The sequence below is a fragment of the Schistosoma mansoni genome, assembly GCF_000237925.1.
Source record: "Schistosoma mansoni, WGS project CABG00000000 data, supercontig 0169, strain Puerto Rico, whole genome shotgun sequence".
Classification (NCBI taxonomy): Eukaryota; Metazoa; Platyhelminthes; class Trematoda; order Strigeidida; family Schistosomatidae; genus Schistosoma; species Schistosoma mansoni.
In genome coordinates this window covers 479979-552067 of record NW_017386056.1, presented here as the reverse complement: position 1 = coordinate 552067, position 72089 = coordinate 479979, and the positions used below count along the sequence as shown (strand labels likewise).

Genomic DNA, 72089 nt, shown 5'->3' with positions numbered 1-72089 from the left:
CAATTGGCAATTTTCTTAACAGTTACACTGTCAATGGACTTTACATTATCGACTGAATAATCTTCAACTGAATCATTCGTTGTCGACATATCGGTTGTCTGAGAGGGAGATTCAATCTGTGATCGCTGAATAAAACGATATTGACGTTGTATGTATGCCATATATTCGTGAAAATGCCGATCTTGCAACTGAGCAATAAGTTCAGCTCTCTGTATATTACAATAAAAATGAAAGTTGTATATATAATAGGCATTTGTTAACCCAAAACTATGACAATAAACCTCATAAATAAAATGAATTAATGATTTTTATAAATAGAATGTAAAACAAATGAATCGGCTAGCATGCTCAGTACAAGAATGATTCAAATATGCTGGCTGATCCCTTTCCAAATAATCAGAGTTGGAGGACAATTCCATGCTAGAAGTTTCCCACGTAATCATCACATAAACACGTGGGGTTTCTCTTTGGAATACTTTTTTCTGTCACTTAGCTTTGGAATATATCATGTGTCCAGATGATTTCTATCTTCAATTGGGTCGAGTAAAGTGCATTAATCGAAGAATATAAACAGGGTAGAGTGTGACAAAAGTGCTTGCTATAACGGAGTGGATAATGTGAGGGCAATAACTTTCGATACCAACTGAGGTAGAATCATTGTTTATATTTTTATTTTAAGCATATTAAAAACGTTGATTTGTAAGAATATTGTTAGACAGAAATTGGGCGCCGAGTACAGAGAAGACACTATTTAAGAAAATTATACTTGAAACAATTAATAGGAGTATTAATCTCACTGCAGAGAATGAAGACTAATACGTTAAATTGAATGGAATTTCAATTACACTTGGGGCTAACAATTACCCCAAAAGCTTTTGAAGATCATTAGAAATGAAAGAACTAAATTGTTGTATACCGAAAGACCACCGTTGTCATCCTATGCCTTGGAGAAACATCGGGAGAAATTAAGAGGATTTTTAACAAATAAAACATAAGTGTTATAAACAAAGATGGATAGTGGCTAGCAGTGGAATACAGGACGCGCGTTTCGTAGTAATTGGGACTCGTCAGCTGGATGTATCTGCATCTAGGAGTTGGTGTTTACTCTGAGACTCGAACCCAGTACCGTTGGCTAGGTGAATAACGCGATGGCATTTGAAGCGTAGGACGAAACGCGCGTCCTAGATTCCACTGCTAGCCGCTATCCATCATTGCTTATAATGCTTGTAGATTAAGGCAATATCGAGGCAATACGCACAGTATGCACATATGGCCAATAAGAGACTTATCAATTACAGTCCTAAACATCAATGGGAAGATTAAAACAAACAAGAACAACAAATTAAAGAACATCGGCTAGCCTCACCTGTGTTCTCGTTCACAACACTGGGGTATAGGAGAAGGAGGACTTCTGGTTCAATAAGCATCTAGATTATCTGGACCGCAGCTCCAGATTAATTACTATTAATCAAAGTGTGTAACTGATTAAAGCGTAGGACGTTGGTTCATAGACCGAATAGAAGGTTATAAGCTAGATTTTTATTGGTGAAACCTCACTCCAAACTACACATTGGAGCCTTCAACGTACGTACCCTATGTCAAATCGGCCAACAGGCCTTCTTGGCTAAGACCCTAGAATCTCGTACGACTGATGTATGCTGTGCCTCTGAAACACACATACAGGATCCTAGTGTGGTCATTCACTTGACCTCACCTCTCCAAAATGGACAGTCGACGAAATACGCCCTCCGTGTATCTGGCGATCTGATGGCTAGTTCTCCTGGACATGCAGGTGTAGGCATAGCACTTAGTACGAGGGCAGAACAAGCACTATTAGAATGGATCCCCGTTAACAGTCGCCTGTGTTCTAAAACCTGACGAATAGTGAATTAGTGGTCGATACAGCCACGACCAGGTCTGAAGCCAGCCTGATTTTCTCGTGTTTGCAGTTCGCGAGTCTTAGTTAGGCGCCCGATAATTATTGAGGCTAGTATTTTAGATACGATATTAGTCAAACTAATCCCTCTATGGTTATTACAGGATGATTTCGACCCCTTTTTATATATTGGGACAATCAGTGATTGTGACCAGTCGGATGGGATTACGTCCAACTCCCAGATTTTAGCTAAAATATTATTCAACCTAATCACTAAAATTGGACTACCATATTTAAAGACCTCTGGAACCAATCCATCTGGATCAGCTGCTCTTCCTCGTTTAAGATTAGTTATAGCCTTTTGAACTTCAGCTAGAGTCGGGAAACCTACTTCAATGTCCCATTCAGACTGTTTGGGAATGGTGGGTGACTGTAAAGTAGATGAAGGCCAGCTAAACTGTTCCTTAAAGTGTTCCGCCCATCGTTCTAAACGTCTGGACTGAGAGCAGATAAGGGTTTCGTCTTTTTCTGAGATTGTTTCACTTACACTTGACTTCTTAAGACCGGTTTATTTTATTAGTCTGAAGAGTTGTCTGGTGTTGCCTTTAGCCGCTGCCTTTTCCATCTCTTTTGATTTCGTTGCCCACCACTGCTCACGATCTTTCCTTAGACTTTTGGTTAACCTAAATCTGATTTGTTTACGCTCGTCGTCGTGTTCAGAGCCTGATGGGATGAGTTTACATGAATCCATCAGTGAAATAGACTTAGAAATCCATTGTTTTTTTGGAACGCCTTGGTTTAAATTACTAATAGATGTTACTGCTGTTTCCACAGCTGTCTGTATATCTTTCCAACCGATTACCACGACGCGCTATGCTGACTAGTATTGGCGATGGTTGGAAGGAAGTTAGGGCGGCCAAATCAAAACGTGGCATCAGTACTTGAAATCACTAACTTTTAGTCTGAGCCATGTTGGTAGGTGCAGACTACTTGGTTGGGGTCCGCGTGACTATCGTAATTAATGGTTGGAGACTCTAGGTGACATGGCTCAGAATCGATCACAATGGCTCAGGTGTATACACTCTTTACTTTTCCTTAAACTTTGAGATTAAAATTGCTTCATATCTGTCTTTCTTCCTGTATTATATCCTTATATACAATCTTTCTTTTATATATTATTACCACTAAATTAACTACTATGAATTCGGTGTTCATCTTGTTGTGCTAATGAGGTATGGCAACCTGGACCGGTGCATATATGTGCCTAGTCCTACGTTGTAGCTGACTAACTGACTATTGAAACTAACGAGTGATACTAATTAAGCCCCCGAATGCCGTGGTACAGCCAAAAGTGGGGAGTCCACTCTCCCTCTCGAAATGCTCCCACATAGCCACGCGTATACAGCGCCACTGCCACGGAAGTCCTACTCACTGCCTTCTCGTGGCGAGGGTCATGTTTACAAAATCGAGAGGACGAAAAGCGAACGTTCGACGCATTAACTGGGTCAGTGGACACGGAAAGTTCACCTACGGCAGTTGGAAAACCCTCACTCTAAACCAATGGTGCACATGGGATCCATGATCCTGAAGTAACAAATGGCGTATGCATCAATCGTTAGTCACCGACTACCATGGGACTTCATCTCCTTACGATGCTTCACTACCTTGTGGATCAGATCTTTAGGTCAAAGGCTCCGGGTATGGCCCTAAGAAAACCACCTGCTTCGGTTTGGGCACCTAGGCAGTATTACAGCCCTCACACAAATCAAATGAGATTTGTGTAGCGCATATGTATCTAGTGCCTCTTTGTACCAATATTTATGTGTTTAAATAAATAAATAATGGATAAGCAACAATCGTCTGTATCACAAACTACCATAGCTACGATAGTTGTGAAATTGTAAATTTTCGTAAACTTTCACAGTATTATAAGTACACGTAAATGTATATTTAGGCTTTAGTCAAGAGACTAGTCCTGGTGACTTGAAATACATGAAGGTAGATTTAAACGAAAACTGTTAAATAATACCTGGTGGAGAAACAATTAGATTAGACAAGAAAGTTCATAAGAGGTAAATTTAACACACTGTCATCTAAGAATAATTTTCAGAAAAGCATCAGTAGTACTAGTAACTAAATGTTTTTAGACAAATCAGAACAAACTCAAGCATTGGGCATTAGAAGACACGAAGGATTTATGATATATTACATTAATGTACCAAACACTAAAACTAGACTTCCCTCTTTAGGCGGAATTGAGTTTCCTAGACATGTGCTAGTTGTCAAGGTATCTCCAGTAACACAGCAACTATGTCTGCAATATTTTTTGAAGTATCAATCAAAGCACTCATAAGCGTATATAAAATTGTGGTGAATCGATTCGTAGATTTATTGTCTAAACGTATAGTGCTATACAACAGATTTAAAATATGCACGAAATAGTTCCATAGGATACAATCAAAAGGAGACGTAAGAGTTCCCCTTTTTATTAATAAGGATATATAAACATGACATCACAGGTAAAAAAAGTAAGCTATCAACTGTTCCTAGACTACAAGATCAACGGAAAATTATAATATAAGCAAAGAATCACAATAGGGATCATCAGAAATTCTTGCACTTGTAGAAATAGTTGGTATAATTTTATTTTTGAAGTAAAGTTAGCTAGTTTTTTCTGAGCTTTCAGTCACGTCAGTGACAACGGCTTCGGCTTTTCTTCGTACACTTATTTAATCCATAAACATGGTATTCTCATGGAAATCGGAAGAACTGTTGCAAGAATATATCTGTAGAGATATCGGAAGAGGGCTACTACGAGCTGTATTTATTTCGATGCACTATTTTATTCTATTCTAAAGGTTGTTCTTGTTCATAAACTGATAGACTTCATTGCAAAGTAATCTACAGACCACGAGGAATTGCCAGAAAGTTGTGCAGAATAAAGTTCTTCGAATTTTTAACCCAAAGGAATTGTATAACTTAATCTTCTTTATTAAAAAAATATTTTCTCAACTTGTAAAAAAAAAGAAAATAGAAAATACTAGGCTCATACGGTATAAATTATGATTAAGAAAATGACAAACCTTAACCGCATCCGTGGGATAATGAAGGGATGCATAAGATTGGAACTGACTTTCAGTTTGAGCATTTAAAGCTGCTCGAATTTCAGATCTGAAAAGGAAGATGAATAAGATAAATGATACTATAAAATATGCACCTTGTTACATGCAGCTAGTCACTTCTCTAATAAAAAAGCAACTACAAAAGTCCAAGAAATATATTTAAACAACAGATGTTTTGGATTACAAGAATATTTTTAACCCAACTCACTCCCTTAAATTCTGAAATAATTAATTAATTATTCGCTGGGGAAAATGTAACACTTCCAACTATCCAGCAAAATCATTTATGAGGTTTAAAACATTTAAAATATAGTATCTGATATCCCATCAAATGTTTGATTGGGAATGGTTCATAAACATTTTCAGTAGTTTGAAAATATTCGCTTAATATTTTTTACTTTAAATTTATCAGGAGGATGGGTACTTGTGTTAAGTAAATACACAACATGAAAAGTTCGACACTTAAACACCGCAGATTGGGGACAAAAGTTACTATATAGATTTTTTACAGGTTTCATTGAAGACTATTATACATTTCGTAAAACGGTTTAGAACTAAAAGCTTAAACTCAAAAAAAGCAAACCATCTAGGTTTTTTTAAGTATTTGAAAATATTTTAGTTCGAAATTAGTTTCAGAATCTAACTAATAACTCCGATTTCGAAACTTTGAGCACTTACTCATTTTTCAAAATAAAACAAGATTGTTCACCATTATCGATGGTGCCAGTAGGTTCATCCGAACTAGAAACGTTAGTTTCTCTAGAATAAAGTAGTAAAAACAGGTATAGGGAATTCTGTGTGAAAAATCACAAATATTTTATTGCCTGTGTCAGAGACAAGATTTTTTACAGAACGAATAGATACTTTAGGCACCAAATGAGTAAATTTACAACAGAAATGCTAATAAAGCACACATGTGTGTTTCTTACATTCTTGTAACTTAATGGCTTGTGAAAAATTTATATGCGTTATCAGAAAACACTGGCAGTAATAATCCTATCAAACTTTGATAAAGTGTGAAGGCTGAAAAAGGACTAGGATCGATTGCATGTTAAAATAAGAACGAGAAATTTTTGGATACCGACAAAGCGTCTTAGTAGTCAAAAACCACGTTTTAAAAAAATGGATTGAGCATTTACCATCCTTATGATGGTTAGTTTCCAGTCGCATTTAAACCAGTCATTGAAGCATTGCCTTACAATCTGAAGGGACAAAATGACTAGTGATTGTCTCAATATCCTCCTAAAGAAATTCGGAAGATCTTGTTCTGAACAAGGATGTAGTTAAGCCAACATTAGTTGACAGTTAACCGACTACTAGGTAGTGCTCAGATATTTGGAAGGGAGGGAAACGGATGATCACTGATTGTTGGATTACAATTTTGAGACAAATGGATTTTCAACTAATAAGATGAAAGTAAAGAATGTCGGTTGACCGATAATTTGGAGCGATAAGAAATGTTCGAGTGATGGCTGCTCACGAAACTGAATTATTTACGTAGACCCTGAATGACTTTATATCAAAGACAAGGTCGCTAGCCAGAAGAATAGATTTTCCTAACAAAATAACATTCTGATACACAAAATATCGATAGAGGAATAGAAATCATTAAATGTCAGTGGCGACGGGAGAAAATCATATTTGCGGATCACTCCTACTCCAATCAAGACCTTGCTGTTCATCACATAAGTTTTTTTACTCCAGTAACAAGAAAATCTACAAATTCGGATTGCAATGTGATGTTTTGAATCAAAGAATTGAACTTTCAACCAATAAATCACAGGTTTGAATTGCATTGCATCTATATTAGTTCGAGCAGTCGGGCACATAGACCTGTTCTTCGTAAACGACTCATACTGAACTTAGTCAAAATTAATAACTTAGATTGGAGTAATTGAAGTAATGTTCAAAATCTTGAACTTCTGATCAAAGTATTATTTTAACAGGCCTGTTTACTCTTATTATAAAACCCTTAACTAGAGCCTGAAGGCAGTAACTCTAGGGTTGTCTAAAAACTAGTGACCAAGGAACCCTAGAAATAGTTATATTCGAACAACCAACTAAGTTTTAGTCCTTGAGTGTAAACAAATATTAATGGATTGAGTTTTGAGACGTATTGTGATGGAACCACAGACCTAATAAAACTGGCTACTTCCCATTTCCACCCCTTAGCTATCAGAAAAAACGCTTTAATATCATAAAGAAGTAATGACACCATAACTACGTTACAATCCTTTAACCGACTGGTTACCTAAGAAATGAAAAATACGTGCATATGATTATACAGGATTAAATTTAAGTTTAATTAAATTTAATTTTCCTAATTGATCTTGATGAGACTAAGTGGTATCCCAAGTGACAGAAGTGTTACGATTTATAAGTGATCATGGGATCTTCAAATGAAGTAGATAAAATTACGATTGTTTAAAATCCTTACTTTGAAAAAAGATCAGCAACACTTCCTTTGCTGCGGGAATAGGCTTCCAAATATGATATGAATAATGGACATAGGTGACAAATCCTATTTATGAACTCCACTTGAGCTTCTTTTGGCTTCATATCACTTAAGGTTTCCCAACGAGCACTAAAAGACAAATGTAGGTCCAAATCTCATTTATAGAGTTTATATATTTTAACATCACTGTTTGTCGTGTTCTCCTGATCCTATAGAAAACTTACCTTTTATCAAACGTGAGAGTTGATTCGCATTATATGTAGTAATCATTACTGATTATTATACCGCATAATAACATACTGTAGATTTAGTCATCTGAACCTTCCGTGACATGACAGACTAGTCTACTTTTTCCACTTTAACGTCATAACCAATATTCGGTGGTGGTACTCTCAAGGTTCAAAATCTTTCGGATAGCAGGTAATTCGTGAAAATACTCATGAGTACATACGTTTTATTTATAACAACTAAGTAGCGTAATATGATAAAGCCCGAAAGCTCGATAGGCTAGTGTAGAGGGTTAATCCCTCTATATGACTCCAACAAATAAATAATATCCCGTCAACTGAATATTTAACCCAGGCTAAATCTTCTCGTAGAATTGTGGATTTACTCGAGATTATCCAAAAGCCCAAACACCAATTATAGAGATAGTTTACAGTTAAAGATTGGTAAAATCCGCAAGTGTATACCAGCCAGCCAAGGCTGGTATACACTTGCGGATCTGTATACAGATAGCAAGCTGACAGGTAAAACAAGTATGTATGAGTGCGTATTGGAAATCTATATATATTTATGCGTGTTAATGGATTGTGCCCCTAAATGCCCTGGTACGGCCGAGAGTGGGAGGAGTCCGCTCTCCCTCTCGAAATGCTCCCACATAGCCACGCGTATACAGCGAATATATAGCTTCTGCCAGGGAAGTATAACTCACAGCCTTCTCGTGGCGGGGGTGTTGTTTACGAAACTGAGAGGACGAAAAGCGAATGTCCGACGCTTTAACCGGGTTGGTGGACACGGAAAGTTCACCTACGGCAGTTGGAAAACCCTCACTCTAAACCAATGGTGCACATGGGATCCATGATCCTGAAGTAACAAATGGCGTATGCATCAATCGTTAGTCACCGACTACCATGGGACTTCATCTCCTTACGATGCTTCACTACCTTGTGGATCAGATCTTTAGGTCAAAGGCTCCGGGTATGGCCCTAAGAAAACCACCTGCTTCGGTTTGGGCACCTAGGCAGTATTACAGCCCTCACACAAATCAAATGAGATTTGTGTAGCGCATATGTATCTAGTGCCTCTTTGTACCAATATTTATGTGTTTAAATAAATAAATAATGGATTGTGGATAAATTATTGATTGTCCTTTGCTTACGAATGAAAGAATAGATAAACGATTGATGTGCAGACACGCTCAATCAAGCACTAAATTTGCACAGCGGATTAAATGTCTAAATTATAGCGAACACACAAATAATACAATAGTTGAGTGGGCTTGCTACACTAGTCAAGACAAATTACGATCATAATAAGCTAACTGACCCCTCAATAAACCGAAATATTAATTTACAACTATTATTTTCAAAGATCTCCGAATACTCGGGTTTCGCTAGTCTTACGTACAGTTAGTTAATTCATCTTTAACTTGATACAAGTCGGAGAAGCAACAGCTACTTCTAAAGCAAACTGTGGGTGGACACTAAACTGTGGCCAATGATGTCCGTAGATGAGTCATCGGTTCACTTTCATACTATGTAGGAATTGAGTTCAATCATATACACCTAGATGGTTCATGAGACTTGATGGCCGCCATAGTGAATACCCAAAATAACTGGTTTAAATTGCTATATGTTTTGAGAGCGATGTTAGAAGTCGTATTTCGTTCCTAGTGAAGTTCTTTTTACTTTAATATTAAGTTCACTGGATAGATGCAGCTGCAAAAATGACGAGACAACACCTGTGAATCTGCGTTAGACAATTAATAAGATTGGACAGTAAGTGTTAGAAAACCACTTTATACAATATGCTGAAGGCATATATCAATAATCCGATATAACCTTAGTAGGTATAAGCAATCTACTTTAATGGCTGAAAAGCAGGGACGAATCACAAGTCCTTATTTATGGATCGAAACTTATTGGCCTCATGATGAATCACATCCAAGTACACAGTATTAGGCTAATAATCGTACTTACTTTCTCTTCTGCCCTATAATATCAAGGAGTCCAGGTACTGGTGTTTTTGCCCGATCGTACTTCCCGTACTTCTTTATACATATGAGGGCAGAAAGATGAATTCGATCGTCAAAGCTTAAGTGGAACGCCTTCTCAGCTTTCTCTAGATGTCAGATTGTATAATATCCAATTTGAGTATATCTCACCATTGAAAAATGTCTGAGCAAGATCAAATATCTCATCAAAGTCAAGCTTGTACTTTTTTTGAAACTCCTTAATTGCCATGTTTTCTAGACAATCCTCAGGCAGAGATGACATTTTAGTACAGCTTGCCAGCTGGATATGTAACGTTAATATTTAAAGCTCCCACATCATTTTAATAAAGTCACCCATCCACAAATTATTCAAATGCTTGTCGATAGAATGTAGGAAGCTTTCCTTTGACAAGCTCCGTATCTAGCATTATTAAAACTCCGATTTCTTCAGGAAGGGACAGGGTATATAAAGTAAATCAAAATATAAGAATTACTAGTAAATAAAGTGCTTTTTCGAGCCCATAGAAATACAACATTTTTCTTCTGACGGGCTACAGGCAAGTTACTTGAACTACCTCAACCTTTACAGAATCCCAAGACTTGACCGTTTGTGATGAGGAGAAAGTACGCCCACAGTGTAGTTTAGTGCGTTGTACCTCTAATTTCCAGGTATTCCCCTGTAGCTGTAAATAATTCCCCAAAATCAATAGCTTTCTAAGTGTTCGACATTGGATACTGACCACGTTGTTTAAGTGGACTTGTTTAACTGAAGGCTTTCAGTCATGCATTCGTACCAGATCACGTTTCGACTCAGCGTGGGACACAGCTCCTACGTTCACTAGCCAGCTAAGAACAAACGCTTCTCGATATATTGATAACGTATCAAATATATCTTTCCTACCTCTTCTCGTTTGACTTCTGATTTCCACTGGTAGGGAAAAAGCTTCGAATATAGAAGGTGCTACTGGTAGCAGGTTGTATAATCAGAATACTAGTCGTATCTTCAGTGGTGGTCCTGACGTGATCTGGTACACTAAGCCAATAAACTGTGAGTCGGTTCCTTTTTGGAATATCATTATTCATTGTTTTTCTTTATTTGATTTATATATATTGTGATATACCTTTTTTTTCTCGAGTTTTTCTGGATATATTTTAATTAGACATTTTTCGTTCTTTATATTACTATGACGGAACAGTCACCTAAAGTATTTAAGTTAAGGACTACTCCCCCGTCAACGATTCAGTTAACTCCCTTCTGGCTTGACAATATCGAGTCCTGGTTCTGCTACGCAGAAGCCGACTTTAACGGCCACAGCATTACAGACTCACACTCACGATTCCTCGCGGTAGTTAAGGCGTTACCGCGCGAATTTAACAGGTACGTAACACCTAGTATGTTAACTAGTGATGTTTCGGAACCTTACGAAACGTTAAAACGATAGATTTTGAGACGTGGAGATCTAACCGACTGACAACGGTTAGACCACCTCCTCAATAATCTCGACCTGCAACATGGTTCCGCGACGGACATGTTGTTAAGGATGAGAGAAGTAATAGGTCAAAGAACTTTCGACGAAGGCCTATTCAAACAACTTTTCTTATCCAAACTCCCAAAACAGGTGCAGGCAGTTCTCGTCTCGTTCCAAAACAACGCCGTAGACGAACTAGCCACATCTGCCGATCGAATATTAGAAATAACAAAATCGACTAGCCCTGAGGTTTTTTCCGTCAAGGACAAACCTCAGTCGACCCCGACTGACATAGCCAAACTATGCACACACTTACACGATATCTTAGGTTTCGCAATGACCGTAGTCGGTCAAAAACCCCACGTAGAAGTGTTTCATATAGGCGATCTGTCTCTCGTGGTCGAGAGACAGTATATATAATAATAATAATCTCGATTCCATATTATTGAAGTTTATCATTATGAATCCGATGAGCTTTCTAGCTTTGGATACTTGAGATGCGATGTGCTCAGAGAATTTCAAACTGTCGCTATATCTTAAACCCAAGTCACGAACAGTGTTGAGAGGTTTCAGTGTATTTTTGTGTATAGCCAGATTAATGTTAAGGCAGCGGCCAATGTGAATAAATCTACTTTTGTCAACATTAAGTGGCTAATTCTACGAAATAGCGCATTCGTACAACTTGTTTATTTCTTCTTGGATTACCGCTGAAATATAGCTTTCTGTGGTGGGAAATGAGAATGAATAAACCACTTTTAGCTCATCTGCAAAAAGAAAAGGTTTGTCATATTGAAAGAGGGAACACACGTCATTGATAAAATGGAAAAATAGTAATGGACCAATGACACTTCCTTGTATAACCCCACTGGTTACATTCACAGGTTTGGATTAGCGAGATCCAAAGCGGTCAATTTGGCTACGTTCTTCTAAAAGAGATTTGAGCCAAGATAAAAGGGGATTCTGTATTCCAAATGAAGAGAGTTTTAGAAGAAGACGTTTGTGTGAGACGCTGTCGAAAGCCTTACTAAAGCCGAAGTACGGAATTATCACTGACTGACCAACATCTCTTCTCTGGGTAATTTGATCGAAAAATTCCAGGTGTGATGTGAAGCATGAGCGTTTAGTCATAACACGTGTTGGAATGGGCTAATCAGATTGGCCGAAGGCAAAAATGATAACGGCTGTTTGTAGATGATTTTTTCCATGGTTCTTGATAGCACGGATGTCAAATTAATTGGCCTATAGTTAACAATATCACTACGTGATCCGGTTTTGAGTCTAGGGATGATAAGAGATGTTTTCCATACAGATGGATAGGCCTTATATTCCATAGATAGGTTGAGAAAGTTTAGGTAGTCACATTATGACAAACCTGCAGTTTAGGGATTTAATCTATCACTTTATCAGCACAAATAAACGTACTTATATTGGACTACACCACGATTCTACAACATACATCCTATCGAACCATATTCAGAGTGAGTTTCATACCTTTCGTCCGCCTACATATTAACGTGGTTGCTGACATAAAGGAGTGAAGTTCACAAAAAGGCGTTTGAATCATTAACTCAGACAGTTTTACTACAATAATATCGTTTGATATGGTCGTACTGTGGGAAGAAATTTCCTACAGGTGCAACTCTAAGCTATTCTATAGACTGTTGAGCACAGAGTTTTGGTTTGGCCGAAGTCAGAACAGGCAGGCTATTTGACTTAATAAACTTTATCTGTTTCTAAAACGAAAATAACAACGTTATTATACAAATAGACAGTACAGTCTATTACATAGGGAAAGGAGAAACATAAATAACATACTTAACAGTAACTAGAGGATAGGAAAAATGGGTGAACAAGGCGAATATTGTTTTGCAATGAACATAAAATTGTGATTGGTGGATAAACAAGACATAGACATATAAGGCCAAAGAAAGTTAATGTGGTGGTGAGCGTTTCACTTTGTCGTTGATGGGTTCGTTTATCGATCACACTTTATACTCTTCACAGAAAAAATTGCTTAAACTGGTCTCAGCAACCCATATTTATACTGACTGGGGTGTTACCTAGAAAATCCAGTGTTCATCGCCGAAGTAAAAAATGCTTACAATGTGGACGGTCTTAGGATCAGCCATTATTTAAAACGTAACTTTAGATCCAGTTTTCTTTCTAATTTTTATTGTTATTCAGATTCTAGGCAAAATAAGCCCACCAAATCGGTCGCAAATAATATCAGGGTCATCAACAGTGCTTCCGTTAGCTATGGAGAATTTGGTCATGCCAAGAGAATTTGACTTCACAAGCGATTTAAAAAGCCGAAGTCTTGATAATTCCGGGCGTTTATTACCTAGGGCTTTATTTTCTATATTCATAAAATACTTGCGTTTAGATGAAGCACTCCTGTTGATTAAGTTAAGTATACTCTGAAGTGCATGCACGTCATTATGCTCTTGGTATCGGTGTTTTAATTTCCTCAGCTTTCTTTTAAAAAATTTAAAAGTATTCTAGCCCTATTAGCGTAATAAGCCACGTAGCAATGCAGTCGAGGCAGTATATCAGGTTGTGGTATAGATCAGAGAGCGCAATGTCAATATTATTTGTGGTAAAATAAGTTTGGTAATCAACGAATAAGAGTTTCAGTCCGTTTGATCAAAGTGTCTACTCTTGTTCGTCATTGCAGCTTTAGAATTCAAATGTACGGCGTCGAAAGAATGAATGATACTCAATACTACTCTGTGATCACTCCTGAAAAACTCATGACTGATATGCACTGGGATAGAAACTATGTTGGTTGTAAACAGTAAATCAAGCATATTATTCCTCCTAGTCGGTTGTCGGACCTGTCGGGCCCGACCGTAAATTTCTAATGTTTCAACTAACTTGTCATATCGACCTGGTACCTGAGTCGGACCCTTTGTAATATTTGGCAGATTAAAATCACCTTCGATGATTTTAAAAGTATGCGGTTGGTGTGAAGCAATGGAAAAGATGTTTGTTAGTAATCTGTCAAACCTAGAGTCTGCATGAGGTGGTCCGCATATGCATCCCACGAGCAGATAATTTTGAGATCCACAGTTTACAGTAACCTAGGTGGAGTCGTCTATAGCATCAAGAGATTTATCCTCTAATTTGCAGGCCTGAATGTTCGAACAGACATAGATAATTGTACTGCCCCTTAATCCATATCATATATCGGTTCTAAAGAAAACGTAGTTATCTATATGCAAATAGTGATCGGATATAGATGAATTGCACCATGTTTCCGTAATAAGTACAATAGTTGGATTTACAAGGAATAAAAGGGTTTTAAGATGAGTAATTTTATTGGGCAGAGAGCGGGCATTGAACGAAAGAATACGAAATTGAGAATTATCATGGTAAAGCAGGTTAGAGTATAAATCACAATCGGTATTTTCATGGATACTCGTAGGATTGGCTAAGGTAAGAGTTGTGTTGCGAGCGGAGATAGATTCAACGACTTTGTCATCATTTGAAATGCGTTTACCGTTGCCGGCAGAAAAACCGGCGGAATTACAAAAAATGTCTTCTCATTGTTGTTGGATATAACATTTGATAAAGGAATAGTGTGCACATTGGGAGCCGAACCAAGAAGGTTGTCAGGTCTATTTGTTGTTAAAAGGATGGACACAACCCACATCGGGATTACTTTCTTCTGGGTTTTGAACTTTAGGAGGTTCAGGGTAGTTTTTCGGTGGCTGCATATTCGTAAAGTTAGATTTCGTCTTAGAATAGTGCTTAATCTAATAACCTTTAGGAATATGAAATGCTTAGGAGTTCGATGCTGGTAGTCTGTAGTTATCTCTGCCTGATTTTTGCTGGTATGGCGATCTATCTGGTAGTCTTAATATCCTTTGTCTCAATGAATTGGAGGAAGTTAAAAGCTCACTAGCGTCTACAGAATAGTTGAATTTGAACAAGATCAGTGAGTGCATACCAGGGTGACTTCTTTTTAATCTTGTGCATACACATGGTACGTGTGTCATATTACTGGCTCTAAGCAGACTAGATTTGATATTTTTAAGGGCATATGTGTCCGGTATATTAAACACAATTGCATTGCTGGTTCGTCTTATTCTTTCAAATACCTCTGATGCAACACGATCTAGGAAGTTATTTATGTCATTCATTTGATCCGGAGTCTCTGTGAGGTTAGGGTTGATGAGATACTTGAGCGGATTGAGAATGTTCATGTCAACTTGCAACCTCTTTATATCATTCATATGATTGCAGTTGTGATTATCATCATTGTTTACCAACAGAGTCTTCAACACGTCTGGAATGGAGACAACTGGTAAACGTTGATCTGCTTCTGGATGAATGGAGTAGCTCGTCTTGTTGAAATTGTCAGTAACAATTTCAGATTGTGTCGTTCTCCTACGTTTGGCTGGACGTCTAGAAGCAGGTGCCCTCATTTTCTTTTGTGATATGATAAGAAAAAGACGTATAGCAGATGGACTGAACAAAAGTTTGAAAATAGAAGTGAGTGAAAAAATCAATGCCGAGGGCTGAAGTCTAGAAATCAAAACCTATGCTTAACACAAGGGTGAATGTATCTTGAGGATCGGTGAAAGTGTTAAAAACAATAGATGAGAATAGCAAGAGGATATTAGTTGTGATATAGTATGTATGTCAGTGCATGTGTGAAGGAAAAATTATATTATATATATATATTTATTATAAAAATAATAAAACTTCCCGAGTCACACTTCAGGCTGCCAATGAGACCGAAATTGCGACGTTTATGTTAAAGAACCAGATATCAGATTTGCGATCTAGTGGACGATCCTCTTTGATGTTCGCCGTAGAAGATATTCTTAAGGCACCTACCACTATGTCTTTCGAACCACCTAATTTTTTCGACATGCTCTTCCGCCTAATAAATGTTGCACAAACCTTTCAAAGGTTTACAGACAATCTGACTCAAGATATGTCTTTCACCTGAGAATATGTCAAAGGTTTGTTGATTTGCGGTCTTGATTTAAAATCACATGTAAAACATGTGAGAGTCGTGTTGAAGTGACTACTTGAGGCTGGAACAAAGATACATCAATGTTACCGTCTTCTAGGTTGACTTCTTAGGCTATTGGAGCTTTTGAAGATTCAAAGTATAAACTGGCCCAGACATCTATGCCGGATTATTCGGACCCCGATTACCAACTCGCCTTAATTGTGGACACTTCAGATGAAGTAGGGAGTATCTTTAATCAGCTGGTTAAAACCACCCGTAAATCGTTCGCTTTCTCCTGAAAAGAGAGTTACTCTCACAGAAACAACATTCTCAGTCGAAGGCTCCTGTAGACCTAATTGGCCATTGAGCATTTCCAACACATAATAATTAATAATAATAATAATTTATTCTCAAATAACAGTTTGTTACATGAGGCATGCCGGTTTGCAGGCAAGATCAAATCGTTACAGAAGTTACAGTTTTCATTGTTGAAAATTATTCAGTTGGGTTGATATTTCATAAGATATGAATGTAAATGGATTTCGTAAGGAACATGTTAATATCACACTTGGCGCACGTTATGGAGGTAGCGTTGCAACATACGACTGATGGTCGAGAATAGATACATGCGAAGTTGGGGGCTTTTAGAAGTTTCGAACTTATATCCCTCCAGAATATCGTAAGCTTTAATAACGGTGTAGGACGAAGTCACCCGTGCCATATCTGTTTTCGGTGGAGTATCTGCAGGAAGCTGAAAAAGGTGTAAGAAACAGGAGGGACGAAAAGCAGAGCACACAATATTCATGGAGGTATAGTTAAGGTATAACCATTTAGTCTATTTGTCTGTTACTGAAGTACTCATTAGGTAAGAACATACTAATGTGTTAAAGAAAAATAAGTGTGGGCAAGGTATGATGTAACGAGTGTGGCCTATTTTAAAACCGATCGTTAGACTATAACTAATAGTCTTACTACTGGCTACTCTTATTATATATTAAGTCAGAGCATTTAGTACTTTAAGTTTAACATCCTGGTTTATTTGTGGTCTGCTTAAATCAGCTGTTATTTGTTTGGCAGTGATATTTTCCTGGTTGGTAATAAACTGAGGATGATTCTTATAGTATATTTTCTGTCAGCCTTAAAATGATATCTTTTCAAAGTTTGGGGTTCTACTAAAAAAAATAACATGTCGGAAAATACTTTACGAGTAATTCACTGATAGTTTGTACATCCTCAATCTCAACATCATATATATATATATATATATATGAATCACCAGAAGTTTACATCATGTCTTATGAGTCATCACCGGACGATACATGTCCTCCTAATAGTGACAGTTTTACCTGGAAGGTTCCGAAATATTGGGGGGATTATAAATCTGCACTCAAAACATTTCGCAATATATCTAACGATGAAGATCGCTTAGACGCTGTGACAAAATTTGCTGAAAATGAATTTTCTGAATTAATCAGCGTGACACTTGACCGTTTTATGGCGTCATCTAGAACAATGCTCGTAAATTCTGACGGGATAATAGTTTACTATTTCTTCAAAGCACTACTCAATTCACATAAAGATATCAAGGGTGAATCTGAAAAGGTTATAATAACTGATGAACGAAACAGTCTGGCACAAAATGCTCTTAAGATGTTTTTTTCTCAGTTCTTTTTTAAGATTGGTTGCATTCTGGATACAGCTTTAGAAGATTCTGAAACCGCCGAGGCATTTTCAGTCTGCATTTGCATTGAATTTATTTTGGATGTACTAAGGGACAACTCATCAACTGTGGTAATACTTTGTCATCTTGGCGAATTATGGAACAAATTAGGAAACATAATCAAGAAACTTGTTGAGCATATCATAATCGATCAAAATGGTAAAGCTAATGGTGATCAAGAAGTTTTTCTTTTCGAAATTTTTCGTCTTTGGAGATCCGCTCTAAAAGCATACACGACGGTTGATGATAAAAGGATGGATAATACGCGTGATTGTGCATTTACTGTTTTAGTTGATGTTCTACATGTCTGCTTAACTGAATACTTCACAAAATATTCAAAATTTCTCGTCGATGTTTCTTTATCCATTTGGCCAGTCTATTTTGTACGCAGTTTGCGCACTCTGTATAAACTTGTGTATAAATCCGATCATTTATGGGCCAATAATCTACATCCTATCGTTAGCAAACTTATATACGAATTACTGTGCTCACACTCCCGTTCACAAAGGTCTACGATAGAAATATCTAATTCCAACGCTTTTTGTGGTTGTTTAACTACTCATATAGTGCGTACTATAAAAACTCAAAAGATTAAATGCGACGAAGTATCTTTGCTTGAACCAGATATTTGTTTATCTCTGCGCATTATTGTTTTATGTGGTCTCGAAAATGCTTTAAAATTAGATCCTAATGATCTACAACTTTGGTCAATAATAAGCTCTATTCATGAATTATTATTGGATATTGAGTCGGATGAATCAAATACGGTACATAGTTATGAAAATTCAATAATTATCTTATTTTCTGAGGATGATGCACAACTTTTCCGAGTATTGGACCTATGGATACAGATTGAGGACCATATCAAATCCACAGAGTAAGATCAATGTGTTTTTTTAATTCCCCAGATTTTCCTTTATCAAATTATATTTGGTGCGTACACGAATTGACCACAGAATGGACTGTCGTAGTAGTGTAGTTGTAACTAAAACCTAATTCGTGATGTTATCGACACATCTTTTTCAGAAACTACATTTAATCGCCCTGCACCGTAGCTCAGTGGTTTGTACACTCAACTGACTAACACTGGATAACGGATTACAACCCATGTTCGTGCACTCGTGTTGTATCGTTTCCTCATATATGTCTCTCAGCTTATTGTATGAAACTTCACTAGACTCGTCCTTAGCTACCCTTTACTCAACCATGCAACGTAGCAACATATAGTTGACGGAATTGCTTAAGTCTGCTGTCTATGTAAATGGCTTAACATGGACAGTTAAACGAATAAATCCAATCAGATATAACGAAGTGTGTCTTTGTTCCAGGACCATTGTGAAATACAATATTTTATTTGGCTGTAGTTAATGATTTATTCAATGTGTCTTAACTGTTGTGCTAATATGCCACAAACAACATCTTTTTTCGAACTGTGGTCCCAAAAGTAATCACTTCTTTGGGACAGCTGTTTTAGTCGGTCTTACTTGTATTATCTGATATTATTGCCAGAATCATTTGTGAAGTCGCAATATTATACTGCAACACCACTACTTGATTAGTAATATAATATTTTTGTTAAATATATGTATGATTGTTGAACTAATGATGGATGACTAATTCAAACGAAATATTCACTCTCCTTTTTTCTCACTTTATTCTCGCTGCTATATTCTATTCACAATATTGAGCCCTTAAAACTTTCTCTTAACAACTACGATCATCATCATGAAGTATGAGTGGATAAGAAACTGTATAAATGAAGGTAGTTCAGAAGGAAGTATGGAATTGTGTAATTATAAAATAAAGTGCTGAAAACAGTATTCCGATACAAATGACTGTCTCCCTTTACTTTAGAAGCTGCTTGAACTCTTTTTTTGTTTTTAGATTTTATAGGGTATAGAGTGGGCTTCGTTTTTAGCCAATTGTCTAGTTTGCTTGTAATAGGATTACTCGGTAGGAAGTGGAACCAATTTAGCCATTTTAAAATGATTTAAAGTGGTATTTTGCATGAAAAATTTCGTATCAATACCGTTGGTTCGTGACATCCCACTAGACATAAGGAGCCGTAATTAATATGTTCTGCCCCACAGACACGGGTGGATTGAGGTTATCTCCCCACCATCATATTTGCTGGTCAGTAACGCCATCCTCCCTCCTTTTATGATGTTAGGCTCTCTTACGTTTGTGGTCGGTATGAATATTGCTTTAATCAAGGACCATATTTGGAATACACTGTCTCTACAAGTTCCATGTTACAAGCAAATCAGATGGTAATAGCATTTGTATTATGGGTTAGATATCCATTTAATATATCGTACTACTATGAAGATAACTAATGGCAAAGGTCATAAGAGACAAGTCAGATTATATGTGGTTAAGAGATGGTAAGGGCTAATAGCAAACCAGAGGATATGAAAGAGAATATTGTAAAATTTTCAGGGTAAGAAAAATAAAACATTGAACAACTCACAAGAATTTAGGACATGTTGGAAGGTAAGTTATTAATAATTTACACAGATTACAAACCACTTACTAGCTCACTGCAGAATAAAATTGATAAATTTTCACTTCAAAAAATACGACACCCAAACTTTGTGTCAAAGTTAACCCATGATAATCAGATAATCGAGGCATTATTTCAATTAGAAGTGAGTAAAACTAAACAACCGACCATAAACGTGTAGGATTCTTGAGAAAACCAGAGGGCCTTCACCGTATTATACTAGTTTTAATTATTTATTTAAGTCTATAGGTAGACTCAAGAAGTTTCCATTAGCCTTACCAATAACTAACATCACAAAAGAAACAGAGGTCAAACCTTTTATACAGCACTGGTCAACAATTTTCGGCACATTTACCGAGTTAGAAACAAACAGAAGAGATAGATTAAAATCTGAGCTATTCAACAACATACCAAAAGTCCTGAATGGACACTTTTATTACAGTTGTCTTCTGAGCATACTTTAAAAAGAGTTAGGATGATAGGCAGTAACAGGGTTACAGCATTAGGGTGTTACCATATTACTATAATGTTCCATGTCCTATTCAGGAAGATTTGAGAAGAGGAACAAGTACCGACAGACTGGAAGGACATCTCACCAAGATACCGAACACAAGAGATCTCAGCAAATGTGAGAACTACAGAGGCATCACACTACTATCAGCACCAGGAAACGTTTTCAGCAGGGTGCTGTTGAACTGGATGAAAGACGCAGTAGACGTCCAACTTCAAGATCAACAAGTCTGATTCCGTGAGGATGGGTCGTGAACAGACCAAATCGCTACACTACAGATCATCTTTCAACAATCAATTGAATGGAACTCGTTACCATACATCAACTCCCCTGATTACGAGAAAACATTTAACAGTATGGATAGAAGAACATTGTGAAAACTTCCTCAACGCTATGCAGTGAGTACTTGCGAAAATTGTCAACATCATCCAGAATTCATACAATGGACTACACTGTAAGTTCTTGAATGGAGGACAGCTGATAGATACATCCCAAGTGAGGACCGGAGTTAGACAAGGCTGCTTACTCACTCTCCTGGCTTTCTCTTTCTCCTGATGGTTGACTGGATTATGAGGACCTCGACATCGGAGAGGAAACATGCAATACAATGAACAGCTTGCATGCAACTGGACGATTTGGACTTTGCAGATGATACAGCTCTTCTATACCGCTTTTCTACACACCAACAAATGCAGGTGAAGACAACTAGTGTAGCAACGCCCTCTGAATCAGTAGGCCTCAACATACATAAGGGAAAAAGCAACGTCCTCAAATACAACACGGTAAACATCAACCCACAAGTGACAGAGAAGCTCTGGAGAAGGTGGAAACTTACAAATTCTAAGGTTAAATTTCTTCTACAGATACTCCACCTGAACTGTAAACGCGGTATTGACGACCCAGGGTCTATGTGAAAGCTACGGTCAGGAGGAGGATAACATAGCTTCACACTTTATCTGTTTGTAAACGTAAAGATCAATTAAAGGAAGTGTAGTCATTAAATGGAACACACGAACATAGTGGCCGCTATTGTGTGTCTTATCGAATGAACAAAAATATCTGAGCTGCAGTCACACCAATATAAATGAACAATAGTGTCCTACAACTGGCAGGTCACATGCAATAGGAATAGTTTACAAACACGTCATGTGGCGTTGACGGGTTGGGTGTTTAAGCAGCGGTTCGGCTTCTCAGTTATGGAGATAACTAACGTCCTCCAAGCGAGCATCACGTCTAGGCTTCGCTACTGTCGTGTCCAATATATCGGCCTCTTCTTATGGGCATAAGCGTCGTAACCTTTGGCTGATACCTTCGGTTGCTGTTTTCAGCCGAACTGTTCTAACTCGTCCACCTGGAACTTAATTGACCTGCCTAATTTTAGATTTCGTCCACAGCCTTATTAGTGAGCCAATATTTCTCTCACATCCAGACACTTGGATCTCTTCTGAAGGGCTAGTAGGTACTCCTGTATCGATCTGTACAAGAAAAAGTTGTCTAGTTGTTGCCCTTCCTTCTATCTCCTGTTATATATGAATGTTTCACTTGTCTGAGCCTCACCGAATGATATACCTCTATGAACTAACAATAAAAGAATTTGGTGTTAGTGCATCCAGATTATCACAGTTAGAATCTTCAATACGAACGTCAAGACAATCCTACTGTGCGGAACTGAAACTTCAAGGACTGCCACAACCATCATCAAAAAGGTGCAAGTATTTATAATCACTGTCTATATAAGATACACAATTCCCGTTGGCCGGATACCATCGGCAACAGTCTACTGTGTTAGATAACAAACCAGCTTCCAACTCGAGAGGGAATTAAGAAAATACGTTGCAAGTGGATTGGACATACATTACGGAAGAATCATCAAACTACATCACGAGGCAACCACTACCTTGGAAATCTGAAGGGAAACGTAAAAGAGGAAGTCCAAAGTGCACACTGTGCAGAGGATTGGAAGCAGACAAAGATGGAATGAATAACAAATAGAAACACCCGGAAAAGACTGTACAGAACAAAATTGGATAGAAATGCTGGTAGGTGGACTACGCTCCTCGACGGGCGCATGTATGTAAGTAAAATAGGAATATGCGAAATATATACCTATCAAATTACGAACCAGCAGCTGGTAATTGACGGCAGAAAAACAAGAATGGTGGGCTTGCTAACACTGTACTTACTATCTTAATTGACAGAGAATTAGGTGTACATCTAGTAGTCTATAAATCTTCATGAATCTGTATGATGCTCATTGTGACTGTCTAACACCTCGAGATGTCTAGTCGAAGTCATTTACAGAAAGCCTACTACTGTCAACGAGTATGCCGGAGAGATTGTTCCTCTCTATTCGTCACGGATACACTCATACCGTGGATCTAGGAGACTCCAATCTTCCTAATTTAATTTTCGCTGAACACACGCACATTCAAGGTGGGAACTCTGCTGAAGCTGACTGACAACCTCTCAATCCTGGCTTCCTCGAAAAGAAGTGATTATACCTTCATGGTCACCAATTTTGTCAGCGAAACTGAGCTCAGACATCTTACAAATGGCGTTGGAATTTCAAAGTTTGAATGTATGAGCTTTAAAGGGCAACCTAAAACAAGTGAACTGGGAGGTCCACCCTCGACTTGATGGAAACTGTCATTCAGATTCCCTAATTAGATAATTTTATGTGCTACAGACCTGTCTGTCCCGTAAACGGACATCGAAAATTACAGTCAACGTGCAGTCATAAGTACTCGTACTCTTTGAACACTAAAACGCGAAAAGTAACACTGAGCTGAATATCAACGAACTAGTGATGACGGCACCTAGAGACAGTTCAAACAAGTAAGAAGCTAATACTTATATGTAATGAGAGAGGATAGGCTTCAGTATCAGATAAAGCTAATCGACAAATTTATCTCCAGTACGAAAGACTTACTTCGTCATGAAGCCTTTCTTAGACTAACCAAACCAGGAGTTTCCCAGTTGTTTGGTCCTAATGGTCCGACCGGCAACGGCGACAGTGCCGCCGCCCTCCTGGCAGAACAGTAAGTTCAAACGTTTCAACCATCACATACTAACTACATTGACAAGAGCTTCACCTGAAACTTAACAGGAGTCACAAAAGTGAAAGTGAACGCTGCTTGTGTAAATCAGAAACCGCATATCTAAACAAGGACATTGCTCCTGGCTCGGATAAGCTCCATTCTGTCATGCTGAGAGAAGCGGACTTAGTCTTATCGAAATCGTTTAGTGTGATGTTCTCACATCCGCCAAGTTGAGGCACAGCACCAAAAAAATCAAAAACCAATTTTCAGAGGAGGCCGACTCAGTGAGCCTTTAGGATGCCATCCGGTAGCATTTCTCTCAATACCCTCGAAAGTTACGAAGTCATTGACGTATGATGGTCTACGCGACTGCTTTATATCCATAATCCTATTTTCACCTCGACAGCACGGTCTCAGGGAGAGCCATTCTTGTGAAACCGCGGTGGACAGAAAGACAACCATCCTTGATCTCAGGGGGAGGTTGATGTAATATACCTTGACTTCCCAAAAGTTTTTGATAGGGTCAGTTATACATGTCTCATCAGTAGGCTCAGTCTGTTAGGTAACCAGTCACTGTTAATAGATTAGCTTACTTCCCTTCTTTATATTTGACCTTTTAAAGTCACGACAAGTTCCTTTTTTCTCAGACTATAGAATCCCTAGTGGTTCTGTAGTGGTATCGGTTCTAACTACACAACCCCCAAAGCTGAATATGAGGTAACTGGGAAAATCAGCGTAGAATTATGGCCTAGTTCGTAATTAGTACTATTATAATAATAGACCCAATCTTAAAAGCATAGATTTGTAATGATGTGACTACCTAATCTATAAGATTTTACGTCGAAGTCACATCATTGTCTGCACTGACTCATCGTACCGTAACAATATGATACTTAGTATCTCTGAAGAACTCATTTGGGCTGAAGATAGGACAATATATTTAATGTGAATAAAGACAAGTTATACAGAATGGCCTCGTCTGCGAGGCTGAGCCATGTCATCCGATTGAATACATGAATATTTCCGCGTTCACCATTGTTGGCCTTCTCTGAGTGCTAAACGTTGAATATGTATTTTTCCTATCGTTTCACGTTCTGCTTTGAGGATTATGTGGTTAGGACTAATACCACTGCAGTGTGCCCTAGGGTTCATTACTAAGACCTCTTCTTTTCTTAATTTATATGAGTGACCTTCAGTAAGTATCGTTTGATTTACTATTTATCGTTGATGATGTAAAACTCTGGAGAGAAGCCTGAGATCCAGATGACAAACTGAGACTTCCAAAGGACCGGACTTGACTTCAAAGTTGGGTGGGCTTACCTTCAGCACTTCAAAGAGTGAAGAAGTCCAACTGAGACATGTTTCAGACAATTCATACAAATAAAGTAACTCCCCTCTAGAGGTATTCAAATTTAAAAAGGTCATGGAATCTTAGTTCTTTATGATCTGAAGACTTAAGCTCACTTCGGGAGAAATGCCTTTCGGGTAAACGTTGCACTGTTAGCGTTGATGACCATTTTTGGCTAGTTGGACAATGGATCTTTCCACATAATCCCTAAAAGTTTAATTTGGCCTCATTCACATCTTGGAAAAATAGCGGTCCCCCCTCACTCTGTAAAGACAAGAATACACTGCAAATTATCAAATGGCGACTCACGAAATCAGTACGGAGACTCAAATCCATACCTTATGAAGAGCGCCTCAAATCACTAAATCTTTAGCCATTCGAGTATAAGCGTCTCAGAGGTGATTTTTTGATGACTTACAAAATCTTGAACACTCTTGAGCAGCCCCTTAAACATCCAATTAAGCTCATTCCCAGCACAAAACTTGGAGGTGAAACATAGAAATTACAGACATGGCATAGCAGAATAGACTGTAGGCCCACCTTTTACGTTTTCAGAGTAATCAAACTCTGGGATTCACTGCCATGTAAGATAGTCTAAAAAACTCCCTATAAGTCCTTTAAGAGAAAACCTAACATGTTATTGTGGACTCAGGACAGTGTTTCACCATACTTTGCTGACACTTCTCTTTTCAGTTTCAGTTTCAGTTTCAGTTTGGAAAGGACAGGAGGCTTGGTGGCCTGTGTTAGTCCTGGCAATGATGGTCTCTCAGCTGATCCAACTTTCTTTTGAAGGAGTCGACGGATGGAGCCTCAACCACGTGCTGAGGTAATGAATTCCACTCGTTGATTATTCGATGGGAAAGTCGGTAGTCAGCTGACAAGTAATTCGTTCTGGGCTTGTGAACTTTTTTGGAGTGTCCTCGTAGATTTTCTGTTTTGGAAGACAAGAAAAATGAGGGCATATCAGGTGCAAATTTGTCATTTAGCAATTTGAAAACTATAATCAAGTCACCTCTGATTCTTCTATATGACAGCGGGAATAGGTTTAGCTTGGTCAGTCTAGTACCATACGGGAGCTTCGCTATTCCGGGAATCAGCCTAGTTGCTGTTCTCTGAACTCTTTCCAAGAGTTCACTGTCTTTTTTAGGCAGGGGTTAGCTGCTTGTATACAGTACTCAAGTTTAGGGCGTACGAACACTGTATACAAAGTCAGAAACGTTTTAGCGTCAAGATGCCTAAAAGCCCTGCGTATGGACCATAAAGTCCTAAAACCTTTGGCGGCTATTGCACGGCAGTGTGCAGTAGTCTTTAAGTCTTGACTAACGATGACGCCTAAGTCATTGTGTGCCTGAACAATAGGTAACTCAGTGTTATTCATCGTGTATGTATCTGTACCCTGATGGCCAATATGCATCACAATACACTTGGAAGTGTTTATCGGCAATTGCCAGGTTTGGGACCATTCAGATAATCTCTCCAGGTCATTTTGAAGTTCTAAGCTATCGCTCTTGCTTTGTATCGCTCTCCATATCTTGACATCATCAGCATAGAGTAAGACCGATGACGATAGTAGACGAGGGAGATCATTTACGTACAGGAGGAATAACACTGGCCCCAAAACTGTACCTTGGGGGACTCCACTAAGCACAGTTTCCCAGCTAGACAACTTGGAGTTCACCCTTACTCTTTGTTGACGCCCAACTAGGAAGTCTTTTATCCACATCAATAGATTGCCTCCAATCCCGACATTCCTTAGCTTATATAACAGCCGGTTATGCGGAACTTTGTCGAAGGCTTTGCTGAAATCGATGTAAGCTACGTCTATAGGTAATTTTTGGTCCTTAAGAGCGCACCAGCTTTCACGAGCGACTAATAAGTTTGTGAGACAAGAGTAACCTGTTCTAAAACCATGCTGCTTTTCGGAGAGGATCCGGTTTTCATCGAGATACTTTAACAGTTCCTTCCGAATAATCTTTTCTAAGATTTTAACAACCACACTAGTTAGGCTAATTGGTCGGTAATTCTCAGGCTTATGTTTTGTACCTGTTTTGAAGACTGGACTTACTATGGCGTTCTTCCAGTCTTTTGGTAGACGACCCTGGGTTACGGATAGATTAAAACATACACTTAAAGGGTTCGCAACAAAGTTAGCTAATTCCTTTAGTAACCTAGGATGCAGTTCATCGGGTCCAGTGGATTTACCTATGTCAAGCTTAACTAGCAGACCAAAAACATCGAGTTCTTCAATGGTTACGCTGTCCAGTGCTTGTGTGGGTGGATTTTCATGGACTGGTGAGAAGGGTGTTTCTATGGTGTATACATCGCTAAAGTATTTAGAGAATACTTGAGCTTTGCCAAAGTCATCCTCCACTAGTGATGTGGCAGTACTGTCTCCCCATAATGAAGGAACATTTCTTCTTCTTTTTGTCCTTTGGTTTATATACGAATACAAGCGTTTAGGGCATTCTATGGATTCCCTTACGATTTTCTCTTCGTACAGCTTTCTGGCCTTACGGAGGGTCGAGGCACAGGTATTTCGAGCCTTTTGATACTGAGATTTCGCCTCGTCAGTCCCCAGTAACCTAAATCTGTCCCACATTTTCCTTCTTTTACGGAGAAGGATGCGAACCTCCCTACTGAACCACGGTGGGGAGTTTCTCGGTCTCTTAGGTGTAGTCCAAGGGATGTGGGGGGTGGTAACTTTTAAGTATAAATTCCGGAATACGTCCCAAGCCGTTTCGATTGATGACTCTGGATCTAATTTCCAATCTACTAATGATGCTGATTTCATGATGTCTGCTATGTTTGCTTTCCAGACGTTAGGTCTGGATTGAGCTGAAGCGTACTCGTGATCGACAGTTATATGGAAGTCAAAGCTTAAAACTGCATGATCACTTTTGCCTAGGGGTGGCATGTAATCCAGGTTTGCAACATCATCCTCATAATGAGTCAATATAAGATCTAGTAAGGATGATGCAGAACCCGGGTCGTACCTAGTTGCTTCCTTCACGTGTTGCACTAGAGCACAAGTGATTATCGCATCAACTAGTTCCTGTTCGAAGGAGTTTGCTGACGATTCAGTCCGAAGATTTCCCCAGTCCACCATGGGTGCATTGAAGTCCCCTAAGATTAGACATCGATCACTTCGTGATAAAGTGTTGAGACTGCTTAGCAGGACCTCGTTTGCCTCACAGCTTGGACTGCGATAGATCAAACTAAGTAGTAACTCTTGTCCCCTGCATTTCAGGCGGCAGCAAACTAATTCATACGTCCCACTCTCATGGGATACACTGTCGATAATGGTGAATGGAATAGCATTCCTAATGAATAGAGCTACTCCCCCTCCTTTACGCGTTTGTATTCTATCGGCCCTTACCAATGTAAAACCCTCGAAATCAAGTTCCCTACTATCTATAGACGGCGTCAGCCATGTTTCTGTGACTGCGATTATGTCTGGCCTAGTTGAGTCAATCTGTACACCTAGTTCCGGTAGCTTATTTAGTAAGCTCCGGGCGTTGGTATAACAGATCCGAAGCCTATTTAGGTGGCCTCGTGCTTCACCCAGAGTGGCTTCGGCATCATCCTCTGTCGAAGCCTCACAACCCGAAAATTTACAATTTTCAGGTCTTTTTCGCCAGCGTCTAATCTGAGCTGTAGTTCCTTTTCGGCTTCCCGTCTTTTAACACGGTCCGCCAACGGTAAGTCCTTACGGAGAAAAACTCCTGAACCCTTTAATTTGTGTCCATTTTCTAAGATTAAGTCGCGTTCGTTTGAGGATTTGAAAACGACTTTGAGTAGTCTAGACTGATTTGGTTTCAGATGCGCTAGATTTCCTAATCTATACACCTTTAGCAAGGTGACTCCGGGGATGTTTTTGGGCATAACTTGGTTGAGTAGTTGTTTTATCAACACAATGTCATGCTCAAAACGAGCTTTCGGTTCTAAGTTGTCACTCTCCTTGACTCTATGGAGAATGACTGATCTGTCGCTGTGATCAGACCTCGGCTTGTCGACCCTTTTGGTGGGGGTATGACTTCCTTTTACGTCATTTTGGCGTTTTTTTCTTACGACCCGTACCCAATCGCCAACGTTCTTTGGAGTGGTAACCACATTCGCGTCAGGCGTACTGTGGGATTCCGGAAGAGTCAGGACGACTTGGGAGATCGGGTCATCTTTCGCGCTGGAAACCGATCGAGCCTTGCGGTTTCGGCTTCCTGAAGTTCCCTTCTGGGTACCATTTTTGATACGAGGGACAGAAGAGACTTTTTTGCGCGAGTTTCTGGTTGTAACAGTCCTCTTTGGAGGATGTTCTTCCTCCTTAGTAGGGTGTGGGTCGGCAGTTTTTGGACTCACTTGGGCCTGCCTTGTGTCAATCTGCGTGTCGACAGATTGAGTTCTGACTGATGTATCCCGACCGCGCTTGCCGAGACACTTTTTTGCGGCATTTACTATTGAAATGGCCTCGGTTAGCAGGCTATTTGCATCCAAACAGCACTGTTGACATAGCCATACACATCCATTTTTACTAAACCGCTTGAAAGCTGCAGGTGTTAGATTCGTGCAAACATCGTGGTACCAACCTTTGCACTCATCGCACTGCATGCCGCTATCAACAGGATATCGACATCCTGGGCGGTGGCAAATGCTTTTGTTGCATCTTCCAGTCATTTTAAGATGCGAAAGTGAGTGTTGACTATAAGTAGAAAAAAAAACTATAAACAGTTAGGACCAAAGTACTAACAGACACAATGGAAAAAAAAGGTACTCTGGAGTACCGACGATAAAACTATTTAGGATACCAAAGATGATACTCTAATAGAATACTTTAACTGAAAGAAATTCAATCAAAGTATAAAAACAGTAGTCTTGATACGTTAATAACGATCAAAACAATAGAATTTACTCAACGAGGAAAATACCACTGTCCTTTTTAAATAGCGCGCGAAGTTGGTTGCATAATCAAATATACACAAGTTCTTACATGGAGACATCGGCGACCCACTGACACTAGATACAGAAGCTTTTCAGGCGAAAGCTTCTTCCATTCCGTCCAAAACTATCTGAACCACATGTAAATTTATGATGGCTTTTGTTTGAATACTTCGAATCTTTATGTTGCTGATACTTTCTGATGGCGCGTTTGTGAACCTGTTTAGATTTTCTGGCGACTGACAGTCATACTCGCCGCAGTGACTAAAGTTCAGTAAAACTATCTCTTAGTTCATTGTTCACCCAATCAAGAATTTAATTCTGATTGGTGAGAAGTTAATATTCACTACCTGGAGGGCATATCCAATAGAAAATAACGCTACCCACTTTACTACTAGTTAACAAAACATGGTCCTAGGTTATAGTTATTCTTTAGACTGTGATCCAGAGTCTGGAAAGAATAACTTTGTTGATTTGGAGGAATTTCCTGCCCTAACAAAATCAAAACCCATCAGTTTCAGCGGTGTAACGTGGAAAAACCAAGTCTTTGTTCCAACTGAGGATTCCGTAGAATCAGAGGCCACCGGAAATAATTGCTTGAATGTCTCTAAAAAGAGACGCTTAAAAAAGAAAAAGAAACAGGTTGTTTGCAGTGAGGAAAGCACTGATGACAGCTCTCCTGCCAAGTGTTACGACTTCTGTTTTTTTGTGAGCGAAGAAGTGGAAAGCACTAGTAAGTTCACAATGTATGCATACGTTTATTTGTAATAATGACTGCAATTCATCATTACTGTAGGAGCCAGCATCTCTGTACTAGAATCTTTGGCCTTTATTTTTTGAGTTCATACTTTGTTCACTAATCTTTAGAGATTTATTTAACTCAGGCTTATAGGCTCTTATGTATCTCACTTGAATAGCGCAAGTCATAACATTTTAAACGACCTCGCTGTGTCAGTTATTGATTAGAACCGCGTTCAAATTTTATAACCCCTGGAGCCGCCTGTATTGCTTGGTTTCAGTTTTACTGTTAAACCTAGTGCTCAGATAATTTTCGAGAACCTTAGACTGCTTTAGTTTAGATTGGGATTCCTTTTTATTTTCTACCAAAACACGCAAGTGAACCAGTTTTTGCATTTTTCATTAGCAATTAAAGTGGATATTTTACAAGTTATCTCGAGTTATTCATTTTACAGTGATCCACAGTAATAAATGAGCCTAACGACGTGAACAACCATAATCTTAAGCTGATTAACGGTATCATCTGATAATTTCAAGGGACATTGTCCTGAATAGCTGCTTTGACAGACTGCTTTATGTGTACTAGACTGGAGTCAGTGCTTTGTCTCTTGTTGCTTCGTTTTGTGGTATTCCACTTGTAGCTAGATCTGACAGTAAACCTATCAAGTTGTAGACAATTGTGTGTACAGTAGATGATGGGGATACGGTCTTTTGACATTTATATCACTTGTTAACCTTGTAAGTCTTAATGTCAATATGGGTTTTTTAGTATCTTTATCTCAGGTAGTGTTTTATTTTTTGAATAAACTTTTGGATTCATCATTGATACTCTAGTTGTTAGAACTATTCGGTTGGATAGTCATTGAAATATGTAATGTTGGTTTTCAGCATCACAACTACATCGACTTTCGTGGTTAGCTTGGTAGGTTTGGGCCGGCTAGTTATGTTCTATCTATCAGTGTTTGTGAACATTATGTGACATGGCTCAGAGTCAGCCGCGTCCGCGGGAGCTGTGTCTGCTCCTAGATCCTGGGTTTCGAAATTATTTCGTAACTTTGGTTCCTCTAGTCATTTCTCTCCCAGATAGTATAATTTGTTTAATATTTCTTACTATCATTGGTACTATTATTACCAGTAATAATGGCAATTGTTATTATTTATTTATTTGAACACATAAATATTGGTACAATTGGGCACCAGATACATATACACCACCAGATACATACAGTAGCAATGAGAATGGAAAGAGATGAAATGTAAGGTGCGTATAAAGGAAAAAAAGAACAATAACAACCACAAATCAGTGTATGGTATTGAAAAAATAATAGTAGTGGGAGAGAAAGGAAGATACAACCAGAAAGAATCATTTCATTCAAATAAGTTACGGCCACTTTTATGAGGAAAGTAAAAGAAGGTTACATCATGAACGCCACTGGCTTCTATCCTGAGCCATATCTGATAACGTCTCTGGCCAATGTGTTGCACCATTTCTAGGACCCCAACCAGGGAGTCGTGAAGGACCGACAGAAGCCAGTCCTGTACAGCTTTCTTTCATATCACAACGCCATGTCGAACGCTGACCACCTCTCTGTTTTTTCCAACCAGTCCCAGCATCGGCAAATAATGCACGACTTGGAATTCTCTGGGACGACATTGGTAGAACATGTCCAAGCCACCGAAGTCGATGTTTCAAGATAGTGAAACCAATTGAATTATCGTCACTGTGCGCAAACACACGATGCTGAACCTCTGCACTACTAACTTGGTGTTGCCACTGGATGTCAACAATCCTTCGGAGACAACGATGATCAAACGCAGGAAGTCGTCTAACATCCTCAACTCGGAGAGGCCAGGTTTCACAAGTATAGAGCAAAACTGCTTTCACCAACGCGTTGTAGATCCGACCTTTTACAGTAAGACTGACATCACGAAGGTGCCAAAGATGGCCCAGATTCGCACAAGCCCCTCTGGCTTTCACTATATGTGGATTGACTTCGAACTCGCCTCCACCAGCACTTACATAACTACCTAGATACACGAACCTCTCGACTATTATCTGTTTACTAGCAAGAGTAAGTAGAGGTTCGGTGTCCTGACAGCCTTGTGAAAGCACTTTGCACCTTCACATAAAAGTTGCTACAGTTGCTAATATCATATAGACAATATAAACGCATAAAGTGAAACTAGCACCACTTCTTTTATATGTTTATATCGTGTCAGAAATCATAGTATTTTGTGTACTGTTGTATTCATACTCCTGTGATACTGTTACATGTACTACCTGAATGTTCAAATATGAATATATTTTCGTAGAGATGTTTCATCTGTTTAGATGACTTTTAATTAAGCTACTGTCCCTATCGTCAAATCGGATAACTGTGTATTCTTTGATTGAAAAACATTTGGAATCACTGTGTCAGTTTGAAAACCTTTGCTTTTATCGAAATAAGTTTGACTTGGAGTTTTTAAACGAAAACTCACGAAACTATCATATTACGTTATAAGAAGTAACTATTGAAAGTCTCATTTACTTAACTATAAAAAGGTTGTTGTTGTAAGTCTTATGTGATTTATGTGTTCAACATTCGATCCCTTTAATAATTCATTCGTGTTATTATGTAAACAGTTTAGTTAATAGGATGATTTTATATCTTATTGACAGACGCAAATCAACCGTCGTTTCATGAAACTCACTTCGAATTCATAAAAAGGTGAGTGCAAAGTAGGTATTTTTGTACCAGCAGTATACTTTGTGTAAATAACTGTTTTGCTTTAGCATAAATTAACGAAGTAAATATTATTGTTTTGATGTGACGTTTACGTTGCCTTTTGACAACATAACTTCAAACCGGAAGATTTTAGAAGTATTGTGATAATCAAAACACTATAAAGCTGCTCACTTCTTATCTTATGGGTTATTCCCAAACGCAGCTGAAACTAGAGGATGCTTAAGTAGTTATCGTACCTTAGTTTAACAAACGCGCACTAATAAGTAATAGTAAACCGAAGTAGCATGGATGATGTTATGTATGTCAGGGAATTAAAATACAGTCCCCATACTATACTTTTATAAAGCGTTACTCCGAATAGATTCATATTAGGTAGGAAATTACGAAGGGACATGTGTAGGTGCAGTGTCCTGAAAAAACAGTAGGTTCTTATGTCAGTGGGTAGTGTAACGTTGTTACATCTCTTATTCTTTTAGGCCTATCGGCATGTTGTAACAGACCGGGTGTAATGCAGTAGTTCTGTTTCAATATGCACATCCATCGCAACTAATTAGGTATTCAGAATTAATGAATTATGTATCACCTGAAAGTTTTATAGACATATTTTTATCCGCAGTTGGTCAGTGAGTCGTTTTATTTGTTCTTCTCAAGATACAATTGTAGTATCTTAAGACAACCGTTTCCGTACCTTGTGTTCGTAATTTGGAAGTCAGTCAGTCACAACGTAGAACTTCGTACGTATGTGCATCAGTTTGAGTTGCCATACTACATTAGCACAGAGATGCAGTTGTCGATTCAAATCCAATAGTGGTAGAGGTAGTAAGAGTATAAACAGTAATCGGAAAGATTAGAGTTTGAGGATGTTATTCAAGGAGTATAACCCAGTGAAATAAATTTGGAAAGAGAAAAAAGATAGAGACATGAAGAATTCAGAAGATTAGAATTTGGCTGAACACAAAGAGTGGATGCACCTCCTGTAAACACCCTCTTCAGTGAATTCAACACATGTTGACAATCACATTCGGACACAATAGTCCATTGGATTCTGTTACTATAACACCAGGGTCCGAGTTGTTAAAAGTGTGTCTAAATATGCCCCAATGTGGTCAGTTAGATCTTCGTTATTATAAACCTAACTGTCTTCACTGTAAGTTCACTATCACTTATTTTTACGAATCGTTGCTGATTGTAACTGTTCGTGCCATCCACATATCAAACATCAATGCTTTATTTGGTAAGGAGGTAAAATGTATTTCGCGTTGAATTTATTTTCTTACCACTGTTAACAATCACAACAAAACCAATTTTAAATATACTTTGTGGCATAAATTCTACATTATGAACACCAATTTTCGATTAATGTGATTAAATATAGTTTGCATTTTACTGTCGTACGCACCTGATGACGTAGACCGTTTCCAAAAATCAGTAAACTTTAATATTCAAAAATATCGCACCGTATGTCTGTAAATAGATTGTCGTATTTTGCCTACTATATACGTGTTTTTCCAAACAAAGGAACGAGATGATGAATAATTATCGGTGTGTCTCATGCTTAACTATTATGACCTAGAATGCAGATATTTTCTATTTCCTATTGGGTGTGTCTGACCTTAACCTGAATATTGTAGAGAGGGTTGTCAGGTGACAAATTTGTATGGTGTATGTCCGTTCGTCTATCATTCTTAATTTAGTAATAGGATGCCTTTGGCTCAGGTAATATCGTCATCTCTTGTCAGACAACTTTTAGTCAATTCTGCATTTTTTTATAGATTGCTATGACATGCTGTGATTATGGCTATAAAAAAATGTAAACGGGGTGGCCGAACCAAGACTGTATATAAAATAGTTTAGTTTGTCAAATAATGTTTTGCGGGTCTAAACTCTAAAGTATGCTGCACTTCTGAAATCATTCAGTTATAAACAACACAGGACCTCATATAAATACTGATAGACTACACCTACTTAGCGAGAGAAAACTGGGAGTTATAGTAGAAAACTATGAGTATACCGAAAATAGTTAAGAAAGAACGGAATAAGGATAAGACAAATGAAGTATTAAGTAAATTTAAGATTTAAGTGAACTGAATACACATATACTGATGCAGCCAATTTTAAGACATGGCACCGAATGACTCTAACTAAGAAGTTTGAACTCCCGTTCAGAGCTCAGAACAACATTGGATGACTTTATGAACTGATGTTGCTAGTTTGACCGTTATTAACTGTCAACTTCCGACTACTATGGTATCCTCCATTGCGTATCAGAGTTGGGAGTGGCTGGACATGCGTAACATGTATCCCAACCATCTCAGTCGATGAAAATGACGACCCAATTAACAGATTTTCCTTGATTTCATCAAACGCAAGCAGCGTTTCAGAAATATCTGTTGTCAAAACTAGTAACCTACGTGTGCTCTTTGTCTTCAAAACCCATGTTTAACAGCTAAAACGTTGTTCAAAATGAACTACACAATATACTGGCCATTTATTCGAAATGACTACTAATTTATAAGCACGGTTGTTTATGGCTTATGTGACCAAACTCAGTCAGCAAAGCTATATAACACAGTCGGTATTCGAAATGAATCGGTTTTGTGACGCAACGTTGTAGCCATTTAGCGACCAGTTAACGCTTTGAAAATAAACATACGAAAAATATATTATTGTCGGGATAACTCTCTATCCTAACTTTTCTAATTTCCTCAGATGCGGATTTCAGAGTGTAACTTCGAAAATAGTACCAAGCTTTTCATTTCAAAATAAATGGGACTTCATGCGTAAGTCCGACGGCCCACTAATACCCCTTGATATACTCGTACATAATTTTCATTGTAAAGTGATAATGCCAGTTAATTCAAAACATTTTTGTTTATGTTTCTAGTCAGTCTAAATCAGATGCAATAGTTACCAATGGAAATAGTCATTTAACAGGATCTTCGATTGTTGATGTTACCAACCCATTTCTGGTGGAAGATGAAGGTTTCGTTGAGGGGTTAATTGACTGTGCAAATAACCATTTTGTTTCTCATTCTTTTCCCACGAATACATCAAACGTTCTGTCCTCTGGTTCCATTCAGCACTCGATTCAACCTAAACCTATTTACGAATCACGAATAATTAGTCCCACATGTTCACTAAACTCCACAAAAGATCAAATGGTCGCATTAGGGTTGAACCACTCTGTGTCCAATGCTTTAAAGTTTCATACAAATCCTATTAAAGTAAGTAAATAATCTGCATCATTTTTTTGATGACATGGGCTACTTAATTTAACGGTAAATAATCATTCACTAGATTGTCTCAGTTAATTCATTTTCAACCCATATTTCTATACAGAATTGGGAAATCACGTCTCTAGAGTTTCGTCTACTAAATAACCTTGAAAAGTAATTCGAAGTTCAAAATGCTGTATCGAATGACAATCTTTAACACACTCAACAGTTACAGTTGTTGTTAGCTGTTGCTTTTTACACAGCTCCTGTTTTTTGTAACATTGTGTTACACAACCGTGCTACCTACTTTGTGACCGTATATTGTAATGATGTCAGTACGTATAGTTTCTTCCAGATTAATTTATTTGTCTGTTTATGATATGAAACTTCAAGACACTTGCTGAAGCAAGTGTATCCACATTCCACCATGAGATATGTCGTTCATCGCAGATAATAAAATACACAGTATTCATAATTATGGAATGATTGATATGCATATGAAAAGTCTTTTACTTTCGATCTGCATGAATGAACTGATCATCTCTCTAGCATTACTATTAGGAGGTGGATTTACGGAAAATCTCTCGTAGAAATGTTACTTCTCGGAGTTAAAAAGGACCTGAAATGACTAAAATGTAGAACGTAATTCGAAGTCGTTATTGCTTTGATCTTGAGTAGCTTTAATTAACAGAAACCGGTGCATTGAACAAGATTTATTATGCATTTTGTGATAAAACTTGAATCGTATTTAAACTATTATCATACGCTTGGTTCGTTATGAATAACTAATCCATTTTGATAAGTCTTGTCAAATATCGATATTATTTTCATTTTTACTCTTAGTCAAGAATCCCTAATACTTGTTGGTTTTATATGTGCACACTTTTAGGTATCAGAATATTTGTTTTTTAACAAAATAACTGAAATGTTATGGAAACTTTTTAACAGTACTGCTTGTATGTGATGGAACATATATCCATGTGATAATAATTGTATTTTACAAAATAGTATCGGGAGAACTATGGAAAATGAGGTAGTGAAGTTACTAAAGTCTAAAATTCGATTCACTGGATTCTGACTTATTAATTTTAGTTTCTATCGCGTGTGGATTTGTGAATACAGATGATTTTTTTCACTGGCTGATGAAAAATATTTGTGCATTAATTTTCAGTCTCAAAACACATATCTAAATATAAATGTAATTTAATGCAATCAACCTTCAACTAAAATCATTATTTGTATATTCTGCGGGTTTATTCACCCATTTACCTAGTACTTGCTCGTATAGTTGCATTCGAGGTAAATGCTAAGTGTAAGGGCTAATGTTACTACTCGAGTGCCCAAACTGAATTAGTGGGGTGAGCAGAGTTCGAACCGGCGACTTAGTGGCTGAAAATCCAATGCCTTAATCGCAGAAAAGCGCTCCACTATCTCACAGGTTCCTATAAATCCATCTGTTCATTATCCGGTATGTGTATAATGTGCGTACAATTGTTTTAGTATAATTCCCCTAGAAGTAGATAATTCCATGACTCATATATTACTGCTACATTGTAAAGCTTCAAGGTCCGGTACCTTCGTGTTGACAAACACTCAAATTCGAACTCCCGAGAACTGTCAGTAGTGTAAAATATCCCTAAAATAATGGTTAGATATTATTTGGTTACAATAGTCACTTGCATAAGTGTGAAAGGTCGCTCTAAAATTTATTCTCATTATACTAAGTATTTCGAGTTGAATATACTGAAAATAAAAGTCTAAATCATTTCGAAAAGTATTCCCATTTGTTACATTTTTGAAAATATATTTACTTAATTTTCTTTTTTTCGTTACAGTGCCCTGTCAAAGAAAAGACACTAAGAAATGTGCGACTAACTAATACAGAACAACATGCTCGAAGTATGAGTCCATCTAATCTTACTGACATATATCTATCTTCAAAAGATACAAATGATCTTATCGATGAAGATGATATGGAGGGTACAGATCTACTTCATTTAATCAGCAATTCATTGGATCGATTTAATGCTATTGTTCACCCACGAGATAATATATCAACATTAACATCTGGTTTAGGGGAATCTAGAAACATGTTGTCAGAATCTGAGAGTTGTAATAGCTACTCTCAAGATTGTCTGTTTCCCACTGACGTTGTTACAAAACCTGCTACAATATTATCTGCAGATAGAGTAAGTTTCTATAATTTGTTTATGATTGGTATTACTATGATTATGAGCATTATTATCCCTCGTCAACTTGTTCCTTGAAGATATAGCGTAGAAACTGCATTTACTAATCATTAATTCACGTCATCATGGTATCTTGATTTCTGTCACCATAGTGTATTTCGGCTTTTAATGAGTTCAAAAATCATCACAAGCCCTCGTGGAATTAAAGTATGACTAGAAGCAAGGCAAATTAACGTGGTTATATATATATATATATATATATATATATATATATATATATATATATATAGCGTGAATTATTCACTTGAAGTAATAGACTCTACTGATTTGTTTTTTATTTTGAGTTTTGAAACAAGGTACATCATAGTATTTATTCATTTTCTCCTGTTAGTGCTAAGATAAACAATAGGGAGGTGCTCACCAAATAGAAATTGGAAATATATTTATCAGAATCTAGTTTCAATTGGGTAAATGAGTTACTTAAACCGTTTTTAGTAGATATCATGTAAACAACTTTTCTGTTTAACTAGTATATGCATCTTTCATTTTTTTTCTGAGAAACTAGTCCATCTACTGACCTTGATTATTAGGTAAAACAGGTTTGTTGTATAGTGAGAAATGTATGTTATTCACACACAATTATCTCTAGTTTGTTAATGGCATCATACTTTAATATTTTGTCGGTATATGTATGAGTTGTAATATAATTGAATACACACCTACTTAGATTTTCTGTGCAACTACTTTGTCTGTATAGATGGTGTTAGATAATCACTATTAATGAGGCTGGTAAATTAAATTTTGCAACTTGACAACGAAACCACTTTTTCATTAAAACTTCAATATTCTATATAAATTATTAATGGTTGTTGATTCACCACCATGTTTACTGATGAAACGAATAAATTTATGGTTTAGGACGAAAGGTCAAATCAGTACAAGATTGTGTTTAGCGAACTAGTTCTTAGTTTAACGGCGACCATTTGATTTCATTGATTAAAAATATCATATTACAGTGTCTGTCATTGAAAGATGAACTAAGAAGTACACTAACTTACTGAAGGCCTTTTGTGAGATGGGACACAGAGCTGTGTTTGTTGGAAATGCAAACAAAATACATAGTCCTTTAAAGGCCTTATATAAAAATGGAAAATATTCCTCTCCGATGCCCAGTATAAACCCCACTCACTCACTTACACTTGCTACTACGAATCGGGAATGGATAGCCGACCAGCGATCTTCAACCAACTTTTATCTCGGCTCTCCTCAATTATTGCAAACTTCTGTTCTTAGTCTTCATATACTGGCTTCAGTTCCCGGCATTATGCATTGTTTGATCTGCCTCTTTCCTTTTGACCTTGAGAATTCCGAGTTAAGTGTTACTTAGTGATCCTGTCTGGTGATTTTCGCAAGTGTCCTCTACCTTCCTTCAACGTCTTTTTCTAATTTCCTCCTCAACTGGGAGCTGGTTCGTTCTCTAACATCGTCAGTGATTTCTGATGGTCTGTGGTGAATGAGTCCGGAATATCTCTCGTGGACAGGTGTTGATAAATATCTATGCTTTTTGGTTATGGTTGTGGTAGTCCTCCACGTTGCAGATTTATGCAATATAACTGTTTCAAAGTTAGTATTGAAAATTGTAACGTTAGTGTTGTCCAGCAGTTCTTTCGAATCCAGATATTCTCCAATTGTAGAAATACTGGCCTTGTTTTGCTAATTCGCAACTTGTTATTTGCATCAGATCCTCCTTGTTTATCACTGATATCGCCCAGTTACGTAAAGGCATCCATCTCCTCCACAGCTTCACCATTAAGTGGTTCTTTAAATCACATTGGTGGAGTTCCTTGTGCGTATGCGACATTTTCTTCCTCATTATCAGATTACAAGTTTCTCTTCCCCCTCCTTTTATCTAATGATTTTCACTTATCCCAACCAGAGACAGATTGTATTGTCCCAATTTTGTGGCTATTCGAACGACTCTCCCGGTCTTCCACATTGTCCGAACGTTTTGTGTACCTATATTAATTGTTGTTCTGGTTGTCAGAGGGATCTTAGGCCTCTTGATTTCCGAAGAATCTCGGTTCCCACCATAAGGCAGAAGAATGTGCAATTTCTATCACTTTCATCTTTAGTGTGGACGAGATGTATGTCTACGTAAATTAGGGAATGCTTTATGCTAATTTAAGACTTTAAACCTAATGAATGTTCAAAGAAATATAAATGGGAAGCATTAAACACGTTATGTTAGCAAGAAACTAGTATTCGACAATGTTTGATAGTTCTTTCGAATGTACATCATCCAGAAAATGTAATTAACGTTTCATCATTATTGAAATACCAATTTAATCACTCTGCTTTTATGCAACACATATTTTGTGTTAGCTTTTCTAATTTGAGTGCCGTTACTTCAACGCATTATACGTATAATGTGATGTAATTTCTACTACATTCGTTTTTGATGACCAGCTAGTCAATATTCAGTTGTTATTTAAAAACTCTCTTACCTTAAAAGTGTGTAATTTCAATTATTGTATATTTTCACTCAGGACAATTTGAGTTAATGTACTTACAAACTATTTTTTCCATGATTATAAGTTTGGAGTTTTTGATTAAAGAGATTCAACTCTACCTTCTATTATACAAAGAAGAAATCACATGTTTTACATAGAATTCTGTAAACTGAATAAAGTCTTTTGTGGTACACATTTCACTCTTGTAATGTACTTAATCTCAAGATGTTGAACTATTATTGTGGATCGTGGATGCGCATTGCTGAGGAGTCCCATAATAGGACGAAACGGCTGTCCAGTGCTTCCAGGTTTTCCATGGTGGTTTAGCTTCAATTGGCTCATGATCTCAACTATTAAATTGCTATAACATCCACAAAAATCCCTTTCTGATATTATCTAAATGTTTTATATTTTCAATTCGTTGTATATCATACGTTTATTTTTTTGTATTTTATCTCTGTATTCTTCCAATTACCAATTTTTGTTTTGATATGACCATATAAAAAGGTGACATTATTTTAAGTTAGAATTTTTTGAATCATAGAATTTTTCTCACTGTTATTATATTCTACAGTTTAAAATGTATCTTACATAGTAGATTTCGTACTCGAAGATCATGTCGCAGCCCGGATAGCTCAGTGGTAGGGTCTCTGATATTGAAGCTGGGTGACGCGGGATCGAATCCGTCAAGGAGCATCGGTTCCCTTAAGACTACAGTACACCTTGCTGACGAGTGCCAAGTAGCACGAAACCTAGGTCCAGGGTTTCCTGTTGACTACCTCCAACCACTATCTTATATTCACTCGTTAATTTTTCTTGCTTTTTTGTCAGTTTACAGTTAATGAAAAAGCTGCTATACTGTGTACATGTGAGATTTTTCTGTTTTCATCTTGTTAGCATAATTATCACTTTACACAATTGTGATTTGAAAAACAGCTTTATTTTAAAATGCTTTATTCTTATTCTTTGTGTGTTGTTGACCTTATGTGTATACATTCCTACCTCAATCTCTTTATCCTCCTGGTATACACAACATAGATGACCTTAATTGACCTAAATATTACGGTCTTTGTTTAATTCCTATCTCCAGTTCTCAACAATTTTTCTTTTCCTATCTTCTAAAAATACATAAAATTTAGACCAGACTGAATTTATAATCATTTGAATGGAAAATGTATTTATCTATGTATAATACGTGTATTTATGTGTGTGAATTAAACTTATTTAAGCTTTGTTTTAAAGGTTAGCTAGTCTTTGTCAATTTTATTTCATTGTTCCACTTTAAATCCTGGTAAAAAAAATTGAATACAATAAACCGTTCCACAATATTACGCTCGTATATTTATTTGTTCTTCAGTTTATTTTTCATAAGTTGTCAAAGAATCAGGCATTATAATTCATGTGTTCTTTTTTTAATAGTTGAATTCATGAGCCAATCTGAGCTAGACCAACATTGAAAACCTGGAGTCACTGGACGGCCGTTTCGTCCTAGTACGGTACTCCTGAGCAGTGCGCATCTATAATCCCACACATGAAACTCGAACCCAGGACCTTCGGTTTGGCACGCAAACGCTTAACCTCGAGACCACTGGGTCAGCACCCAACGGTGTTAGTGCCTAACTTCAACCAATCAATGATCTTGCGCCACATGGGGTTGTGGAGGTTGTTGAGTTTTTGATTGGGATCATGAATCGATCAATGTTAGACCACCAGTGAAAACTTGGAAGCACAACTCATGAATTCAATTATTAAAATGATTATAATCTCTACAAATCTTCATTCTTTTTTTTTACAACGAAAGATGACTCCATGTAAAATCGATTGCTATTTCTTATGCTTTTTATTCTAGGAATATAAATTATCCAATGTGATGAATATAGGCAATAAATTAGTCCAGAAACACCCTAATCATTCATCGTTGCTATTTTTGAATTCTGAAGTAGAACAAACTGGTAGATTTTTGGAAACAAATAATTCTTCATATACGACTACTAAAACAAGGTAATCTGACCAGGTGATTTATGTTGTCATTAGAATTAATAGTGATATATTGTTGAATGTTCGTTGTTCATTTCTCCTTTCTTTTAATGTATGTAATTTTTTTAATTTGTATTCGTATAATTTTTAGAATATGATGCTTTCTACAATCTTGTTAAAACTATTAACATGAATTTAAGAAAAATGTTTTGATTGGGAGGTAATTTCCCGTTGGATGTTAAGTTCCAGATATTGTTTTCACGTAACCGATATAAGCCATTTCCACATTCTGATGTGTCGTATCACCTTCGCAGCGCTTATTATAAATTAAATATTGATTAAAGTGTAATTCTCACTTTCAATTAACTTTATATGTTAGTCCAATATTTTTGTAAGTTCATTTATAATTTGTATCCCTCTAAACTTTGTTATAGGCAACGTTTTATGTTGAAATATACGTTAAATGGATCTTTGAAACATACTGTCATCATCGTACTCGTTGTAAATACACATCATTTACTTTATTTGCACTTCTTGTCTTAGCCTCTTCATCTAACCTCAACATTGTTCATTTATTGGTATCGTCCAGTCTTTTACTCATTATTAAGTGTTGTCATTATATTTGATAATGCTCACTAATCAGTTGAATATTTTAATACGAAAATTTTGTTATTCTGAATAACGTTAAAGCACATTTCAAATAAATAGGCGTAGTTGTTACACTGTATTAGTTTAAATTACTCAAAATAGGAAATACTTTATTATTATTTTTATCCTTCATCATTCACTTATTTACAATTGATACACAAAATGTTTGAGAGGGATAAAGAAATAGACAATTGATTCACTTTATTTTTTCCTTACTCGTCTTATTATTGTGTAATCACTAGGATTAAAAAGTAAGCTTGTGTTGTTGTTTCTGTCAGACCGTATGTTTCCAAACATTATGAATTTTTGCAAAGATGGATAGGGGCTAGCAATGAAATCCAGGAGGCTCGTTTCGTCCTATTTAAGACTCATCAACTGTATGTACTTGCATCCCAGAGTTGGTGTTCACTCTGAGACTCGAACCCACTACCGTTCGCTTAAAACGCCATCGCGTTATCTCTTTAGATACCGAGTCCTGATAGCTTATTACTACTAATATCTTATTCTGTCATTTGTGATGCATTTGTTCATCACTCAATTGTTCCAGACTTTTATTGATGATATTTCTATTCATAATAAGTACTTTTTGATAAAGTGTGCTTAAGATTATGACTAGTAGAAAGTAGAATTGAATTAATTGACCTGTAATCGAGTTCACTTAGGTGCTGTGTTCAGTTTTGAGACAAATTGTCACGTGTGATCACTAGTACTACTACTTGATCGTCCTAATAAAAGTTGATAAAAAGGTAATTTAGTCGATAAATCACTAAGATCATGAACGCTAGGTTCGTGTTCGACTCCCTCCCACTTTACTTGCTTCATTTTAAGTAACTTTCACTCAAAACAGTGTGACTAAAAGTTAAGTAAGTATGCAATTGATAAATAAGTTAACATTGCATCTCTTTATTTATTTTGGGACTATCTGATTGATGACGTACGTGTGTATTGGTATTTTGGGTTAGAATTTAACTTTCATCATCATTTTATTGTTTATTATTGATTTATGCATACAAAAAGTAACAAATGTTATATAAATAGCTTGTTTATTATAACTAGAAAATATCGAAGTAAATTTCAACGTCACCGCATTGCACAAGCAAGTGGCTATCAGGACTCAGTAGCCGAGTGGATAACGCGATGGCGTTTGAAGCGAAAGGTGCTGGGTTCGAGTCCCAGAGTGGACATCAACTCTGAGATGCAGGTACATGCAGCTGACGAGTTTCAAATAGGACGAAACGCGCGTCCTGGATTCCACTGCTAGCCACTATCCATCTTTGCTTAAATGGATTTGAGTTTATTCCTTGAGAACAAACTAGGCGAATCAAAAAATACCAAGGGAAGTGGTGTTATCATATCTGAACTAAAATTATCGACATGTATATCAACAATGAAAATTTCTGTAAAAATAACTGTCATATTGAACATGTTCAAGACTGTCTTTTTTGTGTTGATTTTCATTTGTGGAAAAAAAATTAGCAGGAAGACTATTAGTAGTAATGTCATTGATTTTTCGCTTGATAATGATTCTTAATAATAACGCACTAACATTAAATAGTTAACTACTTTGTGGTATTTGTACGAACTAGTGGGTCTTTTATACTTGATTGCCCGCTGATTACGAATTGCAAACATAATACGTTCATTTGTGCTCATCTAGTTCTTCCTCTCTTAATTTACTGTATTTCGGGAATTCCTAATAGTACATTAATTCTAATACTAATTATTATACAATTGTCGGATTCTTCATTTAATCAACTTTATATAATTTCAGTTAAATTTTTTTAATAGTATTCTGTAGACCATTGAATAATGATTAATATGAACAGTAGTTGGATATAAAATGTATGATTTTTTCACTATAACCATTGAACGAATATCTTCTATAGCCTCACAATCATTGATTATGTACAATTCTACGGATAACTTTGTTTGATCAAATATCCCAATGGACATCGTCTAAGAACTATGTAGTCCTCTTTCGTGCTCTAATGACTATTAGTTCTTTTAAAGTTGTTCAGATCATATTTTTGAGTGTATATTTTAGCTTGAAAGTGTAATATCAGATTTCCATTTTTCATGTAGGGATCTTCTCGATCGGATCAAAACTAATGATCATTATCGTTTACTCTAAAAAAACTTATTGTATTCGGTTCAGATGGTATAAGGAAGGTGCTTAAAATAATAAATAGATTTTATGTGTATAGATGTGTGTTTAAATTATTTAATGAAATGTGTCTTTTTTTGTTTTCTTGTCTTTAGTTGTTCATCTTTTGGGCGTTTACCTCTATCATTATCGTACTCATACTCAAATGAGGTAAGAGAAATAAACAAGAACATTGATGTCTGCATTTTGTTTAGTATTCTCCCCTTAGTTGTGTAAACTTCGTTTCTTATGTAAACACACGATTTACCAATAAATTTCGGAAATTAAACATGTTACACAATTTAATAAATTATGATATAGTATATATCACAAGTGTTTTTTCCTACAGGTCCCGATAGCATCTTGTCAACCGAATACGACATACTATTCCAATATTCCATCAACTATACCAATCGATGTTACTGCTCCCGCTGTCACTAAATATGTTGTACCACCAACCGATTCTGCACAAGTTAAAAACGTTCTTACGGATAAGTCAAAATCATGTTGGCCAACTTTACCTGTTAGTGTAACTCAGCATAATCCAAAAGTGTTAACTTCATCCATAGAATCAAACAATTTACTTGTTGAATTAATTAACAATAACCGAAATATGTTAACTGATAATGATATAGAGATGTTAAATTATTTAAATTTGGATTTAAAAAATCTTTTATGTAATGTCTCAACTACTAATACCACTAATACAACTGCTGTTCATACAACTTCAGTTGATTCACCTTCTCTTCATCATGGTAGTGTTAATAATAACAAATGTAACTCAATGGGTTTATTTGTTAGTCAAGATGAAAATCTATGGAATCATAGTAAATCATTTCAATCCAATATGTCGTTAATGCATGAGACACAACTATTAAGACATCCATCTCAATCACCTCAAACAACAAATCTACCGCCATTCTCATCGAAAATATTTCTTCAGCATTCTAATACTGTGTCATCAACTCCTGTAGATATAATGAAATATGAATGTTTAAACAATGATTCAGATAAATTACCAATGAATTCATCTGATAAAATGATATTTAATACGAAATGTATTAATAACGCAAATAACAAACGTAATGATAATTTTATCGCATCATTCTCATTGACATCAGTAAATAATTCTACTGGATGGTCGACAGGTACAAGTTTATTTTTTAATAATGTATGTTTATTTATTAAATAATGAAAGTTAATTTGTTGACTTGAACTGTCAAATAATTCATATGGAATCTTCTACTAAGTCCATTGCATTCTAATGGACATCTATCCCGAACTAAGTAATAAAGGTTCTCGGTGAAGGTTTCAAAGTAAAAATACTATTTATTGGCTATTTAAACCGAGTCAGGTGAGCTATCTGACTTTATGATACGGTAGTTCCTTTTTACAACACTCTAAACACTTTTGTGGTTTAAAAAACTGGATGTTATAGTGTAGAGTCTAATACTACAGTTCATCAATACGAATTTTTAAAGCTTTCATCTGACAGCGAAAGCGAATCGATAAGAGGAAGTATATTGAATGTGTAACGCAAGTGATAGTCATCAAAAATAAATGCATCTGCATAGGTTTTTCGACTGGATTATTATCATAGAATATTACTGCTCTCTAGAGGTATAGCGATTACATCAAATGCGACTCAAAGCAACAAATAATTCTTAAAATCATCCTACTCACTGAAATAAACCATTCCACCATTCATGTCTTATAAAATTCGCGGGTATTTTAACTATAATATTACTAGTCGTCTTAAGTTATGAATGCAAATAACTGAGTCCCAACTCAGTAGTCTGATGGTTTTTCGTTTGCCGCCAAACTTAAAGGTCAGTTAGTCAGCCACAACGTAGAACTTCGTACGTACTTACATCAGTTCGAGTTGCCATACCACATTAGCACACAGATGCAGTTGTCGATTCAAATCCCATAGTGGTAGAAGTAGTAAGAGTATAAGCATTATGTGAAAGATTAAGGTTTGAAGATGTTATTGAAGGAGTATAATCCAATGAAATAAATTTGGAAAGAGAAAAAAGATAGAGACATGAAGAATTCAGAAGGTTAGAATTTGGCAGAACACAAAAAGTGGATGCACCTTCGCCATTGCAAACGATTTTGAGCCATGTCATTCAAGGTCTCTAACCATCGATCTCTATCATCTCGCGAATCCCAACCAGGTAGTCTACACCTACCAGCATGGCTCAGTTCAATTGTCAGTGACTTTATGGATTTGTGCCAAGTCTTGGTCTGGCTGCCCCTAGCTTTCTTCGAACCCACTCTTACACCATAAAACATTGCACGTCGGGGCAGTCGGTGGTTGGATATGCGTAAGACATGTCCCAGCCATCTCAACTGATGAAGTTTCACTACTTCATCAATCGATTTGCCATCCTTACCTAGCACCCGTTTCCTAACATCTGCATTACTTACCCGGTGGTCCCAGGATATACGAGCAATGCTTCGAAGACACCTATGATCGAATACTAGTAGCCTACGAATATCCTCTACTCTTACCGGCCATGTTTCACTGCCATAAATAAAGTAGGACGGAACGGACTGCTGCACAGTAAACCCGTCCTCTTGCTGCTAGACGGATATCTCGCCTACGCCATAAATGACGCTAGTTGGCGAAAGCTAGACGAGCCTTCTGTATCCGTGCTGAGATTTTGTTACACACCAGACCACAAGGACTGATGAGACTCACAAGATAAGTGGAGCGGTCAAAACGCTCAACTACTTCACTCCCTATCATTAGTTCAGGTGCCGATGCAACCCAATTCTGAAGTAACATTTTGCACTTCGAGGGGGAGAATCGCATCCCGAACATGCCTGCATGGTTGTTTGTAGTGGTCAGAAGACTCTGCATTTTGTCAGCGTCTTCACCAAATAAAACTATGTCATCGGCGTATTCCAAGTCAACAAGTGAGCCTCCCGGTAAAAGTTCAACTCCTGGAGATTGAGATGATGAAAGTGTTATTTCTAATAGCACGTCAACGACAAAGTTAAACAAGAATGGAGAGAGTGGACAGCCCTGACGAACACCACTTGAGGTAATCAATTCTGATGACAGTTCGCCATAAGCTCTAACTCGACCAGTTGTGTTGGAGTAGAGAGCCTCTATGAGGTTAATGTACTTCTTTGGTACTACTTTCAGTGACAAACACTACCATAAAACCTTACGATCAACGGAGTCAAATGCCGCCTTAAGGTCAAGAAATACTACGATTGTGGGACGTCTGAATGTATGTCTATGTTCTAGGACCTGACGTAGAGTGAATATCTGGTCTATGCAACCACGTCCAGGTCGGAAACCAGCCTGGTTTTCTCTAGTCTGCTCTTCACGAGCTTTGGTTAGGCGTCGAAGTATTATTGAAGCTAATATTTTAGACACTATATTAGTCAAACTGGTTCCTCTGTGACTGTCACAAGAGGACTTTTGTCCTTTCTTATAGACTGGCACAATCAGTGATTGGGACCAGTCAGATGGAATTACGTCCAGTTCCCAGATTCTACCTAAGACCTCAGTCAATCTCGCTGCTAGTACTGGACCACCCTCCTTAAAAATCTCAGGGGTAAACCTGCCAGGGCCTGCTGCTCTCCCTGGCTTCAGATTTCCTATAGCTTTTTCAACCTCGTAGAGAGTTGGAGTACTTGCATCAATTTGCCATTCAGGACGGCTGGGGATCGTGGGTAACTGAAGTGTGGCTGAAGGCCAGTTGAACTGACTCCTAAAGTGTTCTGCCCATCTATCCAATCTCACGAATTGAGAATGAATGATATATCCATCTTTATCTGAGATAGTTTCGCTGATAGTCGGGTTCCTAATACCGGTTTCTTTAACAAGTCTGAATAGTTGTCTGCTGTTACCTATTGCCGCTGCCTTTTTCATCTCTCTTGCTTTCGCCACCCACCATTGTTCACGATCAGTGCGTAGGCTTCTTATTAGCCTTCGCTTAAGCTGACTCTGCTCTTCGTTATGTTCAGAGCCAGGTGGGATGAGTTTTCGAGCATCTATCAGTGCGGTAGATGCTGCCGAGATCCATTGTTTCTCCCTAACGTTATGGTTTACCGTACTAGCGGATATCACTGCTGTTGCCACAGCTTTTCGGATGTCATTCCACGCTGCTTCAGGGTAGGCACAACTTACATGGCTGCCTAACTGTTTTTCTAGTTGTTCCTGAAATATATTCTTAGCTTGCCTATCATTAAGTAGAACCCTAAGAGGTTTCCCTGCAGTGTCTTTCCTACGTCCAGTAAGACGCAGACATATATATGCTCGCACTAGAGCATGATCCGAATCTAAATATGTGCTCCAGAATGAGCGACAGTCTTCTCTTGAGCCTCTCCATCGGTGGCTGATAGCTATGCGATCTAGTTGGGTCCAACGTTGGGACGAATTCGGGGGTTGCCATGTCAAAAGATGTTTTTCCTTATGCTTAAAGTTAGTATTTGCAAGAAACAGGTGGTTATCTGAGCATAGCTGCAACAGATGGTCGCCATTATCTGTTCTTTTAGCCGCGACACCATAAGATCCACCCAAGTGTCTTTCCCTTTCGCTTAGTTTACCTACTTGAGCATTAAAGTCACCACCTACTATTACTACATCAGAACGCCTAGCTTTTCGGAGGTCAGAAAGTTTCCTGTAGAACTCATCTTTTATATCATCTGAGCTGCAGTCAGTGGGAGAGTAGGCAGACGACGAGTTTCCCTATATTTCCGAGTCCTTACTGATCCGTTTAGTCGGACAGCGCATAGACGACTGTCTACTGGGATCCAGTCTAAAAGAGCTAGTTCTGACCTAGAACTTAATGCTATACCTACTCCAGCGAGGCCACGGGAAGCAGCATCAGGGCTTCCAGATACACGAAGCGTGTATCGAGATGGTTCTTTATTTTGATATGGTTAGGTCAAATGAATGACGCTACTCGGATCTTGTATGCGCGTTTCGGAGACGCAGCACACATCAATGGTGCTAGATTCTAAAGTCCTAGCTAAGGAGGCCTGTTGTCCTATTTGGCACGATGTTCGGACGTTAAAAGTTACTACATGTAGTTTGGAGCGTGGTTTCAGGAGACCAGGAATAACGTTCCGTGTACTCGAATCGTTTACCCTAGCGGTGTGAGGTGATAAAAGGACATGAGAAGGGTTAGTCGTGTAGATAATAAATTTATTAGGAGGTGTAGGAAGGATTTGAATGTGACCAACTTGGTCTCATGTGTTGTTGTGGGTATGAGTGCTAGTATCACTTCTCGGCTGCCCACACCGTGGAAGGGTATTTCTTGAGGGACCTAAAAAGGAAGTTGGATTAGTGTTGGTCTTAACGGCGTGGGAGCGTGACTGCAGAGCCCAAGAGACAACTGCTTGAGGCCGGTCACGCACGGCCTTTTTGTGGTGAGGCGTTGACTTTTTTTAACCCTTTTCTTCCTTGTTAAAAGGCAGCATCGCTGTTATGTTGGTTGTCCGAGGGAAACACCTTACTACTGTCACACCCTTCTACAGTCAGCAGTACGACTTCGCTCTCGGACCCTGAGTTGCTGCTTTTAGTCCTACCGTTCTTCAATCGACGAGCCTGGCATGGTAGAACCTACGGGAACATTTGTTCCAGCCAATATAGCTTGGTTGAGTCATCACGATGAGCAAGCCCGACCACCACGTCAGGGTAGCTGCTACGGTCGAGTACAGAGATATAAAATTAACAAGACAAATATGAATGTATTGGAGGTGCCTGTAGTATCATTGATGGTGAAATAAAGATTAAAATAGAGGATTTGGTTCGAAAAGAGGTAGTGAATTCATGGAACAAAGAGTATGGAATATTACTGTAACTCAGAATCTATAAGTAGACTGATTTTGAACCATACCATTAAAGTCTCAAACAATTGCAATTAATGAGCATAATCTTGTTCATTTCACGTTAAATACTGTTAAACTAGCCATTTTTTATTTTCTTTCAGAAGCAATTAATAGCTTATCGTGCGATACAAGAGATATATTAGCACGATCCCATTCAGTTGGATATCATCAAGATACTTCTATTACTACATCATTATCTACAATAGGACCAGAAGTAACAATGACAACATCATGCTCTATCAATCGTACACCGATTATTAACGTGAGTTATCCATTTACAACTGGAAATTTAAGTACGAACCGCCTACCTATTATTGGACATTCTACATCTACATCTGGTAAAAATAAAATAACATTTGGAAGTTTACCACTACCAATGTGTACTATTAATTCTACTGTGAAAAATTTAAATGGATCACAACAACAGGAGGTTTGTTATTTCCTTGATTTGTTTTTCCACTATAAAATCCAAATTGACGGTTTTTGTTTCTTATCTTATTGTTGTCTGAATACGTTTGTCTTTTCAGGGATCTCTTATAACGCAGTTTTGTTTATTTTCTTCATGAAATTCGTCTTAAAACTTATTTTTGATGAAAAGTGCATTACTTTTTGGTCACTAGAGTAAGCTAGGTTGCGTTAGTTTCCGTAAGATTCAAGGTATCACCTTGCTGTGGTCATTTCCAACTATCATAAAGCTAGAGTCTAAGTTTACCTTACGTCTATTTTTAACTAATATCAAAAAAATATTTACACGGTACCGAGCCGATTAGTCTAGTGATCACACTACAAATTGATTGATATGATTGATCAGTACTAAAAGACTAGACAGACAATAATGGACACTACTTAGTTATCAATCAGTATATGTGTATATGGCACTTTGATCGATATTATTGACAGGCTTTATGTAGATAATAACTGACTCACTATCATCGGATTCTTTTTTTTTGTATAATTTCAATCTCTCATTTCTCGCAAATAAATGTCCTTTCAATAACCAAAGCAAAGCTGTGAAAACTTGCTTACTTTTTTGTATAATTATCTCCAGAATATTAGATATTGTTTGTTGAATTTTTCTTATCGAAATGAATAGATCAAATTCTAGAATTTTTTTAATATGACACCACTTATCATCAGGTATGTTTATGCTTATATTTTTACCACACCATGACAACATGTGCTTCTTGGATTATTATTTCATGTTACAAACAAGCGATTCACATGATAAATCGTGTGACTATTATTACTTATAGAAAATAGAATGAAGAAACTAGACTGTACTATTCAGTAATTCATGATTTATATCATACAGTGAATTCCAAAGTTATTTTTTATTTGGAAATATGGCATTTGATTAATTATGGGAAAATAGCTAAACTAAATGGAGTCTATTGATATTGAGACAAACTATTTTATTACTTAAGCATAACAAAGGTAGATTTGGTAAATGATTTTTAATAAGATTAATTTAGCTTTGCTAGTTAGTTAACTTTTATTAATTGTGACGTATTCATCCACGTTTATAAAGGTGTAATTCTGTGTGTAGACTATGTTGTTTTGTCAAGTGTGCTTGAGTCACAAATTTGTTTACTGAGCATTCGGTTCTAAACCTTCTATTCATTTATCTCTGATTCAAATGAAATAATGAATGCTGAACATGTGAATAAATTTAATTTTCTATGTGTACTCACTTTTGTCTATCTGCCATTCAAAGATCAGTTGAATAATAGGAAATCAATGAGCAGTAAATAACTCCATTGTTCTAGCTTAGATTATTTCTACAAAATCTCTTTTTATATCACTTTCAGAATTGTCAAGTTTTGTGGTAAGCGACATGGAACTTCACTGATCAATAGGTCTTGTAACAGTTTTTAACAGAAAGACGGATATTTTTGCTAAATGAATATTTCATGGCAACATCGGAATTATGAACTAAGATAACCAAGTTGATTTCGGAAGTTTCATCCTTCCATTGTTATCTAGCTTTCTCATAGCCGTGCTTCTAGGAGTGAACAATTGGCTTTTTTAACACTTCAAAAATTAAACCTCATCTTTACCAAATTATTTAAATGGAAAATAATAAAACAAGAGAAATCGGTCCAGGAAAGAGTTGTCTTTTTCGTTTCTAACACTTCTTGTTTCGTGTCTCAATGATCGCTTTCAACCTACACAAAATAATGAAATGTAAAGTTCTGATATTTTGTGAGGACCGTTGGTGCCACCTTGACGTGGTGGTCGTGGTGAACCGATCCAAGTATATTGGTTGGAACAATCGTTCCTCAAGGTCCTATCATGCTAGACAGGTCAGTTGAAGAGCTTAAGACTAAAAACAGCAAACCCAAGGTTCGAGGGTGAAGTAATATTGCTGACTGTACAGAGATGTGACGGCTGTAAGGTGTTTCCTTCAGACAACCGGCATAACAGCGATGGTGCCTTCCCACAAGGAAGGAAGGGGTTAGAAAAGGCCGACCCTAAAAATGCACACATCACCTAATCCCACGGAATTCCGTCTCCGGCGGTAAGGCCCTTTGAAGAACGGAGCTAACACGAAAATTACTCACAGAAAGGTTGTGTGACCAGCCTAAGGCAATTGTCCCTTGGACACTGCGGTCACGTTCTCAGGTCACTAAGACCAACTCTAACCGAATTTACTCATCAAGCACCTCTAGAAGAACCCTTCCACGGTGTGGGCAACCGGTAAGTGAAAACCCCCTCATACCTCTTATAGCACTCAGGACCACTGTGTTCATAATCAATTTCCATCTTCAATTCTTATTATTCCTCCTACCTTGACTTTCAACTCTAAACTTCCTCTTTTAATCAGAAGGGGTTTTGTGGAGATTTCAGTATTTTTCTTGGTGAGATGTCCTTCTTCCCAGTTTGCCGGTACTTGTTCCTCCTCTCAAGTCTTCATGAATAGAACGTAGAGCATGTTTTCAGTTAATTGTATGTCCGACCTTTGTGCTTCAGCTGGTATATTGTCAAGTCCTGTTGCTTTCCCATTGTTGATTTGTCTGATAGCCATCCTGATTTCTTCGATCGTTTGATTGAGTGACATTTGTACGAATGTCTGTGTGTGCTGCTCGATGTCTGGTGGGTTCAGCGGAGCTGGTTTATTGGAGAGTTCCTTGAAGTGTTCTGTCCATCTGTTCCACTTTTCTTGAATTTCAGTGATTGTCTTTCCTTCTTTGTTCTTGACTGGTCTCTGGTTTGCTAAATTTCCCTGCTAGTTTCTTCGTCGTTTCATATAGTTGTTTCATATTTTCTTCTCTTACAGCTCTTCCCTCTGTCGTTGTTATATCTTCCACGTACTTGTACTTGTCGGCTCTAATGCTCTTCATCACTTTCTTGTTTACTTCTGTGTATTCAGATTGTGCCTTGACCTTCTCTGTTCATGTTCGACTGTTGTTAATTGCTAGTTTCTTGTTCTTCCTTTCTTGAATCTTGTCCAGGGTTTCGATAGAGATCCATTCCTTATGATGATGCTTGTTGCGTCACAGAACCTCTTGACACGTTGAAGTTAGTGCTTCTGTGATCACTTTCCAGTTGTCCTCCATCGTAGTTTCTTGTTCTTTCAGTAGATCCTGTAAGAGTTGGAACCTGTTGTTGAGAGTTATGTTGAGTTTGTGAGTATCTCGAAGGAAGGATGTATTGAACCTTTGTAATGTTGTTTGTCTAGTTTTCCAATGCTTGTTTAGCTTCAGTTTAATCTTGGCACTCACCAGATGGTGATCTGAAGCTATGCCAGCTCATCTCTTGGTTTTCACGTCTTCCATTGTTTTTCTGAATTTTTTATTGATGCAAGTTTGTACTATCTGGTTTTGCGTCGTGTAATGCAGTGAGACTCATGTAGCGGCAATTCTTTCTGTTTTACTTTACGGCTGCGAAACGTAGCCAAGAAGGGTAGAGGTCACACGTGAATTACTAGTATTTGAACACAGATGCCTTATAAATATTGCTGGGACTACCGGGTAAGTAATAGAGAGATTAGACGCAGAATATCAGGAAATGATGGTAATTCAGTTGATGACTTTGTGAATCTACATCGTTTGAGATGATTGATCCACTTATTACGCATACCTATCAACCGATTATCACGGTGCTCAATGTTGACTAGTGTTGGAGACGGTTGGAAGAAACTTTGCGACGGCCAAACCAAAGTGTGGCATCAGTCCATAAAGTCACTAAATTCTGGTCTTATCCATATTGGTAGATGTATACCAGTTTGTTGGGGTCCACGCGACTACCTTTACCAATGGTTGGATATTCTGTGTGACATGGCTCAGAATCAACCACAATGGTGTCGGTGTGTACATTCTTTTTCTTCCCTTAAACCATGAGATTAAAATTACTTTATACCTTCCTTTCTCTCTGTATCATATCCTTATTTGAAATCTGTCTTTAATGCATTACTACCATTGAAGTAACTACTTTTATTAATTTGGTGTTGATGTTGTTGTGCTTATGAGGTATGACAACTTGGACCGATGCATATATGTGCCTGGTCCTACGTTGTGGTTGACCGACTGAGTATAATGCAAAAAACGTAATCCTCTGAATCCACCTACAGCGAACCGCGAGATTTTCTATGAATTTACTACTTATACAGATATAAAATGTTATTTTAGGGAGAACTGAATTATCACAGGATAATCTTAATCTCAAGTGGTTAAACATATCTTTTTTAGTTTCTGATACACAGAACTTCTGAATAAACAGTTCTGTCCTCACAAATATTTATTATGATAACATAATATATCGACCACAAAGATACAATATTTGTAATGTGTCTAACTTCTATGACTATGTCTTTTCGGTTTATTCTACACTTGTTTAATACATCATTTCTTAAAGATATTCAATTATTTATACTTTTGTAATTTTTACAGGGATTTCCCATTGCTCATTGTAGACGACAAAACAATAATAATAATAATATACCTTCAAACATTAGCAACATTTCAGTTTGTTCAGTGGGTAATTTAAATTCAGTAAAACAAGCAGGTCCGAATTCCCAACTGTCAGGTAATAAATCACGTTGTTGTACGAATGGTCAAATGGCATCGGGAGCAGTTACAACAATAACACCATCAGATTCATTATTATATCCAGGTACAGAATTAGTCAATGGGAAACCAGTTGTAGCTAAATGGCGTCGGGCATGCAGCTTCTACTTACGTGGACATTGTAAAAAAGAAGATTGTGAATTTGCGCATGATTTAACAAAAGTGACTTGTAAATTCTGGGAGATGGGTGAGTGTTTCAAAGGATCCACCTGTCCATTTCTACACGGTTATCCACCAGAATTGAATATTGAGCAGCAGCATTCATAAGTAATAAACTGAAATATGCATGTGTGTACATGGGCAGCTTTTAGTATGTTTATTTCCCTTTTTCCTATGTAACACTCACAGTTTGATTATTTTATTCCTTTTGTTTATTTTCACCAAAGAAGAGAGGCTCCACAAGGGAATACCTAAAAAAAGAAGTGAAAAAAACGACATAATCCTTACTTAACTGCATTTTATTCATATCTTTGTTGTCTTTTAATATGCTAATCTATTTTGTTTTCCTGTCGTACATATTTTATGTATGGTTTCCTTTTTTTTAAGATGAGTTCGAGCTGAAAGCCCTGTCTCTTTCCCTCGTATTATCCTGAGATTATTCTACTTGGAGTAACGAAAAGAGAAAATTTTTATGCTTTATTCACGTTTATTATTATTATTATTACTATTATTGCTATCGCCGTTATTATTACTGTTATCAACATTATTATTACGAGCTTCATCTTTTTTTACTAGCAATAGTTTTCTCAAACTTCTTAACAAAAAGAAATCTATAGGTGAGTACTGTCTATCTTGTTTATTGATTTAAAGACAATTTGTTTCTTTTATATCAATACAGATATACTCAAAATAATGGCACAAGTTCTACAGTCTCTACTTTCGATCCCTCATTCACAAATTTGATTTTCGTTTATGTATGTATTTTTTTCACTCCGATTTTATTATATTGGTTTATCCCTACTTTGATATTCTTTTTTTTAACCTGTTTACTTGTATTCGTGTGTGTCTAATGCTGAACATAGTTTCAGTCAACAAGTTGCCTCTTTTCCATTATTTTTTTTGTCTGTAAACGTTTTTAATTATTCTACTTATTTTTTTCTAGCCATTTTCCTTTCTTTCCCCGAATTCTCACTCTCTAATAATGTACTAATATATTTTTTGCAATTTATTAGTAGTATAATTGTTAACTTTAACTAATATAATATGATTTATGTTTCTTCTAATTCAGGTAGAATCCTACTGCCCGTTCAACAATTAAGGTGCTTCAGTGGTAGAGACAGGAAAAAGTGATATGTAATCTCATAACTGTTGTTTTCTATTTTTTGTTTACGCCTCTTCCAACTTCCGATATAAACATACGTATTCGTTCATCTGTTCTATTAACTACATTTATCTCCGTTTTATTATCTTCACAGTTAACAAAAAGCGTATCGACATTTTTGTCGTCTCCTTTTTTTCTTTTTGGGTATACACTTGAGTCAAGATGGTAAAAAAAGCATACAAAGACAACTTTTTATTTCATGTGATATCCCACAATAACTTTAAGTAATATCAGTGGATTTTTTAAAATTTATTTTAAAATATGCACATGTACGTATTATCGAAGGATATGAGTTCTGTTTGCTCACTCACTCGCTCGTCTGTATGCATAATTGTACTTTTGGTTTCATTTTCTAAACATGAGAATGATGTTGACTAATTATATTGATTCATCTAACTCTATTCTTTCTCTCAAAATTGACTTCACCTGAACGAAAACATAGATAACAAGAAATTAAATCTGAGAGATGTAATATCTTTCAGGTATTATTACTCCGATGTAATTGCCTTTATTTTTATTGATTATTTACTTCATCATACTTCCTTCTTATCTCAGGTGATAAAAACGTTTCTGAGATTCATGATATGTTACTTTTTGTCCTTAAAAGTTGACTGACTACTGTTAACTTTCTAGGCATTTACAAATCTGTTAATTTCTTTTTATAAAGTAATGGGAAATAAAGATGCAGAATTTTTCTTTACTATAGAAAATAACTTCCTGTTCACTACGCTCAATATTATTTCATTTTAATATAGAAACGAGAAATAAAACAATTTTAATCCTTTTTGCCTCTCTATTTCTCTTTGCATCACACAAATGTGTATACATTACATGGTACATCTACTCTTTATATGTTCATTGACCTATTGATTAACTGCTGCAGCTCTCTTTCTTTTTATCCCCATTTAGTACATACCACTTAATATGTATTGTTTTTCATGCCAGTTATTAGCTATACCATACATAATTTAATTAACGTTTAGTTAACAGTTTTCTTTGTGGATTACATTATAATTTAGTACAACGTCTCAATCTATTTATGATTTCTCTCTATATATGCTTCTGAATGATAAGGAAGTTAACAGTGTCTGGAAGTATGTAGTTTGCTTTTTCTGTTTAGCGTGAAAACTGTTTGTCGATATCTTTTAGTGTGTACATGAATAGAAAATAAAGACAGGTGCTTGTTTTATCAAAGAACTTTTAAATACAAATCTCTATATAATATCTTTACTGATGAATATTGTAAGGAGATAAAGTCTTGTTGTCTCTCTTTTTTTCATATGAATAAAAAAAATTATTTGCTCAAATTTGTTTTTGCATCAGTTTTGACGTGAACGTTTTAAACGCTTATCTATACGGAGAAGATGATGTTCCCTATCGAGTCGTGTTGTGATTGTGAAGAGATAGGGTTAAATCCTGTTCTAAGGTAATTTATACAAGGAAGTATGTGGCGACGCATTTAATTATCACTTAAACTTTAATAACATGGAAACTACATACACCCTCACGTATTTTGCTCATCTCTTCGTGAGGGATGGTATCTTGTTTTTCTAACGTAGTTGATGTGAAGCTTCAATATGAAATTTAACGGTTGAAGGTTCTAACCCTAACCCTTAAATCGTAGTTCGTGAAGCGATTGAAGTTAGACATTAACACCGTTGGATGCCGGCTCAGTGGTCTAGTGGTTAAGCGCTCGCGCGCGAAACTGATCGGTCCTGGCTTCGAATCTCGCGAGGCGGGATCGTGGGTGCGCACTGCCGAGAAGTCCCATAATAGGACGAAACGGACGTGCAGTGCTTCCAGGTTTTCCATGGTGGTCTAGCTTCAATTGATTCATGATCTCAACTATCAAAATTACTATAATATCTACAAAACCCCTTCTGATAATGCTCAATTTGTCTATTCAGATTATTCTCAAATACATATGACAATTTACTTGTGTTCAAAGAGTAAATCTGAACAGTCTTAGTCAATAATTATCTTTGAGACTTAAAATGAAAACTTACATTGTTAAATCTTTCGAATAGTTGGAACACTGTTTGTCCTAAGTGCCAAATAATTTGACTTGGAAATATACTTAACCTCTAGACTGCTGAGCCGTAATCCTATGGTGTAATAAGTCTAATTTAAATCGGTTTGTGATTTCAATAAAACTCAAAAATCACCACAGCTCTATACTGAAAATTATAGTGCACTCACTAGTGACTAGCTTCGGGAAGAAATTTATGGAGCTCTCAGGAGAAACCATGACTAGTTGATTTTAACTGTGTTCGAAGTAAAGAACGTATCCACTAAAGACATTGGAAGGTGGTCGCTTACTATCATGGGTTGCTTGAAAAAGAACCTGTAAACCACATGATTCAGGCTTACTGATCTAGAGGTTAAGCGTCTAACTTAAGTCAGTTCGGGATTTTGGTGAAATTCAGAAATCTTCAGTGCCCATACTGATAGTATAAGTTTAACTAAGGTAAAAGAACTAGTGATTTATGATATTTAAATTAAATTGAATATATAACAAAATAAAAAGTCAGATTGCTTTTGACAATGATTTGTTTTAGCCTATTAACTTTCTCAGATTTTCTCATAAGTAACCGAGATGATCATTCACGTTTCATATGTTGTATCTTCCAGTTTCTCTCTTACCCTTCAACCCAATTTGCTGAATTACTTACTTACACCTGTTGCCCCTAGTAGAGAAGCATAAGCTACACATCAGTAATCTCCATCCAACTCTCTCACGGACAATACTTTCCAATTGATATTCTTCCTTTTCATGTCTGCTTCCAATCCCCGATGCAATCTGCTTCTCGGTCTTTTTCTTTCCCTTTTCAATTCAGGATTCCAAGTTAATGCTTGCCTCATGTTACAGTTTGATGACTCTTCCATAGTATATGTCCAATCCACTTGCAATGTATTTTCCTAATTTCCTCTCCAGTTAGAAGCTGGTTTGTTATCTCACACAGTAGACTGTTGCTGATGGTATCCGGCCAACGGACATTGAGTATCTTATATAGACAGTTGATTATAAATACTTGTACCTTGTTGATGATGGTTGTGGTAGTTCTTGAAGTTTCAGCTCCGTACAGTAGGATTTTCTTGACGTTCGCATTGAAGATTGTGACTTTGGTGTTGGTTGACAGTTGTTTTGAGTTCCATATGTTGTTCAAGTGTAGTAGTGCTACCTTCGCTTTGCCAATCCTCGTGTTTATGCCTGCATCCGATCCACCACGTTCATCGATGGTGCTGCTATCCAGGTACATGAATATTTCCATCTCTTCCAGAGTTTCTTGATCAAGTGTGATTGAGTTGTTGTTCTGTGTGTTGTATTTGAGGATGTTGCTTTTTCCCTTGTGTATGTTGAGGCCTACTAATGCAGAGGGTGTTGCTACACTAGTTGTCTTCACCTACATATGTTGGTGTGTAGAAAAGCTGTATAGAAGAGCCATGTCATCTGCAATGTCTAATTCTTCTAGCTAGTTGTATTCCGTGTTTCCCGTCAGATGTCGATGTCCTCATAATCTAGTCAACCATCAGAAGAAAGAGAAAGCCAGGAGAGTGAGTAAGCAACCTTGTCTGACTCCGGTCCTCACTTGGCATGCATCTGTCAACTGTTCTCGATTCAAGAATTTACAGTGTAGTCCATTGTATGAATTCTGAATGATGTTGACAATTTTCTCAGGTTCTCACTGCATAGCGTCGAAGATGTTTTCACAATGTTCTTCTATCCATACTGTGAAATGCTTTCTCGTAATCAAGGGAGTTGATGTATGGTGACGAGTTCCATTCAATTGATTGTTGAATGATGATCCGTAGTGTCGCGATTTGGTCTGTGCACGACCTATCCTTACGGAATCCGACTTGTTGATCTCGAAGCTGGATGTCTACTGGATTTTTCATCCAGTTCAGCAACATTGTGTTGGAAACTTTTTCTGGTTCCGATAGTAGTGTTATGCCTGTATAGTTTTCACATTTGATCAGATCTCGTTTCTTCGGTATCTTGGTGAGATATCCTTTTTTCTAGTCTCTTGGTACTTGTTCCTCCTCTCAAGTCCTCATGAATAGAATGTGGAGCATGTTTTCAGTTAATTGTATGTCCGACCTTTGTGCTTCAGCTGGTATATTGTCAAGTCCTGTTGCTTTCCCATTGTTGATTTGTCTGATAGCCATCCTGATTTCTTCGATCGTTTGATTGAGTGACATTTGTACGAATGTCTGTGTGTGCTGCTCGATGTCTGGTGGGTTCAGCGGAGCTGGTTTATTGGAGAGTTCCTTGAAGTGTTCTGTCCATCTGTTCCACTTTTCTTGAATTTCAGTGATTGTCTTTCCTTCTTTGTTCTTGACTGGTCTCTGGTTTGCTAAATTTCCCTGCTAGTTTCTTCGTCGTTTCATATAGTTGTTTCATATTTTCTTCTCTTACAGCTCTTCCCTCTGTCGTTGTTATATCTTCCACGTACTTGTACTTGTCGGCTCTAATGCTCTTCATCACTTTCTTGTTTACTTCTGTGTATTCAGATTGTGCCTTGACCTTCTCTGTTCATGTTCGACTGTTGTTAATTGCTAGTTTCTTGTTCTTCCTTTCTTGAATCTTGTCCAGGGTTTCGATAGAGATCCATTCCTTATGATGATGCTTGTTGCGTCACAGAACCTCTTGACACGTTGAAGTTAGTGCTTCTGTGATCACTTTCCAGTTGTCCTCCATCGTAGTTTCTTGTTCTTTCAGTAGATCCTGTAAGAGTTGGAACCTGTTGTTGAGAGTTATGTTGAGTTTGTGAGTATCTCGAAGGAAGGATGTATTGAACCTTTGTAATGTTGTTTGTCTAGTTTTCCAATGCTTGTTTAGCTTCAGTTTAATCTTGGCACTCACCAGATGGTGATCTAAAGCTATCTCAGCTTCTCTCCTGGTTCTCAATTCTTGCAAATATGATCTATATGGTTCTATATGGTGTTAAACGGTGAGACCCATATAGCTTTGTGTATGCGTTTGTGTGCTAATATTGCAACACCTGTAAGCAACTTGTTGAATGCACGTAGATTTGCAAATCTCTCCTAATTTTCATTTATCTCTCCTAGTCCATGTTATTCAATTATATCTCCATATCCTGTGTTTCTCACTCAGACTTTAGCATTTAGATCTCCCATTAGGATTGTGAGGTCCTTTTTTGGCACTTCGCTATGATTGATTACAGCCTTTCATAGAACTGATCTTTATGATCGTCGTTGCTATCACTGGTGGGTGTAAAACATTGGATAACATTCATTGCGATTCCCTCCTTCTTTGTTTTGGAAGATCTTTTGATGATCCTGGGTCCTTGAGATTCCCACCCTAAAAGTTTATTACGTGGTTCATTGGACAACATCAGAGAAACTGACTGAGTGTGTGGAGCAGAACAGAATACAGCAGCATCTCTCCTGAATCTATCCTTTTCTGTCCAGCTTGTGTCCAATGGGTCTTACTAACTCCGAGCTCCATCAAGTTGTACCTCCTCATTCCCGTCGCTATTTGACTGGTCTTCCCGGTCTCCCACATTGCCCGAACATTCCATGTACCCATACGCTCTGGTTGCTGGAAGAGACATCGACCTCATGACTTCCGAGGAATCTCGGCTTCTACCATAAGCCGTCATAGTTCTTCTGAATGAAGATCCTTCAACTCGGAGGTCAGAGTTTAAATGGTTTAATTTTTTTATTCTGGTCAGCATTTTTTTAGCAATATTGTATACTACGGGATGAGGTTGCTGACCTTATTCCCAATTTTCCTCCTTTACCCGGTCTTAGGACCGACAGTAACCCTAGAAGTGCTACAGGAGGGCTTAATCTGTTGAACAAAGTACTCGTTAAATGTAGTCAATAGAGAGATAAGTGTAGTTATTTATCGATCCCGTAATTGTAATCAAACACTTTTGTTCATATTTATTATATTTACCTCGGTATTAGTATTCACTCATAAATGTGGATTATCTATTTGTTTGACTATGATGATCAATTTAGTTTATAGGCAGTTCTCATTATTTGTTGACCTTAGTTTGGGTACCATCAAAAGCTATAGAACACGGAACCGACCATTTTATTCTAGTTTTTGGCTCGACAGTACGCATGGACAACCATCCATGGATCACTGAATGATCGTTGCATATCATGAAATGATTGTAAATGAAAATAAGAACTATTGCATGTTGACTAGACTTCATCGCGTGTCATTCATATCTTGTACTCAACCCGTGCCATGGTTGTGGTTGATTATTGCTAAGGTGTTTCAAACTATGATGAAACACCTGTCCTCTGTACTGGGTTTTGAGTGATGCATTGTCTAAAATCATTTCTTGACGTAGAATTGAGATAAATGCCTTTACTTCCACCTTCACGAATATATGGTTATCTTGATATTTCTAAAATTTTAATAGTTGAATTCACAAGTCAATCTAAAATAGACCACCATTGAAAACCTAGAAGAACTGGAAGGCCATCTCCTTATAGTACGGGACACCTTAGCAGTGCTCATCCACAATCCCACACATGCAACTCCAATCAACGATCTTCGGTCTCGCTCACGAACGCTCAACCTATAGACCACTGAGCCAACTTCCAACAGTGTTATTACATAACTCCAATCGATACTTATACCAATCATATGCTCACTAGTGAACAACTTCAAGATGGGTTTCTTGAAGTTCCAGTGAGAAGCCGTAACCAGTGGAGTCCAATCCGTGTCAAGTGGAGACAGTTATCCATATCAGAAAATGGATGAAGGGTTGAGTAAGATCATCAATCGATCGAAGTTAGACATTAACACTGTTGGATATCGACTTAGTGATGTAGAGGTTAAGCATTCGTGTGTGAGACGGAAGATCCTGGATTGGAGTCTCGAGTGCGGGATCGTGGATGTGCACTGCTGATGATTCCCATACTATGATGAAATGACCGTTCAATTTTGTCAGGTTTTCAATGTTGTTCTAGCTTAGATTGACTCATGAATTCAACTATTAGAATTACTACAATCTCCGCAAATCCCCACTCCGATTTCTAAAATTCACAAATCATTTTTCTCAATACAATCTGTAGAGTATCCTTGTGACAATGTCAATAGGTGGGCTTCATCCCGTTGAATTAAATGATGATCAAGTTATTTGTACAAAAAACTAGTTAAAAGACTAATGTTTGAACGAAGAATATTCTTTTCGATAAATTCTCTTCAGATATTAGTCTTTTAATTTGATGGGGATCTTTAAACGATTAAAAAACTAGTTGTTTCATTTCCGTTTCTAATAAAAAATCAGCTGAGGTTTAAGCTGTCTTATTGTTAATCATTCTGTTAAATTTGACTTACAATATTCTGGTAGGCGATTGACACAATTATTTTGAAGTTATTTGGGATATTTACCTGATGCAATTCTGGAACGATCTTGAATTTATCTTCAGTTTTGTAATCCACGGGCTTTATTATGTCGGGTTCTAAATTTTGTATTGCAAACCAAAGAACTTATAGTATATTAAATTTTCCATAAATGGCTTCTGAATCAGAATGAAATTCCACTTATCGATTTGAAGTCTGTCATCTACGATTGCCATCTATTGAACTACAGATTACTGACATATTAAACAACGTTTTCTTCATAATTTTACCCTGATGTTTGTGAATTTCATGTTCAAATGCTAATGCTTTCAAAATCCATAATCTGGAGATCTTGTTTTAGTACGCAAATCCCATTACCGTTTATTTTTATACAGGAAAGTCAAGCAGATTGAAGGCACTTAGGTTTGACATAGAAAATCACTTTAAACCTATAGAACATTTCACGTAACGTTGATCATGAATAATATATAGGGAAAACAGTTTTACTGACTACTAATGAAGTCACTTGATACAATTTATTATCGAAACTGATTGGGATTTGACTACTCTCAAACTATACCAAATTATGTGCTTTGTGTTGCAGTTCATTAATTAGACTTGCTTATAGATTTCAAACTACCGGTACAGTTACACAAATCGAAATTCTAAAATCTCTCTTTCTGAAACTATGAGGTAACTAAATGACAAATTATCTTCACAATGGATATTGTTTCGATGAAAATTAATATAATGCTTCTATTTAAGTTTCCCCTTAAATTCATATAGTTCAGATTTTTTTTCTGTTATGGGCAAAATCGATTCTTTTGACCTTGGACTATCCTATGAAGGGAAAATCTGTAGATGCATTAACTAATCAGCTGTAATAAAACAAATTTAGTCACATGTTTAAGCTTAACAAGCTTAAAAGTATGTCTAGAGTTACAAGGTCATAAATATCATATGAAATAAATCAATAGAAATTTTTTATCGAAGTTACTTATTTGGTAAATTAGTTAGAAGAAATGACGTAGTTTGTTGACATAACTATGGCTATAGTTACAACAACTGATGTAGGTACTTATGTATATACTACCAAATAAAGGGAGCATAAAACAGTCATAAAAATTGAAATAGATAGCAACACCTGAACATTTTGGAATAATAACACTTAGGTAGTTTGATGACATCCATCAGACAAATCAAAAGTAGGAAGGCAGCAGGACCTGACAATATACCAGCAGAAGCACTGAAGTCAGACATTGAAATAACTGCAAATATGCTTCACCTTCTATTCAAGAAGATTTGGGAAGAGGAACAAGTGCCAATGGACTGGAAAGAAGGATATCTCATCAAGATACCAAAGAAAGGAGATCTGAGCAAATGTGAAAACTACAGAGGCATCAGTTTGTTATCAGTACCAGGAAAAGTTTTCAACAGAGTGCTGCTGAATCGGATGAAAGACACAGTAGACGCCGAACTTAGGGATCATCAGGCTGGATTCCGTAAGGATCGGTCGTGCACAGACCAGATTGCGACACTACAGATCATCGTTGAACAATCAGTTGAGTGGAACTCATCACTATACGTCAACTTCATCGACTATGAGAAGGCGTTTGACAGCGTGGACAGGAGAACATTATGGAAACTTCTTCGACACTATGGAGTTCCTGACAAGATTGTCAACATTATCCAAAACTCATACGATGGACTACAGTGCAAAGTCATGCATAGAGGACAGCTGACAGATGCATTTCCAGTAAGGACCGGAGTCAGACAAGGCTGTCTACTCTCCCCATTCCTCTTCCTTCTAGTGATTGACTGGATTATGAAGAATTCGACATCTGAAGGGAAATACGTAATACAATGGACAGCTTAGAATCAATTAGATGATTCGGACTTCGCAGATGACCTAGCCCTCCTCTCTCATACACACGAACAAATGCAGATGAAGACAGCAAATGTAGCAGCAGCCTCCGCATCGATAGGCCTCCACATTCACAAAGGAAAAAGCAAGATTCTCAAATGCAACACGGAGAACACCAACCCAATCACACTTGATGGCGAAACTCTGGAAGAGGTGGAAACATTCAAGTACCTGGGGAGCATCGTTGATAAACAAGGAGGATCGGATGCAGATGTAAAGGCGCGGATTGGCAAAGCAAGGGCAGCATTTCTACAATTGAAGAACATATGGAACTCAAAACAACTGTCAACTAATTTCAAAGTCAGAATCTTTAATACGAACATTAAGACAGTCCTACTGTATGGAGCTGAAACGTAGAGAACTACTACGACCATCATCAGGAAGGTACAAGTATTTATAAACAGTTGTCTACGCAAAGTACTCAATATCCATTGGCCGGATACTATCAGCAACAGCGTTTTATGGGAGAGGACAAACCAGCTTCCAGCTGAAGAGGAAATTAGGAAAAGACGTTGGAAGTGGATAGGACATACATTAAGGAAATCACTAATGTGCATCACGACTCAATCCCTAACTTGGAATGGTGAAGGGAAGCGGAAAAGAGGAAGGCCAAAGAACACACTACGCCGGGAAATAGAAGCAGATATGAAAAGGATGAATGTTAACTGGAAAGAACTGGGAAGGAAGGCTCAGGACAGAGTTGGATGGAGAATGCTGGTGAGCGGCCTATGCTCCTCGACGAGGGGTAACAGGCGTAAGTAAGTAAGTTTGATGACATATAAATACAAGCCTATAAATGGTTAGCAATGTGATCTAGTTAATCACTTAATCAATCACATTTGATGTAGGACCAAGTACAAATTGAGTATCGGCCTAAGACCAGTATAACGAATTAGCAAGATGAATAACAGAACAGTCATAATAATGCTAGCAAGAAATTTTAAACACTGTGAATATGATTCGACGTGAAGGGACAAATTCTCTGAATAATAAGAATCAAATAGTATTCTGGCTCGAAAACTAAAGTAGGATAGACAAATAATGCGTCTGATCCCCAAAAGCCGATTCTGAACTGTAGTAACGTAAATTCTCAAAACAGTAGTCGCGGTCATTCAGTTTGTCTACTAACACGGGTCAACCCAACAGTGAATGACTTCATGGGTTGTTACCAGATCTTACGATGATCTCCCATACATTAGTTAGCAGCAGCCTTAGGACGTGGTTGGGTATACTTAGTGTCCCAGTCACCGTATTAGATGATGATTTATAGACTCATTAACCTCATTTACCATTATTTTATTTGAAACGCCACGTTTAACCTTAGCATTACGCACTCAGTGTCCTCAATATGTGCCAATAATGCTTTGATGACATCGATAATCGAATATCTGGAAATTTCCTCTACTGTCAAAGGCCTTGTTTTACAGCAAAAATATTGTACGGAACTTATTGTCGTACAGTTCAACTACCTTTTGATATCTCACCTACATCACAGGCGACTCAATGTCAGGTGGTTTATGTTGTAACATACTAATACCTGGTTAGGATGAACACTTTTGGTGCCTATGATTATGAACAATGTCCCTACACTTGATATTTCAAGTTGTAAGTATGAGGATGTTTATTGAACGTTAAACAGATATCCCGGTTATCTTTGAAATTCCAAAAATATTTATATTCTGTCGGAAGTGATAGTAGCAAATATAAACTACTTTAGATTTTACTCTTTTCACGGGACTTAGACATGCATTATCATCAAGTATGGAAGGTAATAGTTTACTTTTTTTGGAGTCTTAAACATACGTTTGAAAAGCTTTAGTATCTTATTTTGAATGTAAATAACGGTTGTTTCCTAGTTTTCTTACAAGTACTAGTACCAGTATTACCATAAGTTATGTAATTGTTTTATAAAACATCACTAAATACGTTCACTCTTGTAGTGAATGGATTTATCCAATATATTAGTGCTACGGAAGAAATTTCTATGCATTTACAGTAGAATGTAGAAAGCGTTAAAATGATTGTAATGACATTACAATATAAATCATAGCATGAGAGATTTTTATAATGTAGAACATTTAAAAATTAATATAATACTGAGATAAGAATGTATACCAGCTTATATTAAAGTTAAATGATGGCTGGAAAAGTAATTTGAATGCGGAACCTTTCCCTTCAAACACCAACTCATAACTCACTTAGCTGCTGAGATCCAAGATGGTTGCTATTTGGACTTAGCAGCTGCGTGCATTATAATTCGGTGTTTAAAGGAAAAGGTACCAGATTCTCATTTCATCTTGAAAATAAGCACTAGGTACACGGTTAATTCATTTGATGAGTCCTAAATAGAATGAAATGCATCTTCAGGATTCTACCGCTAACCACTATTTAGTCTTAACAAAAAACTTGTAACTAAATGGTATTCTCGTGACAATCCTTTCAGAATGCACATATGTCAATAAGAGTTGACCAACTGCAGTCCTCAACATCAATAATAAGGAAATCCAAACCATGAAAAATTACAAATTGTATACATTTTAAAATGAATCCGAAATTTTCATGATATTTTATATTTTTCACGGTCCAATTAAAATTGATTGAAATGTTTTCTTTACTTGGAAATTAAACATTTATCAGTACATTTTACTTGTCCCGACCGTTGCTGCTACCTTAACGTGGTGGTCGGGCTTGCCTATCGTGATGAACCAATCGAGCTATACTGGCTGGAACAACATACATGAACCTATATCGAAAATGTCCAGTATGGGAATATAAACTGTACACAAGTTTAAATGAATGGTATCTGTATAATAAGTCATTTAACTGCTTTTAATATTTATACATTTGTGTTAATGGTGTTACTAAATTTTTGAGAAATGTGCGAAAGTAATTTAGAATTTTCTCATGTTTACCTAATTCAAATATCGATTACTTTCATTTTGTTTTGATAGCTTCTTTTTTGTGTCTTTGCGGTTTGGTTTACATGAATACAATAGTTGAATATATATTAACCGATCACCGAATCGTAACCATTGTTATGTATACCACATCCTAATTGGTAATCAAATTCTATTGATTGATTTGTACTATTGATGCCAATCGAAGTAAAACAACATTGGGAGCGTTGCGTTTTGATGCTGGTTAGTTGGAAGTAGTCGTCAGGGATTCATAGACCTACGTTTCACAATAATTGGCACTCATTACCAAGGCGTAGCAACAATCTTCAAGAAACTGATTCCCCTTCAAACTATCTGACATAAAAGTATGACATCATTCACTGTTCGGTAATCAATCAATGTGAATTTCTCAATCTCACAGGATGCCGACCATGACTTGAACAGCTGTATAGTAATGTCGCTGACTTTAATGTTGGATATCATGGGTTTAAGTCTCATAGGAAATTTAGGTTTTTTCAATATTCGAAATGAAATCTACTGACTAGTGGCAATCAGCAGGAAACCTAGGTCCGGGGCTACAGACTTCACAATACAATATTGTAAGCTATCCAACGGTCAACTGATATCATTGATGAGTTTCAATTTCTCATTTACTTACTGTATATATAACTTTAAAGAAATACATAAATATTCTAGATGTAAACGTGAAAAAAAGTAAAAATTTCCTTATTGTTTCAGATATGTCTTCCTAACTAGTAGAATTAACAGGTATAAAACTCATTTCAAGGAAATCTTGCTAGTTACATTGATTACGTAACATTTCTTGATATATTAAAAACTTGGGTTGATATTAAAGAACTGAATTCTCTATTAGTCTTTTTTTTTTTAAATATTGGTCAATTTTTCGAAAAAAATATTCATATTTTGGAAATTTTCATTTCGTTTATATCACATTTTTCATAACTAGGAAACAATAGTAGTTAATAGCTGACTAATTGAACATATTAACTACATGTGACAATGCTTATGATTTAATTCATTCTAATTTTAAATTATACTAAATGAATAAAAGAATTAATGAAAATTTAATAAAAATTTTAATAATTTAAATAATAAATTGCTGAAATCACGAGTCAATTGAAGCTAGACCACCGTGGAAAACCTGGAAACACTGGCGGCCGTTTCGTCCTAGTATGGGACTCCTCAGCAGTGTGCATCCACGATCTCATCCCAGGACCCAGGACCTATCAGTTTCGCGCGCGAGCGCTTAACCTCTAGACCACTGAGCCGGCATCCAGCGGCGTTAATGTCTTACTTCAACCAATCCACGGAATTGAGCAACCATTCACCAATGTCTTCAGTGAGTTGATATCTTCCAACAGACCTAGTTGAACCCCACT

The 72089-nt window shown here is 37.1% G+C and overlaps 3 protein-coding genes and 1 non-coding gene across 4 annotated transcripts in view; 3 read left to right on the top strand and 1 right to left on the bottom strand.

Moving 5' to 3' along the window:
- The window catches only part of Smp_164500 (hypothetical protein), a gene marked incomplete at its 5' end in the record, with an annotated part of 16877 nt that extends 6926 nt beyond the window's left edge, over positions 1 to 9951 (bottom strand). Inside the window, 6 exons of the mRNA XM_018797076.1 lie at positions 1 to 209; positions 4960 to 5047; positions 5677 to 5757; positions 7436 to 7582; positions 9655 to 9796; positions 9840 to 9951. The exon at positions 1 to 209 is cut by the window's left edge and continues 22 nt beyond it. Of these exons, the coding sequence (XP_018646832.1) occupies positions 1 to 209; positions 4960 to 5047; positions 5677 to 5757; positions 7436 to 7582; positions 9655 to 9796; positions 9840 to 9951 (779 nt within the window). The remainder of the gene's footprint in view (positions 210 to 4959; positions 5048 to 5676; positions 5758 to 7435; positions 7583 to 9654; positions 9797 to 9839) is intronic.
- Positions 9952 to 17390: 7439 nt separating this feature from the next.
- Positions 17391 to 18706, top strand: Smp_078540 (hypothetical protein; the record flags this gene model as incomplete). Its single annotated transcript, XM_018797065.1, has 1 exon — positions 17391 to 18706. One exon carries the CDS (start codon positions 17391 to 17393, stop codon positions 18699 to 18701), a length of 1311 nt encoding a protein of 436 aa, XP_018646831.1. The 3' UTR covers positions 18702 to 18706.
- Positions 18707 to 36501: 17795 nt separating this feature from the next.
- Smp_198980 (ccr4-not transcription complex, putative) lies at positions 36502 to 57484 on the top strand (the record flags this gene model as incomplete). The annotated part of the gene is made up of 7 exons (XM_018797054.1): positions 36502 to 36840; positions 38667 to 39020; positions 43380 to 43531; positions 46415 to 46469; positions 46648 to 47446; positions 52253 to 52581; positions 57041 to 57484. Coding segments are annotated over 7 exons (2472 nt in total), but the record flags the coding sequence as incomplete, so codon positions are not given.
- On the top strand, positions 45267 to 45338 carry Smp_tRNA_00209_Pseudo_TTG.1.1. Its single transcript has one exon. It is a non-coding gene (tRNA).
- Positions 57485 to 72089: the final 14605 nt, after the last annotated feature.